At 41.3% G+C, this 71,200-nt stretch overlaps 6 protein-coding genes across 7 annotated transcripts in view; 2 read left to right on the top strand and 4 right to left on the bottom strand.

Moving 5' to 3' along the window:
• Positions 1 to 6,007, bottom strand: part of LOC143523458 (E3 ubiquitin-protein ligase pellino homolog 2) — a 9,985-nt gene extending 3,978 nt beyond the window's left edge. The window contains exons 1-4 of the mRNA XM_077017928.1: positions 5,636 to 6,007; positions 989 to 1,118; positions 722 to 823; positions 1 to 101 (exon numbers count right to left, since the gene is read on the bottom strand). The exon at positions 1 to 101 is cut by the window's left edge and continues 97 nt beyond it. Of these exons, the coding sequence (XP_076874043.1) occupies positions 1 to 101; positions 722 to 823; positions 989 to 1,118; positions 5,636 to 5,709 (407 nt within the window). The 5' untranslated portion in view covers positions 5,710 to 6,007. The remainder of the gene's footprint in view (positions 102 to 721; positions 824 to 988; positions 1,119 to 5,635) is intronic.
• Positions 6,008 to 10,198: 4,191 nt separating this feature from the next.
• Positions 10,199 to 13,799, bottom strand: arf6a (ADP-ribosylation factor 6a). Its single transcript, XM_077017930.1, has 4 exons — positions 13,716 to 13,799; positions 13,394 to 13,572; positions 13,162 to 13,220; positions 10,199 to 13,058 (listed from the first exon to the last, which is right to left on the bottom strand). The coding sequence occupies exon 4, from the start codon at positions 12,472 to 12,474 to the stop codon at positions 11,947 to 11,949; it is 528 nt and encodes a 175-aa protein (XP_076874045.1). The 5' UTR covers positions 12,475 to 13,058; positions 13,162 to 13,220; positions 13,394 to 13,572; positions 13,716 to 13,799; the 3' UTR covers positions 10,199 to 11,946.
• A 797-nt stretch (positions 13,800 to 14,596) lies between these two features.
• prpf39 (PRP39 pre-mRNA processing factor 39 homolog (yeast)) lies at positions 14,597 to 21,140 on the top strand. The gene is made up of 14 exons (XM_077017929.1): positions 14,597 to 14,756; positions 15,608 to 16,227; positions 16,338 to 16,463; positions 16,565 to 16,683; positions 16,776 to 16,943; positions 17,206 to 17,380; positions 17,798 to 17,905; positions 18,078 to 18,242; positions 18,647 to 18,773; positions 18,888 to 19,156; positions 19,360 to 19,544; positions 20,080 to 20,154; positions 20,264 to 20,381; positions 20,696 to 21,140. The coding sequence occupies exons 1-14, from the start codon at positions 14,744 to 14,746 to the stop codon at positions 20,783 to 20,785; spliced, it is 2,358 nt and encodes a 785-aa protein (XP_076874044.1). The 5' UTR covers positions 14,597 to 14,743; the 3' UTR covers positions 20,786 to 21,140.
• A 1,197-nt stretch (positions 21,141 to 22,337) lies between these two features.
• On the top strand, positions 22,338 to 23,905 carry faua (FAU ubiquitin like and ribosomal protein S30 fusion a). The gene is made up of 5 exons (XM_077017932.1): positions 22,338 to 22,447; positions 23,026 to 23,108; positions 23,186 to 23,330; positions 23,504 to 23,559; positions 23,731 to 23,905. Exons 2-5 carry the CDS (start codon positions 23,034 to 23,036, stop codon positions 23,854 to 23,856), a joined length of 402 nt encoding a protein of 133 aa, XP_076874047.1. The 5' UTR covers positions 22,338 to 22,447; positions 23,026 to 23,033; the 3' UTR covers positions 23,857 to 23,905.
• Positions 23,906 to 24,130: 225 nt separating this feature from the next.
• On the bottom strand, positions 24,131 to 26,180 carry fkbp3 (FKBP prolyl isomerase 3). Its single transcript, XM_077017931.1, has 7 exons — positions 26,021 to 26,180; positions 25,576 to 25,677; positions 25,335 to 25,433; positions 25,098 to 25,233; positions 24,721 to 24,788; positions 24,538 to 24,635; positions 24,131 to 24,399 (listed from the first exon to the last, which is right to left on the bottom strand). Exons 1-7 carry the CDS (start codon positions 26,123 to 26,125, stop codon positions 24,345 to 24,347), a joined length of 663 nt encoding a protein of 220 aa, XP_076874046.1. The 5' UTR covers positions 26,126 to 26,180; the 3' UTR covers positions 24,131 to 24,344.
• Positions 26,181 to 67,986: 41,806 nt separating this feature from the next.
• The window catches only part of LOC143523463 (MAM domain-containing glycosylphosphatidylinositol anchor protein 2), a 150,402-nt gene continuing 147,188 nt past the window's right edge, over positions 67,987 to 71,200 (bottom strand). For both annotated transcript variants that reach the window (XM_077017934.1, XM_077017933.1), the window contains one exon: positions 67,987 to 71,200. This exon is cut by the window's right edge. The gene's annotated coding sequence lies outside the window, so the exon portion shown is untranslated.

Raw genomic sequence — 71,200 nt, forward strand, 5'->3', positions numbered from 1 at the left:
GAGATGGTGCTGGGGGCAACAGAGGAGTCCTCGCCGTCTTTTGATCCACCCTGCGTATCGATCACCACAAAGTCTATGGGGCTCTCAGTGGAGCGGCCGATCTAGGGGCAACGACAGTTATGGACATATATGGAGAAGTTCAGCCCGTGTACGTTCCACACTATTGCTGAAGCACTGATCAATTTCAAACTGCAACTTAAAAAATGTAATGTTAAAATCAAAAGCTATATTAATTACACATTATATACAGTGTTAAGACTCAGGTTTTGTCTTTAATTGCTCAATGGGAACATCATTAAGAGACTTTTATCAGTGCAGTTTAAATAAATGTTAGTAGCAACCGTGTCAGTTCTTTTCATGCAGAGACAAGGTAAGCTGGCAATTGTGCGTGGAAAACTATGAGAACCATGAACAGCATGGGCAGCAGGTTGTGTTTACACTCCGACACGTGACAGATCAGCATATATTAAATATTTTGAAAGCATTAAATGTCGGTGTGCTTCATATCAACACATCATAACATTACACCTGAAAGGACAAGTCTTAATATATGAATAATTATATGAAACATTAGTATTAAAGCATAACCTATTTGAGCAAACTGGCAATGAAGCCACAATAATGAAAACATTCTAAGCCGTATCAGTTGCTGGCTGAGCACGCGAACGATTCACAGATAAACAGATGCAGTAATTCCACAGGGACCATCCCAGCACCTCACCTGGAACATATCTGTGTCATCGTCATGGCAATACTCCACCACCACCGTCTGACTCCTAGAGAGGGTGAAGGAGATACTGTGCTGACCCCTGCTGTTAACCGCCTGAAAGCGAAAGGTCAAACGCAGTGAGCACAACCGGTGTGCTAGCGCACGACTCTGCATTCTCTAAAACAAATGTATTGGGTTTTAAACTGGTATGTCACAAACTTGTTCGAAACTGCAATGAATCTACTTGTCTCTCTACTCCTATTACAGGATGTCAAGCACCTTGCTGTCGTGTGGGTTGCTGAGGATGTGAACAGTACTTGGCTTGACCCCGTTCGCTTTTGCCCTCCTGTACAGAGCAAAGCGACTCCGTTTGCGACCCTTGTCTCCACCGGGAAGGGAGCCATTGTACCTGAAGGTCAACAACAGAAACAAATATATAACATAAGGAAAACACTAAGGCACAAACAAAATCATTTATGATGTGATTTTTGGGAACAAGAGGTGTTGGGAATTTATTATAAAAGGCGTGATAATTTTCCAACTGAAGTCAAGGAGGGCCAGCGGAGTTATTTATTTACATGGCTGTACGCCACTGAAGCGGACCTACACAGAGAGGTGAAAACCAGGAAGAGAAACATAGCCAGTTTTCTTGTGTAGAACAACAAACCTTTGTGCTATGACAAATTTTGAAGGAGGCGTTACCTGGCCACACAATAAATGCCACCACCTACGTTATTAGTTAGAAACATGTCTGATCTAGTCTTAGAGTCGGGCGTTAGGCTGCGCAGCCTTACACAATAAACAAGTGGGAAAAATCCAGTACTGGCCTCATGAGGGAATGATGAAAAACAAAGATTAAGGGTTTTTGAGGTATTTTCAGCCAATCAGATGTATGTGATAACTGTAATTGGTATAGAAGACTCCAGTGTTCCATGTTCTCTGCTTCTGAGCGAGATCTGAATGCTTTGTACACAGTAACTCCGTTTGGCATCGTGTCTGTACAGCCTGCAGTTTGCCACTGCCACAGAAAGACTCTTTGTTCTTAGTGCAGCTATCAGTGCTATCAGTGACAAACAGCACAACAGGGTTGAAGCACTGAAGACTGCAGAGACGATGCCACGGTCAGCACCCCAAACGCCCCCAACAGCAATCGCAAGCCTGAGCGATGAACTACAACGCTCGTTTTCCAATCCGTCTCAGAAAGTTTTAAAGTAATAAACGCACCTAGGTCATCTAAGACCAACAGTAAAGGAAGACTCTAGGCTAAACTGTAAAAGCAGACGCCGCTTATGTTCTGCAAAACCTCGGGTGTTGCATGCTGCCCTCATGCAGGTTACCAGCGGTCTCCCCCCATAGCGTTGCGGAAGCTCCAAGTGACTTGTGGTGAGCAGTGGTGCAAAAACATCGACTGCGGTCAGACTGGTCAATGTGCCAGTTCAGCACTGCGTAGTGAGACAGCCCAAAGAGCAGCACAGCAGAACTAGTGTTAGCATGAGTGCACACGCACACGCACAGCCACGCGCAAATTAAATATTCAAATACCTTCCCTCCTGTACTTTCATGCCAAAGAGTTGGGGATGAGATGCTAAGTGAAATATAGCAGTATGCATCAATGCAAGAGGAGAATTTCTCCTAGATTAATACATGAAAGGGCAAAATAATTCAGAGGTCTACTTCACATAAAGAGAATAAAGTTCCACCCATGGTTTACGAGACAAAAATCTCTTTTGCTAAACTGAAATACTCTACAATTCAAAATACATCATGTTACACCACTGATGAAAAATATGACCTTCCTACCTGTATAAAAGTGCCACTCACTTCTGGATATACTGCATACTAAACCTCAAAGGTATTTGTTTATTTTTTTAACATCTGCTAAACTCCTTCCTGTGCATCTTGGTTTTCAGTTTCAGCTGAACTCCTATCTCTTTGATGGGTGGACGTGTGTTTCAACAGAGCCTTTATTCATTCTCAAACTAAGTCCCATTGCTCAAAATTTAAATGTCCCTTTTAATTTCTTAATGTATTCTTTTAATTTACTTAATCTATTTTTCTTTTAATTATATATTAATTATTCAGTTTATATCCATTCTATTCCTTCTTTTAATTGTCATTGAATTATTCACTGCATTTTTATCTGATTTCTTTTGATGTCTCTGCAAAGCGCATTGTAAACTGTGTGCTATATATTAATATAATCTGTTCAGAGCAATTGTTTGTTTTTTGACTTACTCATATTCCATACCCAAATCTGGCTTGAATCACTCAATTAAATGTTTTATGCATTTCTTTAGAAACTTTGACACATGCAACACATGAATTTTTGTATTACCTAGAATGTATGTATACTCTACAGTGGGGAGCTTGTGATCTCAGCTCTTCCATGCTGTTGGTTCAGTTCAGAACTAAGCTTCTTTTCATTAAAAAAGCTCTCTCTCTCAAACACAGGCCACTTTTTAAGGTACACCTTGCTAGTACTCCAGGACTTCCTTTTGCCTTTAGGACTGCCTTAACTCTTCATCGCACAGATTTAACAAGATGCCAGAAAATTCCTCAGAGATTTTGGTCCATACTGACAAAACAGCACCACAAAGTTGATGCAGGTTTGTCGGCTGCACATCCATGATGTGAACGGCCCGTTCCACCACGTCCCAAACACGCTCTATTGGACTGAGATCTGGTGACCGTGGAGGCCATTTGAGTGTGGGGAGCTCACTGTCATTTAGAAGAAACCAGTTTTGAGATTATTTGACTATTTGTTTGATTATTGTGACTGGGCATGCAATCCTGCTATAAGTAGCCATCGGAGGATGGGTACAGTGTGGTTATAAGGGGATAGACATGGTCAGCAACAATACTCAGGTAGGCTGTGGTGTTTAAATGATGCGCCAATGGTATTACGCAGCTCAAAATGTGCCAGGAAAACACGATCCCATCACAAACAACAATGCTGAACTATCGACAGAGGCAGGATGGATCAATGCTTTCATTCTGTTTATGCCAAATTCTGACCATACCATCTGAATGCTGCAGTAGCTTTGGAGACTCGTCAGACCAGGCAACATTTGTCCAATCTTCTACTGTCCAATTTTGGTGAGCCCATGCGAGCTGTAGCCTTGGTTACATGTTTTTTCTTCTGCTGTGGTAGTCCATCTGCTTCAAGGTTCAATGTGTTGTACATTCAGACATGCTCTTCTGCATTCCTTGGTTGTAATGAGTGATTATTTCACTTACTATTGCCTTTCCATCAGCTCAAACCAGTCTGGCTATTCTCTTCTGACCTCTAGCATCAACAAGGCATCTGCACCCAGAGCACTACCACTCACTGGATATTTTCACAGAATTCCCTGTAAACCCTAGAGATTGTTGTATGTGAAAATCCCAGTAGATCAGCACTTTCTGAAATACTCAGACCAGCCTGTCCGGAAATAACAACCACACCACATCCAAACACCTTTCATTCACCATTCTGATGCCCAGCTTGAACATCAGCAGGTTGACCATGTTTTCATGCCTAATGCTGATTCAATATTTATACTAACGAGCAGTTGAATAAGTGTACCTAATAAAGTGGTTGGTGAGGAGTGTATTATATATATATATAACCTATAGAGTGTAACAATTTTGCAATTGAGAAGCAAGCTAAGAAATCCATTAAAACAGAAAAAAACAAAAGGAGAAATCTAGAATAAATTGACAAAACAGGAAAGAACACTTAAGAACAGAATAATACTGAAAACCAAAACAGGTTAAAATTACTTGCTGATAATTTGTAATACTTTATGAGACCAGATTTCACCGGACCATTCAATTGCTTAAATATCTGTTTCCCCTGGTAACTCCACTCGCAAGACAACAGGAAATGCATGTGACACGACAACTAAAAGTACACAAGCTTCCTTTCCCACTGCGCCATTCTGACGGGGGGGGGGAAACAGATTAGCAGCTCATCTGGAAAGACTCCGCAGGAACTCCAATAGTGATCAACACTTCTGGTACAATCTCAAACCAGAAGTTGTTATTTAATAGAAATAACGTTCGGAACCCTTTAGCAAAAGCCCCACATGCGAAAGCTGTAGTTATAATTAAACTTTAAACCGTACTAATTAATTTCCCTGTTGTCTACAGTATCATATTGCCTCACTTCATCCTGTCACAGACCTGTCAAACCTCATTTCATCTGCACCTCGCCCAATGGCGCATGTTAACCAGTGGGACCCATAGACTGGGACCCACAGACTGGGACCCACAGACTGGGACCCATAGACTGGGGCCCACAGACTGGGGCCCACAGACTGGGACCCACAGACTGGGACCCACAGACTGGGGCCCACAGACTGGGGCCCACAGACTGGGGCCCACAGACTGGGACCCACAGACTGGGGCCCACAGACTGGGGCCCACAGACTGGGACCAAAAAAACAGGGCATGCAGGGAAAAGGTGGGGCGGTCAAGTTAGGAGAACTCAGGTAAACACCTTAATAAGTGAACAACCACAGCAGTTTTGTCTTTGTTCTGCGAGAGGAACACTTAGTTAGCCAAAAGTGGGTATTTTAAACGTTATTTTTCTGGAACCCCCCCCCTCAAAAAAAAAAAATTTTTTGCTCACAAACCAGGGTTACTGCTAGCTAGCGAGTTTAAAACGGAATGATAAATCTCAGCGCCCCTATTCCGTTACAAGTTATTTCGCACACCCAGGCTATTTTTTTAAGTTGGGAAAATGTGTGATTTACTGTTAGTTTCATAAAATTATGTTCTGTAATGTTTATGTTAAGTGTTAAAAATCCCCAAGTGCCGCTCGCCCCGCTACAGTTGTTCAGAACTGAAGCTAGCCGCCTCACACGGAGAACCTCACTAATCACCTCACAGGCTGCTCACGCGCGCAGCTCACGCGAGCCCCGCGTGCGCGCCGAAACCACTCACCCGAGTATCACCAGTTCGCCGTACTTCACCGGATCTTTTGAGCGGGCGTGTTCGTCGTGGTTCGGCGACAACATGGGACTGGACGGCGTCGCTCCCCCAACGCTCGCCTCGGTACGGACGACCAGACGCAGCCCTCTCACAACCAGGAACAAGTAACAATGGGTCTGCCGAGAGCTGGTGCGACGTGCGGCCGTTTCAACAAAAAGATATGCGCCAGATATACTAGGATGATGTTTTTTTTTGTTTGTTAGTTTTTTTTAAGTAACGTTAACTACATCTCTATTCGATTAATTGTTCGTGAAGATCAGTTCAGAACGAATATTCGGACCCAGTCTGTGTCGCTAGTAGGTGCTGAAAAAACAGCTCGCGGCAGAGTGGACTGTACCATTCTTGTTAGAGGTGTGTTAGTGGACTTCTCACGGCATCTAAACATATTTTTTTCTTAAGTCATGGTTAGTAATGGCATGAAACATTTAGATTAAATTATTTAACCGTGATATAACAAAAGATAAAGTTCTGTATTTTTTATTTTTTTGCTTTTAAATATTTCTCAGGATACGGTCTCCCTCACAATTAGACTGTTCTGAGTGCGAAGCTTTCCTTTAACCATTACGTCAGTCTATAGTAAGCTAAATAGTAGGTTATATGATAAATTGATGCTTAAACACGAATACATTTCATTTCATTAGATGGAGTAAATCTTTGCTCGTGCAGCCGTAATGCAAAGCAACATTTTAATGCGACCTGAGCTTCTTATTTCAGTGGTGACTGCATGGCTGAGTAGAAATCGAGGAGGCGTTCAGGTTCATTCATAGAATCGTAAAACAGTCGTCCTGGGTACATACTGAATTAAATCTTTCATCATTTTCAGAAGTCGCAAGCTCATCTAGGAGCTAATCTGTCTACACTAATAATCGGATCAGATCTCATATTAGGATTACCCATCACAGAAAAACTTGAACAGAGAAGGATGTCCACCGGGAGGCGCCCGCACTGATCAGGGTTTTAAAGCTTAAACGTCCACGCTGGACACGTTGACGATCACCGTGAACACGATGGTAGAGTTAGATTGCTAATAATTATCTGAACATGTCCACACTTAATGAACTATTAGAATGATATGAAGTCATGTAATCACATCAGATTACTATGAGTAAACAGCCACAAATTGGAAAGGAAACTTTTTTCTTTAAATTGTCAACAAGCATGTGATTATTACTTGTTAATTATACTATCTGTTGATGACCAACATTTAAGATAGAAATATTTGTATTATTTATACATACAAAACATCCCCAGAGGTCTGTTAAAAGGAAGGGTACACACCCCTTACATTGTTCAGATAGATTGTTATTGGGTGTTATTGCTAAAATTCCTTTCACACCTGTATGTTTTGTGTTATTGTGGATCAGAAACAAATTTAGTTAATCTCACTAGGAGGATGAAAGAGAAGCATGATTTTTAAACCAATTTTGCACCTCTGTAGTCCCAAGCAGTAGTCCTCAATCCTGCATGTCTGACGTTTCGGTGGTGTCCAGTCTCCTGTTTCAAGCATTAATGCCAGGAAGGATAAATGCTGACACCACAGACAGGTACTTTTACAGAGGCCTTGACCCCAGCAGCCAGACAGCGTTTGTTTGCCATCCCCCCTTTTTATTAGGAGGGACATGGCATGGGTTTTCACACTGTGTTATCTTGTCATATGTTTGAAGATTTGAGAAGGACAATGGAAGAAAAGAAAGTATCAGAAGAAGCCTCTGAAGCACTAACACACACACACACACACACACACACACACACACACACACACACACACACACACACACACGCAAACTGCAGTGATCAGGCTAATGAGCCTCAGTAAAATCATTGTGAATTTCTGCATAAATTAACCTGTTACTGTTATCAGGCTAATGTGTAGCAAAACACCATATACTAAGTACTGTACAATACTATGAAGTGTACTATGAAACAATAAAAAAGATAATTTCCTAGTCAACACATTCTTTTCAGGGTTATTATATTGAGCTTTGAGCACATGACAGACAGCACCTTCACAAAGCAAACCCTACTGTGATACAGGGTGGAATCTGAAACCGCAGTCTTCTAAGTCATCAGCCCTGGTTGGAGAACAACTGTAGTTCAGCCCAAACCCTTTCTAGCTCAACAAACAATGCGGTTGGAAGAGGCTGCCCAAAACCACTAGGAGTACCTGTTGAAAAGCTCAGATTCAGTTCTTTGGCATCAGTGGTTGTTGTGGGAAGGTTTTTTGTACATTACTAGAAATGCTGATATATTAGAGAAACCACTTTTTTTGTGTGAAATGTGAAGAATCTTATGCATGATTATATGCATATGAACAGGCATTTGCAAACCTTGATGCAAAAGTTTTTAGGCAAAATCCTATAATACCTAGTTTAGCTATTGAAATAAGTATTTGTTCTTAGTCCACACAAATTCTGTACATGGGATCCATGGTATAAAGAATCAGAACATTAATACTTTAATTAATACTTGTGCTTTTGTAATTATGTTAGTGGATTATACTTTTGGCCTTTAGCCAATGAGGGTGCAAAACAATGTTCCCATCTGTCATAACTTCTGACCATGTGTTATACTGGAAGCACACACACAATTTCCTGTCATACTGTATAATACTGCTGATCGTCGTTTCAGTTAAAAGAAACAGTTCATATCACTTCCTGTGTCTTTTCAGTGTCAGATGTTGTACTTCCTGCACAAACATAACCCTTCCACACAAACAGGAACACTAAACTGTCACCAGACCCGAAGGCCTTTTAATTGTTTGCATATGTACAAGGGAAAAGGAAAAGCTTTATGTAGTAGTTGTCTGCGTTTCTAACTTGATGTAGCCTTTTCAGCAGGCAGAACAACCACAAGGAGCAAACAGAATGCTGGCTGCTCTGTGCTATTGTTTGAGTTTGCCATTGTTTTTTTTTCTTTCAGAAACTCCCTGTGTAGTTTTCTAATATGCTTGATTTAAGATTAGAGCATAATTTACCGTGTTATAGGTTTACCGATTTGTTTCAATTACATGTATTTTCTATAAGTGATGTCATCATTATATGCACTCTGTGACTGATATTTTAGTTGAAAATTAAATACATTTCTGAAAAGTTCAATATTAAAGCTAAGAGGAAGTATATTTCTAGATTTTATCACTGGATCGCCAATGAGATCAATCAGTGAATCTCTAGATTCTAGATACTAGAATCCAGTAGAATTAAATCTGTTTGAAAATCCATTTTTACAGTCTTTTTAGTACAGGCAAGCACAGTTAGTCGCTCCTGCAAGTGTTGTGTGGAAGGCTCAGATGAGACTGAATTTGATGAGGCTGTACTTTGGTGTACTTAACTACTTTAGCCCTGTGTCTGGCAGCCATGAATCACTCTTAGCGCTGCAGATAAAACTGAGATATGCGTGTACACCAAAGTCAAAGCTGTTATGCTAATCTGTGCAGTGTTTCCTCAGCTGATCATGCCTGTACACTTGTGCAGACATGTAGTACAAGTAACTTCTGTAATCCCGGCTAATCCTTTGAAGACTTTGAGGGGAAGATTAATACAAATAAATGTTCGAGCTACACCCTGCTCTAAAACAATAGCCCTGAACAGAAGGAGCCACTGTGAATTACACTGATCTGCAGAGTGCGGAGACAACCAAGGAAGCACAGGATTAGATCTCCATTTGTCTTCAATTAACTCTGCTCCCATCCCACAAACAGCCCCATTTCATCTCAAACATTGGCAATGTGATGCATGGGGTGAGAAGCAGTTTCGCAAATATATGTACATATGACATTGGAAGTAATGGCGGCTTATTTGATCTGCTTTGGAATTGATTAACCCAACAAAAGCTGAATGTCCTTCACATGGACTATAATCTGGTTAGCACCGCTCTTTCAACAAAGTAACAGGTCAAACTCCATAGCAGCTTTCTCTAAACAAATATGTTTTGCGATTACCAAATATGGGTTGATATTCCCTTATTACAGAACTTGAATGGTAGCCTGTGATATGACAGCATAATCAAAATAATTATAATCAAACAAGACTCCAGAGCTGGTAATCGTCATATGTCATATTATCATTGTCTTTTAATGATCAAAAACTTTATTTTTGCTCTTTGAACAGTCATGATGAACAGTCGCTCCAACAGTTTCTGCATTTAAAGGATGATGTCTTTCTTTTTGTTTCTAGAGCTGGTTTGTTTTGTTTCTAGGAGCAATAATACCATTTCGTAACATTTTTGCCAGATGGCCAATATCTGGATTCAGAACTAAAAGCAATTAATGTGTTTAGTATAATCATTGTAACCCCATATTGCTTGCATAACGGATGAAGGATTTTTCTCTGAAACATACTGTTTCTCTGGAAACCTTGTGTACTTCACTACAACTTTGCATGTAACTACATCTTTTTGGTACACTGGATTTACTCACCTGGAAACTCCTAAAATAAATTCATATTCAAATCTGAGAGCATTATAGAAGCATTACACAAATAAACTGTGTGCAGAAAAGTAATGCAATGTAATACTGAACACTGTTTCAGAGATTTAATTACACCATTCAAGAGCTCTAACTTCGTAACATGATATATACATTGTTGTCCACAATAAAAAATGTAAAAATTAAGTTTTCCTTAATAGATTTTCTTGAATCTTCATATAATTGATTAAACATTAACTCAAATCACATAAACTGTGATCTAATGAATGTCGAGACATTAAAAACAGGTCAACTGGTTAACAGCTAAGCTGGTGTATTGTCTCATTTATGAGATTGTATATCATAAACAATCTGTTACAGTTAAACAGATTTAATAAAAAGATTTTGCATTGTATAAGAAAAGCACTTGAATCCTTCAATACTTTACTCATACTGCAAACAATTCACACCGAGTCATATGTATGGTGAACCAAAATGGGCTAAGTCCAAACTAATATCTGCACCCTACACCCCAAAGATCCCTTTTTTCATTAGATACTCTCATAAAAATAAATAAAGTAAAACCATTATGGCTTATAATAAGGAATAACACTTATAAATCCGCATCTCAGAAAGCTGCAATTTGATTGTTGAACTGGATATACTTTTATTTCTTTAGTATAATTTGGTCAAAAGAATAAAACAATTCAATCAATGTTAATTTATTACAACAAAAACAGACTTGTCTGACTGCATTACATGACCGTGCAGCTCATAGGTGCTGTGTTTGCAGACCTGGATCCAGAGCACCATGAAAGAGCCAGGGAACCAAGGACAGAAGGATTAGTAAACACTTGTTGGGGTCCAAAGTCAGTTCAGAAATGCTTAAGTGTTCACCTAAATGTTCTTTGTCCTCATTCCCCCAACTGACACCATTATTGATAACTGCCCTGCAGTTACGTCTGCACAGCAGTCCGTCACACTGGCTCATTTCTGAAGCACCTGTGGTATGTGGCACCCAAGAAAGGGCCAAACAGTGCTAACTAACACTTAACTACAGTGGAATCTCCCCACATAAAAAAGCCAGTGTCGCCAACAAAAGGTAGGGGGTGAGATGTTACGTTACAGCTTATCCACAGAACATGGTGAACACGGACACGGTTATCAGAATTTGACATGCCATTGTCTTCTTGTTTGTACCTCTATGCATTTAGAGACTTTATTCTTTATATTTTGGCATTCTTGGTACAAGATGGCAGCTGAATAGAGGTTAAGAGATATGTTGCCATTTCTGGCACACAAAAGTAGATAACATCTGGGGGGAGAGGCCTTGGAGTGTGAGTGAGTGAGTGTGCAAGAGAGAAAACAGACAAAAGGGGAGGGTGGCACTTCCAACTCATTCAAGTGCAAAATCTGGTTTCCATGGATGTGAATTAAGGAAAGAAAAAAAACTTGATAACAATGGTGCCTTGGTTGAAAGGAAAGATAAGTGATCAGCCCAAAGTTTCCTAATGATTAAAAAAATAAAATCTTAAGATGGAAACAAATCTACATCAACTCGTCTCCAAAACAATACTTTATGTAATATTGTGAGACAGTAATTATCTTTTCAATGTAACAGAATTATAGTGCCAAAGCAAACTTAAGTCAGGCACAAAAAAAAACAAACAAACAAACAAAAAAAAAAACCTGACACAGTCTCAAAGAAAACTGTTACAGGAGGTCATCAAAATGAACAGAAACAGGATTACAATCAAACTTCTCTTTGCTGACAGAGAAGCTGTGTTATTCGTTAAATGCTTGGATTTTCCAATTTTTCACTCCGTTTTTCTTGCATTTACCAGTCCAACGATGCAGTGCACTAAGATTTGTAATTTGAAGTGAGCCAGGTCAGCCCCTCATAAAGTCCATCACCTGTCGTCGCGCAGGAGGGCTGAACGTACCAATTTCTATCTCGGATGCGAGTTAACCCGAGCTTCTCTTGTATCTCGTGTGGTTTCATTGCATCAGGCAGGTCTTGCTTGTTGGCAAAAATCAAGATAATTGCATCCCTCATTTCACGGTCATTGATGATGCGGTGCAGCTCCTGTCGCGCCTCGTCTATGCGGTCTCTGTCAGCACAGTCCACCACGAAGATGAGCCCCTGGGTGCCGGTGTAGTAGTGCCGCCAAAGGGGTCTGATCTTATCCTGCCCTCCAACGTCCCACACGTTAAACTTAACATTCTTGTAGGTGACCGTTTCAACGTTAAAACCAACAGTGGGAATAGTGGTGACAGATTGTCCCAGTTTCAGTTTGTATAGGATGGTTGTCTTTCCAGCTGCATCAAGTCCAAGCATCAATATTCTCATCTCCTTGTTCCCAAAGATCTTTGAAAGCATTTTCCCCATCTTGTTGGTTGTGCATATATTATGTTTATTATGGAGGGAATAACAGTATGTGCTTTTTGGGTGTTATACCTTTGGCTCAATTATGTGCTACTTTAATACTTAAGCTTTTGTATGCAACACATCAACACCTTGACATCTAAAATACCAAAATATTGCCAAGATATTTTTTAAATAGTGAGTGAAAAGTATCACACTAATACGATTCAAGGCGGGAATTTTGCACTACCAACTGAAACAAGTTATTTTTTGACATGCCGTAGACACACAAGCGAAACGGACACTAACCAATTCAAAACGTGCAGCGGGGAGGGTGTGGAGATCAGCCGCCTCGAACCTGTCGCGGTGTCCAGGCGGCTCATTAACAAAAGGGCAATGCCTTGCGTTTATTTTCTAACAACTTCCGAAGGGCAGATCCTTAAAATCCACTTTCAGAAACTACGAATATTTTGCCGTCTTCGCTTTAAAAATTGATCGTAGACGTGCCGCAGACTTCAGGTTAAAACAGCCGCGCTGAAACAGGCCCTCTCGACAGCCCGCAATAGTTCAGACTTCCTTCTTGTGCGCCGGCTGCCCCCCCGCCTATCCTGTCGGGCACAATCGAGCAGCGGGATTCACTTTACGGCTTCATGGTTACATTTATATTCTAAATGGCATACCAGACAAACGGGGTTGAGCTACACAACTGACCGAGAAAACTTAAAAGGTCATTGATTCATCCGAGTTTCCGTTCTCCCTCTCTCCTCTCCCTGAAACACAAGAGCGGTTGAGAAAAGGGAGGAGTATCAGACAGAACACAACTTTAATCGGCCACTCTCGCGTCTAGTTTCCTCATACACATAAACCGCACAAGAACTAACCAAACAATACTGTAATGCGCTATTTTTTTTAAGCTGGCAAAAAAATAATAATCTGTAATTACCTTCAAATGCGGCGAAGCCCGCTTTCCAAATATATTAGCTATCCTCTTGTGTGCCCCTCCGGTCGTTCGCTCAGTTACCGGAAAAGGTGCGGACCTGCTTCACCCGCCACTTCCTCTGAACCGCTCGCGCACTACGCCATTTAGCGCTCGCGCGCTGACAGGCTCGAACGCGAGTCTGTCTAGAATTGAATGAAATGGACGCCATTTAGTTTCGGGCAACTTAAAAACGTTTTTTTTTCCGTTGGTTGAAAATGTGTGGATATGGTAGTTCGATCAATACATGTGTTATATAAATCGATTATATGCAGATAAAATTGGATACCTTAACAAGCGATATTTATCAGGGATTTGTTCCGTAGATAGCGGCTAGCTTGTTCGGTGGCGTCATTTTACGTGTGAGGAGGCGGGTCTTGGTGACGTGAAAGCGATTTTAAATAATGCGTTAAAAGTTAATGCATCAAAATTTGAGGTCTTATAGCTTGAAGATCTTTAAACTTGGTCTAATATGATGATTACTATCTTGTAAAATCACTTGTCCTGTGCTTATTGGACCCACTTTGACTGTTACTAGAAGAGTGTTCGTTTTTACAGTTGAAGTTGCAAAAAAGTAACGTAGACATGTGCGTGTAGACTATTGACTGGTGTATACATTTTGATAACCTTACCTCCAATAGATCTGGCGAATAAATTGCGGAAAATAAACTATATTTCTTGTTTGATGGCTTCGTTCGTTGTATTTAAGGAAACGTTGCAATTGTAAAGTGCACGACTTGTAGTTTATTACAAAAATTGGACGTTTCCATTTCAACTCCATACATTTTAGCCCACTTAACACGGAACAGAAATGTCAGAATAACAACTCTAATAAAGTCTAGACCAATAGAGGAGTAACCTTGAGTCATTTTTATTTTGTAACTGATGCCTATATACATGTACAGATATCACTGGACGTACTGCAGTAACCTTCCATTTACTAGGTAGACATTCGTGTAAAGCAATACTAATAGCTTGATACCTGGGCTACACAAGAGAACCTAATTGTACACGGATGCCAACATAAGGTACTACAGCCTAAACAAAATAAAATACGAAACATATCTCACGAAAGATACGCCAATCCAATTCAACATTATTACTATTGAACAGACGAGTCCAAACGAGCCCCACACATTCACACCTTTTATCAGCTGCGCACACGTAGTGCGCAGGCGCAGAAGACACTTGCCCTTCTTTAGCCGTCGACGGTGTGGCGAGGGTAGAATGAGAATCGGGTAACGCGACCACATGTTGTTGAACAAATAACTTTAAAGAAGCTGAGACAAAAATATATATTCATCCACACTCAATTTCATGGAACATTCTAGTAAGTATTTAAGCGTGGGCTTAAAGTTTACTTTCGTGATTAGACGGGTTTCTATGCTATTGTTTGCGCTGCAGCGACGTGGAAAGATGGTGTCTGTTAGCCAGCGCTGCTAGCGTGTGGTGTCGGGTGAAGGCGGACTAGGCCCCAACCACACCAAGGTTGTTGGCCCGCTACAGTTAGCCGTAACTGGCTTCGGCCAAAGTCCAGCGCCTAGCTAGCCACCTAGCTACAAACGTAAAAATGACTTGAGAAAATATATATTTTAAAGAATATTTATTTTTATATTCTATATCGCTTGCTAATTTAAATTTTCTCAAAAAGGCAGGCAAAAACCCGCTGTTTTTGTAGGGTAGAGTAAGATATCTGACGTTAAATAATAGCTGCATTTCCATCGTGTGTGAGGTGTTATTTAATTATTTAATTCGACAGCTAGCTTTGCCATAAATAGTGTTAAGTTGGTTGGATGGTTATTTTTTGCTGGTAGAGCGTTAGCTGGACTCCGTACGGAGCCGCCGGGTGTTCGTTTGCTACGTCGACCGTCCTTCGAAACTTCCAGAATACGTGTCTCGCGACGCTCGTTAGCGGATTAGCACGTGCGCGCGCGACGCTAGCCTGCTAGCAATGGCTGACATTTCAGATTTAACGTTGGTGACAAATTGGCTTGTGGCGCAAGCTGAGTTTTTCTTGAGTGTATTTGTAAATGTTTAAGGTTCATTTTCTCTTGGAATCATGAAAGTAAAAATCGTTTTCCACACTGTTCATCTTTTTTTGGTTCTTTTAAAAACAATGTAGAAATAATGACCACGACGGCTACTCTAACAATTCAATTACAATGTTTGTCACTTTTGTAGACGTGAGTCTCCCTGACGAGCCCATGACGGGGATGGTTGATACAAGTGCCCCTGATAATGGGGACTCTGCTGCTCTGGAAGGTGCGGGAGATGCCCTCAACCTTCCCAACTTGATCCACAGTGCTCAGTGGCCAATGGACCAAGTAGCCGACCCCGTTGTTGCTCTTGCAAACCAGCAGACCACAGGACAAGACCAGATGCAACATGCAACCGCTATGGAGCAGTGCCATCTGTTCTCAGTGGATGGGAAGGAGCATTCACAGTCTGCTGATGGTGACCCGAAGCAAGAATCTGGTCCTTTTGAACAGAGCAGCATGGAGCAACCCGATGACACTGCACATGTTGAAAACCAGTCTGAAACAAATGGACAGGCTGCGGAGGTTTTTCCTAGCGAACCAGAGGCGACCTCAGAAAAGCAGGCAGAGTCAGGAAATTCAGACAGCCCTGCGAACATGGAACTTGAGGATGCATCAAAAGAGGGATGTGAAGATGGACCAGGTGATGCATCACTCCAGAAACCATCTCTTCCCTCTGATTTTGAGAGACTTTATAAGGTAGTTGAAGATAACCCTGAAGATTTTAATGGCTGGGTCTACCTTCTGCAGTATGTGGAACAAGAGGTAAGTTTCACATGGCTCATTGATAGATATATATACGCATGTGTGTGTGTGTGTGTGTGTGTGTGTAATGTCCATGTAAAGTTTTCATAAGCAGTTTTCATTTATTCCAGAACCACCTCTTGGCATCAAGAAAGGCATTTGATGCGTTTTTTCTTCACTATCCCTACTGTTATGGGTACTGGAAGAAATATGCAGACATTGAGAAAAAACATGGCTGTATACAGGTAGCAGATGAGGTATGGCCCGTTTTTATCTGAACATTCAACAAATGTACATGATTTTCATATTTGCATAATTAAAAGTACTAGTCTCACCAGTACGTTTCTTGTCCTCTCAGGTGTACCGTAGGGGTCTGCAGGCCATTCCTCTTAGTGTTGACCTGTGGCTCCACTATATAACCTTCCTAAGAGAGAACCAAGACACCAGTGATGGGGAGGCCGAGAACCGCGTACGAGCGTGAGTATTTCCTCGTGATTTTTTTTCTTTCCTCATTACAAAATGGTTGGATAGATGTATAATTTTCTTTTTCTCTCTAAATCGCTTTTTAGTGCCTACGAGCATGCAGTGCTTGCGGCGGGCACCGACTTCCGTTCTGACCGTTTGTGGGAAGCTTATATTAACTGGGAGATGGAGCAAGAGAAGCTGGCCAATGTTACAGCGATTTATGACCGCATCCTGGGTATTCCTACTCAGCTGTACTCTCAACATTTCCAAAGGTTTGTGCATTGGGGTGGGCGTATGCAAACAAATCAACCCAAAATATGGATCATCTTCTGTTGTTCTTTAAGATTTGTTGGTGACTTGCATTGCTATTGAAATCTATTGGTGTTTTAGGTTCTTCCTAACTGGCACATTACTTGGGGTGAAGAAACAATTTTCATTTCTGTTCAAGTGAACCCTTTGCAGAACAAGCCATCAACTTTGTGGGTTTAAAATGTAATGCTTACCAACATGTACTTTTGTGTTTGTTGTTTTCAGGTTCAAAGAACACATCCAGAACAATAATCCCAAGCACTTCCTGTCTGAAGAGGAGTTTGTTCAGCTGCGACTGGAGCTTGCTGCCGCCAATAAGCCAAGTGCAGAGGAAGGAGAAGAAGAAGCCCCGAGTGAGGAACTTCCACCAGGCACTGAAGACCTTCCTGACCCTGCAAAGGTAAGAATCCAGGCTTTTGCTCTGCTAGGGTCAAAAAACATGCCACAGATAGGGAGGATCCTACCTGATCCTGGAAAGAAGAGAAACTGTACCGGTTTGAAGAGGTGTCTTTCCGTTAGCAGCCAATGAATACCTGAGGATCCAACTTGGCATCCAATCAGGGACTCGAGATAAAAGTGGGACGGGACCGTGACGGAATGACACGTCCCTCAACCCCCCTTCCCCCAGCAGCACGGCTTGGGCCACAGCTGATGTGCAGGGTGTGCATACCGTACTTATCCCAGCGCAAGATTCTTCTTGTTTCTCTCGAGCTCATGGTGATGTAAACCCTTGGTAGCTGGACATGCTGTTTGCACATCACTCTATGTTGAGTGGAGTTACAAACGAGAGTGCTCATGTAGCTCGTTTATCCTCTAGAGAGTCACGGAGATTGAGAACATGCGGCATCGGGTGATCGAGACGCGCCAGGAGATATTTAACCACAATGAACATGAAGTCAGCAAGCGGTGGGCCTTTGAAGAAGGGGTGAGTGTTACTTCACGTAACCTTGTGGTTCGGAAAAAACATCGTAAACCTAACTGGAGAGTCGTAGTTTAAACGGAGCTGATAATGTAAGGTGTTGAACACTGAATACGAGGTTTGTTGAGGTTGTACTCCGACCTTAATCACGTTGCCCCTTGTATGTTGTCCAACACAGATCAAGCGTCCGTACTTCCACGTCAAAGCCCTGGAGAAGACGCAGCTGAGCAACTGGAGGGAATACCTGGACTTCGAGCTAGAGAACGGGACCCCGGAGCGTGTCGTGGTTCTGTTCGAGCGCTGCCTGATTGCCTGCGCCCTTTACGAGGAGTTCTGGACAAAGGTAAATGGGGCTCCCATGGCAGAGACTTTCCTTCCTCCTTCCCCAATCAACGATTTCACTTCCTCAGTAAAAACTTCCTGCACTCTTTGCGTGTAACGTTGATATTTGGCTGTATCTGTTGCATTAGGGGATGGCCAGCTTGCCACACAAGATTTGACTCCAGCATATGCCAACTTCGTTGCATCTCTCCGTCTCCCACTACCTTACAGAAACTTATCTTATTGGTTCCATAAAGGTGCTGACGGGTTTAAAACAGAAATTCTCAAAACGATCTTGTCACTGTTCACTGTTGTGGGGATCTAAATGAAAGTGTAATTTTTGTGTTTCTCCCCCCCTTTCCTTCTTTTATTCCCTCTCTCTGTATCTCCCCCCCTCCTTTTCTTTCCTTTCTTTGCTTCTTTAAGTACGCCAAGTATTTGGAGAGCTACAGCACAGAGGGAGTGAGACACGTGTTCAAGAAAGCATGCACCATCCATCTCCCCAAGAAGCCCACCATTCATGTTCTCTGGGCCGCCTTTGAGGAGCAGCAAGGCACGTTTTCCTTTCACTGCAATCTCCCCTATTGTTGGAAATTCATAACCGTCACAATATTGTGATCTCGCAGCATTTTTATTCCAAGCTAAGGTCTTTGCTTTGTTTCAACAGGGAACATAGAGGAGGCTCGAGGCATTCTCAAAGGCCTAGAAGAAGCCGTGCCTGGACTGGCCATGGTGAGACTGCGGCGTGTGAGCCTCGAGCGTCGTCATGGGAACTTGGATGAAGCTGAAGCCCTGCTGCAGGATGCCATCAAGAATGGGAAGAACGCAAGTGAATCGTCGTTCTACTCGGTGAAACTGGCCCGTCAGCTCCTGAAAGTGCAGCGGAGCATCGGGAAAGCTAGGAAAGTGCTCCTGGAAGCCATCGAGAAAGATGAGGTATGGACGATCCTCACAAATCTGACCGTTTCCTCCTTCGTTTTTAATGACCTAAATATAATGAATCATGGATCGGTTAATGGGGATGGGAAGGTTCTGTTGGCCTGAAGGAGTTTTTTTATGGCCCCACCCCTCACATCTGTAGTTCCCCTTCAGAGCAGGAGATGACTGTGTGTTGAGCCTCTTGTCGTGTGTGTTTCCAGACCTGTCCCAAGCTGTACCTGAACCTGTTGGAGCTGGAGTACAGTGGGGACGTGCAGCAGAACGAGGCCGAGATCCTGGCCTGCTTCGACCGGGCGCTCAACAGCCCGATGCCTCTGGAGTCCCGCGTCACTTTCTCTCAGCGCAAAGTGGAGTTTCTTGAGGACTTTGGCAGCGACATTAATGTGTGAGTTTAGGCTTAAACATTGGTCTGTACTAACTGATCGTGTTTCTTTACCCTCTAAAAGTAATCTCTTTCTCCAGGCAACACTTCCATTACCATGCTGATTAATGGTCGTTTCAGGAGGTTGTTTTGGGGCTTTTTTGTGGTGGTGCTTTTCTACTGCAGGACTGTGGACCTGGATCGAAATTGAATGTGGCTCTTGTGTAACTCATTGTTAAATGTTGAAATTGAATGAATTGATGAATGTCTTGATGATGATGATGAATGTGATGTGGTTAAAGGGTGTATCTTGGAAGGATACACAACTTGACATGCAGGTTTGGTAATAGTTGAGATTGACCCATTGCAGGTTCTTTTGGCATTTTGGTACTAGGTCAGTACCAGGGCCAACCAAATAATGTTTGGAGCTTGATTTTTAGGATTATGGACCACCTGAAATGCGGTCCTCCCTGGTTCGGATTTGGTAATGGAAAGGCTATTACTGTTTTGATACTAATGTACACACAAAAAATTAAAAGCTCTTATTTGTTCCTCTCAGGCTTGTAACAGCATATGAACAACATCAAAAGCTTTTGAAAGAACAAGAGGCAACAAAGAGAAAAGCAGAAAATGGGTAAGTCACCACTGTCAGCATCACTTAGTACTTGGGCTAAATGACCTAGCATTAATATTGAGGTTTGAAATACTGAAACAAACACCAAACATGTAAAATCTTTTGGCAGGTCTCAGGAGCCAGACTTGAAGCGGCAGCGTATGGACGATGGCTCTGTGGCATCGGCCCACATGATGCCCGACATGCAGGCCAACCATGGCGCCTACAACTATAACAACTGGTATCAGGTCAGTGTTTACATACAAAGGTTGTTTTGTTTCCTTCGCAGTGAAGTGGCTGAGGGCGGTTGCTAGGTTGGGATCAGATTTCAACCTTTTGTCTTGTGAATTTATGCATTGTATTGCAGGCTTTAACCCGAGACACGTTTCTCTACAGCATCCAATAATGTACTAAACATTTTTTTGCGTTTTTGCTGTAACTAAATGTTACTGTATCTCTGCTCAAACAGCCACCTGTATTACCTCCAAGGCCCCTTTGACTGAAAGGCTTTCACGTTGTAAACGTATTTGTTTTTAATTATTTTACATCTGCATCTTCACAGCAATACAACTCGTGGGGAAGTCAAAACTCTTGGGGTCAGTATGGTCAGTACGGTCAGTATAACCAGTACTACCCTCCCCCTCCCACCTGATGTCCTACAGTCCAGCTGAGCTCCACAAAGATGTCCTTTTTACCTGTTCTTACTGCTTCTCATTGATGTTCATTTATTCCAAATTACTTTGTGTTTTTGAGCATGTGTGTTTGGGAGGGAAAATTTACTTCCCCTCTGTAAAACGGTGCAGATGAGGTTTAATTTTAGCTTAATTTAGTGTGGTCCCGTTGGAACATTATTTGAAAGATTCAAATTTGTATGAAAGGATGTGAAAACTTCTGTAACATTGTATCTGCTCTTTCAATGTGGAATCATCTTGTTTTCAGAGCCAAAAGTGAAATGAAGGCTTTTTATTTTGACTTAATTTCATAATAAAGAGATTGGTATCATTGAACATTGTCATTGCTCTTCATGCACTCATTCATAAAGGTCTGAATACCATTACTACTTTAAGATTGCAATTTTTTAGATTTAGAACAATTAGATTGAAATGAGTAGGTTATTTCCGAGCATACTGCATTTCTCTAACAATTTATTCAGACTGTATGGCCAAAATTATGTAGACATGCCACCTAATTGACCATTTTAGCCACACCTATTGCCAACAGGTAAATAAAGTAGCACCTAGCCATGCAATCCCCAATAGGTAAATCTTGACCACATAACAGTGGTGATGCTTTTTTTAAAAATGTGCTATAACAGGCTGCCGTCTTTGCCTGAAGTTGATTTTGTGAAATGTATACCTTGCAAGATCTGCCACAGTCAATTGTACTGTAATAAAATATAGGAGCAACAAAATAACAGGATGTCGGATCTCGCAAGCGCTGTTGATTGCTGTGGTCAAATCATCTACCTTCTGTGGCATCTCCTTCATTTCCACACAAGGCCAAGCACGTGGTGAAGTGGTTTAAAGCCTCAATTGGAGTGGAAATGTGTTCTTTGAATGATGAAACATGTTTCCCTGTAGCTGTCTGATAGATGAGTCGGTGGGAGCTATGAGAATGCTACCAGCATCCAATACTAAAATTGTGGAGGATTATCAGAAAGGGTCTGGGGCTTTAAGATAGGTTGTTTAGTTCCAGGATATGTGTTTGTAGCACGTGTTGTAGACAAGCGTGTGCTTTCACGTTTGTGGAGGTATTTGACGAAGGTATTTTCAACATGGACGTGCCGTCACCTGTTCTTTTGACTAAACAGTTACAAATTACCAGAATCACTCAAAAATCTCGTGGAATGCGTTCACAGAAGAACAAAGACCATCATAGCTGCATGGGGTGCAATGCCAGTAGTTTTGAAATGGGATGTTCAATCAGGTAATACGGCTGGGTGTGACGGCCAGGGGTCCAGCCACGGCCATTTGGTGTACTGTACTTAAAAATGTTTTCTTTAGGATTTTCAATTGACTGTCAAATAAAATAAACTGAGACCCAGGTATGAAAAATTTCTCAATTTTTATACAATTGTACGATATCGTGCAGTCTACAATATTTTACTCCACGGAAATAGTTGACAACCGTCGTCTCAGACGTGCACTAGCTTCCTCGCACCGCGTGCGATCCTAAAAGCGGAAACGGCCTGTCTCGTGCGACGTCTACGTCTGACGTGTGCACTACCCAGCGTTCTTATTCTCGCACATGCGCACATCCAACAATGTGCGAAGTCCTTTTCTCGCCTTGCGTAGAGCGAAAAGCAGCGCGCGATGTAAGGCCCGTTTGTGATATCGCTTATTTAACCATGTTTTGGGTTCAACATAGCGTCTAAACTCTGTTCAGATTCAAAATGTAAAGTTTAGAACGTATATATTTACAAGTGTTTTCAGGCAATGCGCTATTTGCGTGGAACATTTTGTTTATTAACCATGTATAACACGAGCGCTATAGCTAGGTAGCTAGCCACGTTATGCTAAGCTAAGCGTTAGCTCGCCATGTATCCAGCTCAGTCCGTGTGCTGTTCCCGAACACACCGTCTAAACGCAGACACCGCCGTTATAACTGTGAAATACGGAGTTTTGACGAGCCAAAGCAAAACGTGTTAAATGTCACGAATTGGTAGTTGTCCGAACTAATTTACCGCTAACTAGCGAGGACAGACGGCGAGCTCGTTGGCTGTCCAGTAGTCTCAGTTAACTCGGATTTTACTCCGTTTTGGTTTTTATTAGCTCGTTAACCGTGATGTATCGTAAGCATTCGGAATTGATGAAATCGGGAAATTGGCTCCATAATTCATGTCAACGTAAGATTGTTTTAATGGTTGGTTAATAAACTTTTCTTTTAAATCAGAAATCAACATGCAGCTGTTCCTGCGTGCGCAGAACTTACACACCCTTGAGGTGACTGGACAGGAGACTGTTCAGGACATTAAGGTGAGAATTTGTAAACTAAATTATAGACTACTATCTATATACATAGAATTTACACTAAATATGTTCTGCCCTCCTAGACCCATGTCCAGACTTTGGAAGGTCTGTCTGTAGATGACCAAGTTCTTATGTTGGCTGGTGCCCCACTTGAAGATGGTGCCACCCTTCTGAACTGTGGCATTTCTGAACACTGCACCCTGGAGGTGGTTGCCAGGCTTCTGGGAGGCAAGTGCATGTTTTGTCAATTTAGCTGTAAAGTACCCTGAAGAAACTGTTGTATCTCCATTAGAGATATTTTAGATGTTTGTAAATCTACACACTCAAGCTCGATCATAACTTACTCCTGAGAAAGCCAGGGTTTCCTGCAGAGGGCTTTACTATGTGTTTTCTTTTTCTAGGTAAGGTGCATGGTTCCTTGGCTCGTGCTGGTAAAGTACGAGGACAGACACCCAAGGTGAGTGCAGAGATTGGTTTTATTAATGCCAATTTTGATCTTTGAGACCAAGTTAAATGGTTAAAACTCACTAACAGCTATTGCTATACAGTATACAAATGCCATGTTATAAGTTGACATTAGAAGTAAATGAAGGCAATGTGAAAGTCATATTTCTTGTCCTGTGTTCAGGTGGATAAACAAGAGAAGAAGAAAAAGAAGACCGGCCGTGCGAAGCGTCGCATCCAGTACAACCGTCGCTTTGTGAACGTGGTTCCCACCTTTGGAAAGAAGAAGGGTCCAAATGCCAACTCCTAAGTGGTTTTATTGAAAAACTTGTTCATAATAAAGTTGTGGGGAATCATGACTTGACTACTTGGTTTTCCTGTTTTCAATATGTATGCTGCTGTGTTCCAAGTTTGACCTTCATGAAAGAAACTGTCATAATGGAACACTGGTTTTCAGCATTTAGTGTGCACATCCAGTGAAGTTAGTTGATCAGTATGACAGTTCTTTATTAAAAACATGACCTTGGTGTTGGTAGCACCTTGTTCCAACAGCTGTTCTACAGGAAGAATGCTAGTCACGCAAGTACTTTTCAGTGTTTGTTTTATTTGAATGTCTTGAAACATGCAAAACCTTGGTCTGCTTGACACAGAAGTGCACCTTATCAAAACACTGAATTTTTATGAGCCAAGATAAATATGACCTCACCCATCCCTCCTTTTAATGGCTAACACTGACATTAGGGGTACATTCTGCAGTCGGAGCTGTCTTGTAGTCACATGCAGTGTCTTCAGTGGCTGTTAATCAATAGATACTAATTCAACCTCAAAAATAAGTTTAGCATTTGGTGGGATTCTGGTTGGAAGGTTAAGTAAAATATTGAAATTTGACTGACTTACATTTAATTTCAGTGTATATTATATGCAATTCCATATGCTTTCAAACAATTGTAGTAACAATTACAGTAACCACAGTGAAATGCCAAAAGGATACTTGGAGTCAGGAACTCCTTTTTTCCCATAAGCCCATTCAGGCTCAATTTCCAATCGTGCAGTTTCACCTTTACTCATGGTCAGCAGCCCCTCATCCCACTGCAAATGTATATGAAAACATGTCAAAATAATGGGAAGAACTGTATATACGTAAAGTGTTTATAAGGCACAAACAGAAACTTACTCCTCTGATAACTTTGCCCATCCCAACCTTAAAAGAAAGTGGTTTGGCTTGTTTCTTTTTCCGTGCAGCTGCAAAGATAGTAACATTCACCGTTCGTCAATTTTAATGTGTCCAGTTCTAAGTCCTAAACTTTAGGACTTCAGTTAAATTATTAAAATCCAGTTAAGCATTTTTAAAAGATATTTTTAAATTAATATGTCATTAGTAATTTCTGGAGAACTATAGCATGATAATACAATACATATACAGTTCATAATAGTAATAATACAAATGCTTCCAAAAGCTTATAGCAACATTGTTTTGTTCACTCATGAACATTTGTGCCAACATCAACTCTGTGTGAAAGCCAAGCAATGGCACAGTGTATGCAGGAAAACCTGTTGGTATGTTGGTATCAAAGACAGTGCCGTCCTCAAGTGTCCCAGTGTACCAACATGCCACTGTGTCACCCTTTTTTGGGAAGTTGGTCTTGTCCCCTTTCTTCATCACGGTCTTTGTGTATCTGGGTGGGCCCTGCACAGAAACAAACACACTTCTAAACAATGTTCAAAGCCATGCAACATTTGCTTTTAGACTGCAGTGCTGTACTTCATATGTTTTGGAATGTTTTATACCTCATCCACAACTTCTGTTTTTGTTTCTTTGAGCTTCTCTTCAATTTTCACATCTTGCACCTCCTGAGTGATCTCCTCCACCTCTGTGCCTTTAAACCTCTGCCAACACCAGTTACACAGTCATTCTCAGCCAGTGCCTTGATTCAACTCAGAAGATGCAGTCAAAGGAAGCAAAACGAGTCAAATTAAACCCATCACAGAGATGTCCAAATACAGTTTGCTAGTATGGGAAATTATTTACCTTGCTCTCGAAAAGCTGGTTGTAGGTTACAATAAGCTGCTCCTTTTTTGCAGTTTTTGTAACGTTTTTGATATTTCCCAGAAGTTTGTGCTCGGCAAGAAACTGAAAGCAGAGAGACAAAAGACCTAAATGGACTTGCTCATACTACTAGGGTGAATGTGAAGGGGAAATGTGACATGCATATTTGGAGACCAGTTTAATTTAGTCTACAAACGTGTGAGAATCGTGCAAGTTTACAATATGACATTCTAAATGTCAAATTTGAGGAACATTGGGAAATGAGAAAGCATCCGGCCTCTTGTCCTACACACTGGAACTCATCACAGGCAGCTACATGGCGTTAGCTCGCTAGCTGGCGTGCATCTGCAGCACATACAATACGCTGCAAAATGCACATTTTTAGAGCCTACGAAAACATCTTGGCATGGGCGCCATCCAAGTATACCGAATGGGCCGCATTGTCCTGGATAAACTTGATCAGGTCTTTTTTGGATACATCATCACTTTTCAGTTTCTCATCGCTCCACTCTCGTGTTGGTTCAGCAGCCATCTTCCCTGCAAACTTCACGACCTTTGACCGCTTGCCCACTAACCAATCAGCTTGTTCCGTACTCACACACGTCTCTCCACGTGGTCCAGCCCAACAGCAGACAGTTCGGCAGAGCTGGTGTTCTGAGTACTGTTAGGTAGGGATCTGGAAGGGTATGTCAGACTGGCAGACTGGACTCGTTCATATGGATAACTACAATTCTGATAAACTGACTCACGAGATCTTAGTAGATCCTGTGAGTAGACTATTGTAAGATTATTGTAAGACCATTTGCATCGTCACATAAAAACATACACACTTTGACATTTTTTTCTTTTATTAGGCCTGTAATTCTGCAGTGAAAAAATAACAAACTTTTTCAAGTGAATTGCCATCCCGTCATGTCTTTTCAGATGAACAAACCTGTTTGTAACTGAGATGTAGGCTATAGACAGTGGGTCAGAGAGAGCTGTCATTATTGGTGACTCTTGGCATTCTCAGTATATCCCATTCAGGGATGCGATTGATGCACAACCAGTGTAGTAGTCTTCCAACATTTATTCCCCAGGAATCACGAATTTTGACCTGAGCTGTCAGAGAGGGTGACCATTTTGCTAAAACTGATCTGTACGTCCCAATCAGAGATCGTATCTCTGGTCCCAATCAATGGCCAAACCGACCTTTTTAGAGTGTAGTTTTGTATATGTAATTCATATTTGGTGACCATGATTAATGCAAGTCCTCCCTCAAGAAATCCTGATTTCTGCCTTTTTTTATTTCAGCAGGTTAGCAAATTACCGGCCCAATGTTTTTGAATATGAAAATACATTTGAAACTTAAAATGTAAAATTGTAACATGCAAATATAGTAGCCTAAATACAACTGTGTCATTTTGCAGGGTACAGGTACTGCATGAACTGTAGTAATATGATGATTTTATTAAGTGCTTCAAAAGCGAATATAAGTTTATTCACTCCCAGTGGCAGATTGTTGTGAAGTTTCATCACAAAGCAGAAGTTTGACAGATCTTTTTTGTGATGGTTAGAAAATATAAAGTCCTTACCAACTGATTGGTCAATAGTGACCACATATTTCCAAAAATCTAACTTACCAGATGCTTGCATCAATACAAAACCTAAACTTTGTTGGACATGTTGTTGAGAAATAAGCTAAATGCATGCTATTACACCCTCTGTTAACATATGTCCAAATCAGTTGGTTTCCTCCAAGTCATGTATTTTTTTTTAAGTTAGATCTTGCATAAATGCAGAGTACCAAATTTGTTTTCTTTTTGCCTGTGGTTAACTTACATGAACAGTGTTTGTGTTTCCTGTGGACATATAATGTAAGCCATAACCTGTCTTTTGTCACTAACCAACAAAATATGATATCCCTTCATATAATGGTATTTTAAAGATAAACGTTATGTAGTTAGTTATTCTTACCACATGTGAAGGTATGGGAATATTTAACATTTTCAATTTTCCAGACAGAAGAAAAAAGTATTTTGTTTTTATCAAATAGAAAATTTGTCTTACTTTTTTAGATTTTCAAATTTTGGGAGAAAAACATTACTATCATAGAAAGCAAATCTGGCAGGATGAGATTAAATAAGAGTACTTTACTGCATTTTTGTAAAAAGACTGTATGTGAGGTTCTAGTTCCAACAAAATTACATTTTTTTCAACTGTTTACACACTAAATCTTTTCTTCTCACACAATTTTCTAAACATGCCCTTCAAACACCAGAACCCCACACCAAATCTGCTAAACCATAAACTAACTCTCAGTGTCTGATTCAGTTTTCAATTTCCAAACACACATTTTGCAAAACTCTACACACAAGTTTCTACCTAACACACAAAGACCAAACAGGAAGTTACTTGATTTCATCTTTCAAACACAACCTATCAAAATGCCACACTAAATCACCAGTGCTTCACTCCCACTCCTCATATGTGTAAGTACTCATTACTTTATTGAACACCAACGAATCATTGGCTAAATATAGGCCTATAAATAGGTCAAATGTCAAGATGTCTGTTTTGAACCATGAATCCACGAGATCCAGCACCACATAGTCAACGATGCAACTGTTTTCCATAACATGGACACAGTAAGCTTGTCAACTGTCCATCGTGTCCTGCAGAATTATCACTTACATATGAAGCAGCTATACAGGGTCCCATTTGAAAGGAACAGCATCAGAGTGAAGAACCTGCATCATGACTTTGGGAATGTGTGTATGCAAAACTAATTTCAGTATATTAGACTTGCACATATCAAGATTTTTGGGTTGTGCATATGTGTGCAAATATATATTCTTGTCTCTTACAGAGAATTTTGGAGATGAATGCAGATGCAAATGTCCGTCATGAGGTGGCCTTGAACCCCACTTAGACCAGGAGAAGGGGGAAAAATGTCATTGGTCAAATGGCCATTGTGAATGTCCCAGGACAACGTGGAGGAAACATTACAATGTGTGCTGCCATTACCAATAATGGTGTCCTGCATCACCATGCAACACTTGGTCCTTACAACACTGCTCATATCATAACTTCTCTGGATGCAATTCTCAATATTCTTGTCCAAGGTCGGCAGAATCTAGATCAACATAGTTTTGTGGTCATATGGGACAATGTCAGTTTTCATCGGGCACATCTGGTCCAGAACTGGTTTGTGACCCATCCTCACTTCTCTGTTCTGTACCTGCCTTCATATTCACCTTTTCTCAATCCAATTGAGGAGTTCTTCTCCACCTGGCTCTGGCGGGTATGAAGAGATGAAGCCTAGACACACACTCAACCCCCCAGCCCATACCCTCACCACAGCCAACACCCCCCAGCTTTTTCACACGTGTTTAGTGTCTGTCCAACTTCATGTGGTGGTTGAAGTTTTTTTTCTGCACTGTACAAATATTATATTACAGTAACAGCAGCAAATTATATGGAAAAAATAAATATTTCGGGTTTGAAAACTGTTTGTGTGTGTTGTGAGTATTTCACCTTCTCTCTGCACTTTTGTATAACATAGAATCCCATGAATGAAAGAAGAGCTTTAGGTTTTGATCAACAGTGTGTACATGATGAATCCAAAATGTCATATTATGACAAAGGTGTTGGCAATGTGATGTCAGTCCTTGCTTTTGAGATGTGTTTATGACATTTTGAATGTTGTGTGTCATTTTGCTGGAGATTTGAGGCATTTTGAATTTTGTGTGAGCAATTGTGAGTTTTGTGTGTAGAGTTTTGAAAAATAGACACAGATCTTGGAAAATGTGTGTAAACAGTTGAAAACTGTAAAACCATTCTTCACATGTTCACTAGCAAATAAAACGTCGACATATTAATTTTAGGTGCCTCCTGTTGCTGTTGCATATTGTATCCACAGGAGGGCAGTACACACCCACAGAATTTAAATGTTCTTACAGAAAATTCATCTTTGAGGAATTAATAAAGATCATTATTTTTCTCTGGACAGTTCTTAAATCAGACATCAGTGTTAAGTCTTCAGAAGTTTGTAAAGTGTACTTTAGCAGGTTTTCACTGGGTCAAAACCTTGCAAAATGCTTTTTCCTCAGTTTTGTTAGTTTGAATACAGGTCACTGTATCTAGTGAACCCAAGAAGAGAAGCAGAAGTTTATTTACAGTTCAGTAGTTTTGGGAAAAAAACAAGCAGTGTGACTGCAGTAACTATCAGCATTGGGTTTCTAAAACAGAGCTGCCACCTGACAGGCCTGTAAGGCATAAGAAATCAGGACTGGAAGATTATCATTAAAAATTCATTATTCCAATTACGGTGTGATAGAGATCTGAACTACTGCACAAAACTCTCTATTGTCTAAAGGTGAACAGCAGGCCTTATAGTAAATGTGAACTAAAGTAAGTCATTAAAGACAAACCTCAAGGGAACCAAGTACAATTTTCTATGGATCCTTTTCAGATCTGAATGTCTACACACATTTTTAGCAAGGGTCTGAAATATGGCCAGAAAGTCTTTTGGTCAAGCACTTGTTTGAATATATTTAGATATTTTCAAGTTAAATCCCAATATTATGGATGGATAATCTATATAGGGCATTAAGTTTTGCTTTGAAAGTAGAATGGCAGTTAAACCATTTTGTTCAGGTATATTTCAGTGAGACTGCATTATTCTCTTGGCAATAATGTAATAATGCTGAGCTTTGGTTCTGGGGAAAAATTACACTGCCTTTTAAAATCCTGTAAAATCTTTAGTTTTAACCAAATGCATTTGCATGTGATGCTCTTGTATCAACTTGCATCTAATATTGCTTTCCAGAATACCCTCTTATTAACTGATAATCCTTAACAAAATAAAGTGGACGGAACAAAAACATTGTGTGCTGATTGGTCAGATTGCTCAGCTTGTGAATCATATGTCTTGCGAGGTGTTAAAAACCTTGTTACAAACACCCCTTATGTTTCTATACTCACTGTCCATTTTATTAGGTATACCTACCTTAAATATTTATTTTCTAAGTGTATTATTACAGACTGTAACCCATCTGTTGATATGCATTGGACAACACCACCTAGTCCGTTTACCCTGATATGGTTTTACATATGTTAATGTCATTGCTGGATTGAATGGACATTCAAACAGCATCTTTGTTTAGTCTTTGTTGACTAATATAGGTTAGATAATCACTAACATAAACTGTGCAAGTGGCTTATAACGTATATAATGAAGGTTTCTGCCTTTTCTAACTATCAACAGACTGAGAACAGAACTTTGACTTGAAAGAATCTTCACATTTATGTTTTGAACTTTCAAGTCTAAGGACATTTCATACATCTTTGTTTAGAAAGTCAGTTAGTATACAAATATGATGGTAAATATCTTTTATCAAGGTTTCTTTTAAGGCTCAGCATGGTCTCACTATAGCCAGTTGGTAAGATCTTGCATGGCCAAACTAAAGTTACCTGTGGTTATGTAAGTACATTTTATTCAACATCTAGGCAATAAAATGTTTTTAAAACAGCATTTTAATAAAGAAACAATCAGGACATTTCTGTATTCATCCAAACACCTTCATCAGTTGTGTAAGTGACAGGAAGTAAAAGAAGTCACATGATCATTAGATGCTCAAATCACTACAAAGCATCCTTCAATTATATCAGACAAGATGGTATACCATCCGAGAATATATTCTCAGCACTTTATGGTGGTGCCCCTCAACCCCCGTATATGAGGCCAATCGTTCTTTATCAGCGGCATTGTGTGGATACCATCTTGGTGTGATATTGCAAAGTACAGATCATCCCCACTTTATGGTAGAAGATACTGATGGTGTGGATGTGCTTCCACTATACCGTGACATGGAAACACCCCCTTTCACCCTTCAGCCACAGTCCAGACGTGGACGTGTCTTCTCACTCCTTTCCTCACCACTAAACTGCTTTATCTTCTGAATTAATGCCATCTCTAAAACAGGACTCGTCCACGGTGCTTGAGTTTCCCTTACACCTGAACCACTGACTTATAGATATTCAACTCCATACTCTCTACTTCCTCCACATAGAGGTTGGCCACAACGGGACACACTGGACACACCACTGCGCAGCTATAAAATCCCCTCCTTGTTTTTGAAGTATGTGGCATTCACACACATTTCCAACAATGGGCACACCTGATTAGAAGTGACTCTTCTGGTTTAGTCACTCGCTTGACGTCCAGTGCTGTTTGTATTGGTACACACGTAATCAACATTATAATGTCATGTGACCCCATCTCTTGTTTGCTTCTAGTAAGAATCCTTGAATTTTGTCAGCAAAGTTATTGGAGTTCTGTATATGATGCTTAGTGTTGCCAGCAAAAATGGAAGTGAAGTGTATGTAACTGAGTTTATGCCTGCTGTGTAAGTGGAACTCTATCTTTCAGTATTTATGATAATCCATATATACCAGGTATACTTTCCCTGGTGGTGATATAGACTGTGATATAGACTTGTTGACTTGCCACTGATTGTAAACAATTAAAGATCTCTTTCTTGTATTTATTGGTAAGATCATACATTAGCCTTTCATATGTTCTCTTGTGCTGAAGGATCATAATTACCACTGAACTGAAGTTCTCAGTATTCAACACCAAAGTACATGTTCTCTCTTTACCTAACAGGATTGTGACTGTGGCCAACTTTAGAAATGTGTGTTTTTTTTTGTCAGGTTTCTACTTCCTGTCAGCTGCCACAACTGATGAACGGATGAACACCAAAGAGTCTTTGTTTGTTTAACATTTTTAATATTTCAGTGATTTTATTAAACATTGTTTTAAAAAACATTACCAGTAGTTAATGCTGGGACTAGTGTTGAGTTATGCAGCTGTACCTTTTCTTACAACTTTATTTGTATAGAATCCAGTGAACATTTTCTTATTTGCGATTCATATCTATTTTTGCTGAGACCATACTTCAAGGTTAGGTTTCCACATTCCAATTCCAGTGCCTCCACATACTAAGTTTTTGAAATGTTTCTTTGTCTTATAGGAAAAGCCCAAAGTTCTATGCAGACCCACATCTTTCAAAGCAACTCTAATCCAAGCCAAAGCAGCATGAGATGGTCTTACTGAAAGTTGTAGCGGTTTCTGTCAGAGCCACGTCCTGACCTGCCACAGAATTATTCACTGAATTACAGGCTAGATGGTAAAATACATTTTTTTTCCCTTTCTCTTACTTCATCCTACACCGCCTGATAGAAATGAACTGGAAGCAAAAATAAATTTCACTGGAACCTACCTGTGGAAGATTTTATCTTCAAGAGTTTTATATTCTTCACTGGGTTGATTTACTGAAGATCTTTCTCATTGGACTTGTGCTATATAAAATACTGTACTGGATGGCACTGAAACATCTTGTTGGTCTCAGATCAAATCAGGTCATTCTATGATTTTATTCAAATATTTTTCTTCAATATCTTGTATATGCAGGATTTTGTGAAAAAAAAAACATTTAGAAACATATAAAATACATATTTAAAATAATTCTAGTTTTAAAGTAATTGAACATATTTTCTATTTAAACATTTTGCAACTGGAAAATGGTTGTGCCATGAGAAATGTTAATTTCCTTGATTTATTACATCATTTCAATTTAAAGAACACAAAACACTAGGTCAGTCATAGTCCTTAGTTTCAAATAGTGGAGATTTCAAAGGTGTTCAGTGTCACGGTGAGGCGGCCCCCTACCGGCCGCCTCTGTCCACAGCGGCTGTGTTGTTGTTGTTTTGTGACGTCGTGTACGCCCCTCAGGTGGGCGGAGCCCGTGATCCGTTCCCACCTGATGGTCGTTTGTCTGTCTATATATGTCTTGTCTTTGTACCAGTTGACCGCTGGTCATTATATCCTTAATTCGGATCTATTGCACGGGTTTTAGGTTTGCACACTTTATATTAAACCACCCTTTTTCCCTGAGACTTGGCGTGATCGCTTCCTTTTTGTTGCTCACACCTGCCCGTCACAGAATGACCAGCGCCCCTTCGGAAGCCGCAGAGTCTCTTTACTTTCTCCTTCGTTCGTGGTCATGTCTCGTGGTAAGTGTTTGTCTGCGTGGTGTTTTGTGAAGAGTTCCGCCGTGCTTTTGTGTTGTCTGTGGCACGGCGAGGACCAGGGCTGTCTGCCCTGGGAAAAAACTCTTCGTGTTTGTCGTTTGTTTGTTGGAAGAGCTCCGCCGTGCTCGTGTTGTGTTTGTGGCACGGCGAGGACCAAGGCAGTCTCCCTGGTAAGCTCTTCGTCTTGTGTGGTGTTAGTGTGTCCAGGTGAACGGACGTGAGGATCTGTGTGCGTGCGCGTTTGTTATATGTTAAGTGTTTTGTGTGTGTGACGCGGTCGCCGCTCGTCACTGTCGCCTCGCTCCCCGTGTGTCATGTGTTTTATGTGGGGAGCGACTGCGACTCTGAGCGGCGCGTCACCGTCGTTTATGTGTAGTGCACGCAAGTATCGGTCCCGTTCGTTCAGTGTCTGCGCACTAAGTTCTGTTTGTCGAGTCTTTGTGTGCATGTTGTGTCCTAACGTGTTGTCTAATGTTTGCGTGCAATTCCACGCATGCTCCTCCCCCTGAATGTGTGTTTGGGGGAGGACCGGCTGTGGTCCCGTGCCACGGGGAGTGGCACGGAGGGCGTCGCTCCCGAGGGAGGCCCTGACCAGGTAAATGGGGGGTTCTCCTGAGTTAGGATGGAGACCCCTCCACCCTGGAGGGGGGATCAGGGTAGTGCGCGTTTGTGTTCTGTGTTGGTGTGTGTGTGCATTTGTGTTTTATGTGCAGGTGCTTCTCCCTGGCGTTGAATCGTGGCATCCCTGGACCTTGTGGGGGTCTCCAGCTGGCAGGAGCCCCCTTATGTTGTGGGGTGACCGGAGCCCGGTCGGAAAGAGCCCCTCCCTAGAGGGCTGGGGCCCCCGGATGTTTGGGGACCATGGGGCTCCGGTCTGAAGAGCTCCTGCACAGGACGGAGACCCTTCCACGGGGTCCTGGAGGTGACGTAGCCACGCCCCAGGGAGGTAACCTGCACACACATACACCCCGGACGGACAAGGAGCCGAGGCCCGCCGTCCTCGCACCTGTGGGGCTATGCGGCTTAAGGCCGGTTAGGGCGTGAGGGCCCTGTGACCGACCGGGGCGTGGTTTTGTCTTGTTGACGGCCCAGTCGGTCCAGGGTCCCGCCCAGGGAGGTGAGCTGACTAATGTTATGTGTTTTGTGTTTCAGCTCGTGGACTGCAGGAGGTGTGTCCCTGCCTGTCCTTGCCTTCCTGCCCCTTCGTGTTGTTGTGCAGCCGCTGTGTGCCACACACCCAGTGGAGGGGAGTGCGGCTTGGTGGGGGGGTCTGTCACGGTGAGGCGGCCCCCTACCGGCCGCCTCTGTCCACAGCGGCTGTGTTGTTGTTGTTTTGTGACGTCGTGTACGCCCCTCAGGTGGGCGGAGCCCGTGATCCGTTCCCACCTGATGGTCGTTTGTCTGTCTATATATGTCTTGTCTTTGTACCAGTTGACCGCTGGTCATTATATCCTTAATTCGGATCTATTGCACGGGTTTTAGGTTTGCACACTTTATATTAAACCACCCTTTTTCCCCTGAGACTTGGCGTGATCGCTTCCTTTTTGTTGCTCACACCTGCCCGTCACATTCAGAAATTACACTAGTATATGTATAAATTCTAGAAATGTATTTAAAACCTGCTAGAATTTAAGGCCACCCTTTCTCATCCCCCTCTCTATTGCTCTCTCACTCTCCAGCTCTCCTTCCTTCTCTTTATTTTTCTGCCCTTCACCGCCCTGGGGGAGGAAGGATTTGACAACACGGGCGTTTCATCTCCAGAGCTTCAGACACAGCTCCTCTGTAGCTAGCATGAAACATTGGGCAGGTAGGTGACTGTAGTCTGTAGAACTTCACCGGCCTTGCTAACACACGTCTGTCCCAGGGCCCTATTCACTTCAACTATAGCACATCAGTGCGAGATTTCTCCACCTACCACAGATACAAGTCAGGCATTCTCATTTTTTTGTTGTTGAAGGGATATAATCTGTATGTAAGCTTAGATAGAATGCCTACATAATGTTTTAGGACTATACATAAAATAGAATCAGAATTTTTTTCTCCTTCAATTACGTATTATTTATTTTGACTTCTTGGGGGGAAACTGACACAACTGACCACAGGTTCTGCTTGTCTGGAGCCCAGCAGAGGAGAAGACCAGTTTCAACATTATCTGCAAGTGTACAGCAGCAGTGGGGACGAGGGGGAGATGTGATAGCTTCGCTTGACAGTGGAGGATATTTCCAAAAGAACAGGCATGCTTTTTCTTTTTTGCAGAAGAACATTATCAGCGTTGGAGATGTGACTCCCTCCAGCTCGGCATTGTGGGACACAAATGAAGCCTCTACAGTTCCTGATAGAAAGCTAAAAATAGTGAATAGAAGTATCGAGTGAACACACTCCGTGTCTGCATACTGCACAACTTCAATCACTGCACCACAGTTTATTGGAATAGGGATTTATTATACAACAGTACAATAATAACACAAAATTAATTGAATAAATGTAATGTAAATGTATTCATAGTAAATTCAAAGTTTCAATGTGTTGTAACATGTTGTTACACTGTAACAGTCTCTAATCTTTAATAATTCTTTGACAAGAAGAACAAACAGATCTATTTTACTCCATGAATATGGAAACATTTTTGGGGAGTGTTTTCTGAGCTATAAATATAATCAAATTATAGAACACCCTACAACCTCACAGCTATTCAAAATGACAGCTAATTTGCAAGAACATATTTCCAATTATGGCAATTCAGAATTTGCAAACTATGACTAAGTTTGCCTGAGGAATGTCTGTAGTGAACACATGAAAACAAATGGCTATGGAAATTTGCAAGTTTTGTTCCTTTGATTTTCATATCTTTTTTGTAAGGTTTAATTTGCCTGTAATGGCAAACAAAAGGTCTATTCTCGGAATCTACAAAATACAGTGCAGTTATTTTCAAAGGAAGGTTGTCAGGAGAAGTGAAAATGACACTGGAGCTTCCCTTCAGGTTGTTAATGAAAATATGTACAGTGTGAGTTTTGCCAGGTTGCAGTGTTCTCTAAAAGGCATTGATCCTCTGTCTATATGCAGTACCTTTAATTTGTCATTGTTCAAAGCTTCTAAACAAGGAACATTAAGGGTTTGGGATGTTTACTGTACATTTGTGAGACCTTTAGTTCTTAAGTGACCTTGTGTTCACCCAAAGGTTATTGACTTCTTACAAGAGCTTTTAGGAAGTCATAAAAAAAAATGACAATATAATCTGAAGCTTCTTTAAATAGCATGGAAAATAAAGTCTGGGCTTTATGTCAGCTTGATCACAGAACTTCCACTGGAGTATTTTGCAGGGCTGCTGTTATAGCCAAAGTATTTCTGATGAGATGCAGAATGAAGTGTTTAGAGTCTAGTGTCCTTGTCTTCATCATGCTAAACCCATCTCCTACTGACATTGTCTTTAGAGTTTGGTAAATGGGTTTATTGCACTTAAGAGAGTGGGACAGAGAGACGTAGGTTGGAGATGTACCCCGCGCCTGAATTGATGTTGTATTCGCTCAGACAAGCCTTTAGGAGACTCTTAATTATTTTTTACTGATGGCCTAATCCATCAAGTGGAACAGTCTCAAAGAGCTCCAGAGAAGAGGACAGTCAGATAGGAGTGGATGCTCGATGGGGGGTTTGCTTCTATATGACAGTAATTCCACCTGAGTGTCATAAGCTCTGCAAAGATGCATCTCCTCTGAACTCAACTGCTGCTGTAGTTGGTACTGTGTGCTCTTAAAGTGTTGACCTCTATTGCACTTAAGCAATGCAGGTGCTAAAAAATGAAAGTAATAATGATCAGTCCTACGATTGATAACATAATGCTATAACGCTGTTAATGACGTGACGGAAGTGGACACGTCCATGTTGAGTCTGTTCAGTAAGTATAGATGCGCAAATTGGGGGGGGGGGCATATACGGTGGGTAATGCATTAAAGGACAGACGTGGGTTAGCAGGAGTAGGGAGAGAAAGAGAGAGAGAGAGAGAGAGAGAGAGAGAGAGAGAGAGAGAGAACAGCTGCATTATATTCAACACAGGGCAATTAGCTGACAGCTCTGGGTACGGAGAAAAGTGGTCATCTATATTCCCATCATGACAGTACACTGTAGAAGTCCTTAGAACACTGGAACAGTGACCTTCTTCTCTGCCTGTTCCATCTAGTTAAGGTTAAAATGGAGATTATGTCTTGTTCCAACCTATTTGCTTGGATGAGCCTTATCTCTCTAACCCTGTTTCTGGCCCCCTTCTCTCTCTTTCTTTATTGTCCCCAAGAAATGAGATATTTGGCATGTGGTGTGAGCGCTGGGCAGATCTCCAGGGTTATGCTTCTCAGAAGTGTGCTGACTCATGCAGTCATTGTCCAGACAAAACATACTCATGCTTTTGTAAGTTAATGGAAATTCATAGTTAATCACATTTTATTTATTTCAATATCAAATCTAGTGCAGTAGATACAATAATATCCAGGTTGTATAAAATATCTGATATGAGCAAATGGTTCAAATAAGACTGAAAAGAAATTTGGCAAGGATTTTGATTTCTTTTTGTTTTCAGGTTTATAACATGCAGTTAGGGCTTTGGATGGGATTCATTATTTCTAAAGTTTCTGTTTTGAATATCCTCTGAATTCTTCTTGTGATAAGAGTATTTACTTATTCATTTGTTTGTTTGTATGTGTGTTATGAGGGTTTATCACATCTAATTTACATTGACCTTCAAAGATGGAACTTAGCCCTACTCAGTTGAATCACACTGAAGTACATCAGAGAAGTGTGTATGTAGAAGAGACCATTCATTCCCAGACACCATGACTAGCATCAGACGTGTTTCCCTCGATATTCATGTTAGCGTGGCCCCTGGAATGCTGAAAAGGAGGTAGTTCAGTATTTGCTCCCAACATGCGCAGATATTTTCAAACTACGGCTTGGAAAGGGAACTGGCCCCGCCCCTTCCCCTCCCTCCAAGACCCCCCCCCCCCCCTCCTCGTCTGACTCTCTGTAATCACGGCAATATCGGCCACGTCGTAGTGAGGGCATATTGCTCCACTCCAGCGAATGTGTATGTGTGTGCATGATATGAGATAGTGGTGGGAACGACACCCGCGAGAGTCAATACGCAGCTCAGGTTGGACGCCTTGCAGCTGCGTGCGCCGCCTCTAATGCCAGCCAGAGTGTAGGAGCTGCTCCACGCCAGCGTTTCCCACTGCTGCATTTTCATCCCCCATCCCTTCAAGGTTAGCGCTTGCAGATTTAGCTGCACCAGAGCTGGAAAAGCTTATTACCCTCAGCACATACCTTCATGTTATCTTTGTGACCCTCTGCGAAGGGCCCATGTCTTTGGCCCATGTCTTTTTTTCTTACTAGTTGAAGTTTAAAACGAACAAACGTACACATGAATTATGTTGTTGATGTGTGAGAAGTGACTAGCAGACTCATACCAGCTTGGTTAATACTCCAGAAGTGAAACACTGAAGTGCAGTGAAGAACCTTTTTGGTTTTATACTTTATAAGTGTAAATCTCTATCTGCTCATATATCAAGGACCTTGAGCTGAAAGCACTAAAAAGAAATTTTTGTTTGCTTTGCAATTAAAACGATACCATTTTGTCATTTTTTAAATCATTAACTTTCCAATTTATTGGCATTATCTTAATGGCTTTATTGGATCATAACTTCATGGTCTTATTTGTTATTTCATTGTTCTTTTACATGTTATCATTTTACATTGTTTAATTTGTACATGTTATGTGAAGCATTTCAAGCTGCATTATTACTACTATTATTCATTGCCAATCAATTACCTCAGTATTATCTATGACAACAAAGTAAGAAAATGTCAACTTTACCTTACCTTGCAAAACTGCCTTAAATCTCCAACTTTAATGTGCAAATGAAAAGTGGAGTTTAAAGCCAACATTTCTAATGGTTGATATCAAAACACTTTAATAAGCAGATGACAGCAGTGGCCTGCTGTTAACAGCGCCATGTTTTACACTGGAAGGTTTCAACATAACATGGACGAAAATCATTTGAAGTTCATTTCTACTCAATACGAGCTCACAATTAAGTGCCATATTAATCACTGACATGGTTGTGGCCCTTAACTATGTATATCTGCCACAGAGCCTTCTTAAAGAAATAAAATATGTGGTATGTGCTAAATCTGTTTGGTTCCTCCAGAGTAATTATTCAAAGTCTGCACTCATTCATATGCACAACCTCACTGTCTGTGTACATCCTGTGCTTGAGGAGAGATGACATCAGTGGCCTGTCAGAGAGCAGGACAGAACTAGAGCATCATGGGTAAGAGTTTCACCAGTGCCTCTCACTTCATTTATCCTGGCCCTATTACTGATTAATTCATGGACATTATTAAAGTTTTAACAGTTTGCCCGTTGTCCATGCTTGACACTGCTATTGATCTTCAGCCAGTAGCACACCTCGCCCCTTTGGTAAAAGTATGGGAACGAGGTGGTTGAGCGGTCTTCAGGGCCGAGTTAGCGGAGAATATACAGGTGAATTCAGAGGACGAGTCACTCGAGACCCCAGCATCGTTATCTTCTCTGAGGCTCCTGGATCGCACGAGATGTGTACTGGTACCAGCTGAAGGACCTAATTAGAGTCCAGAGGAACATTATAAGTATTTGCCACAGTGAACGTTTGTTTGTTGACAATTTATGCAGGCACATACTGTATATAATTATGTTTTATATAATGCATACACACTGTAGTGTAGTGTTCAGGTCAACCATTCAAAGTTGGTTCATTAAAAAAAGTTCACTTTTGTGCTATTATTTATTAAGGAATAAAAGAATAAAAGGGGATAGTTCAAATTATGACCTCTTATTATTATTATTATTATTCAGGTTCTAAATATGACATCGTATGACTCTTATTAGCAGAAAAAAGGAATGAAGGCTGTTGATGCTAAAAAACCTAATGACACATATAACCTGTGACGCCGAAGGCGTCGGGACAGAGGCAGACGGAGACGTAGGTGGAACAAAAGGGAGTTTATTCTCCATAGTGCAACAAACGAAAACCAGCGAGCAAACTAGATTGCTCTCAGTAAACACAAGGACGAAAGCAGCGGGTAAGTAGCGCTTGAGAGGTCCAGCGAGACTCCTAGAGACAATGTGCAGCACTGGACCTGACGACCTGCGGGCTTAAGAAGAGCAACATAATTGTGTACAGGTGTGTTAGTACTCAGGAGAATGTGATGGTGGGAGTGGTTGCGTGCTCCGGGGTGTGTGCTGGGATCGGCTGCTGGCTGGGATGTGCGCCCTCTGGTGGCGACCCGGCCCCCTCACCGTGACAGAGCTCTCCCCCAAAGACCCCTCCCGTCGACTCCCACGCAGTCTTCTCCGTCGCGAGTCCAGTAACCTCTCCACGAGGTACGCGGGTCCATCCGATAACTGCAGCGGCGAGGGCGGCCATGTGGTCGAGGCCTCCTCCAGCGCACCCTCTCTGTAGGGCTTGAGAGCGGACACGTGGAAAGCGCGCAAGATGCGCCTGTCTTCGGGCAGACTGATGCGATAGGTAACTGGGTTTATGCGCCTCAAGATGACGTATGGGCCCACATATCGCTCCCCCAGCTTACCTCTCTTGCCCAAAAGCCTGTCTCCGGTGGAAACCCACACCTTATCCCCCACCTGATAAGATGGGGTCTCTCCCCTTCGACGGTCAGCCTTTTTGCTTGAACCGCCTGATTGCCTCGTTCAGCCGCTGATGGGTGTCCTCCCACACCCGCTCGCTTCTTCGACACCACTCCTCGACGATGGGCTGGTCCGAGGAGGCGGCATTCCAGGGGTAGAGTGGCGGCTGGCTACCGAGCACGCACTCGAACGGCGTCATCCCAGTGCTGGAATGAGTGAGCGACTTCTGTGCGTACTCGGCCCAGGGCAGAAGGGCGCACCACGTGTCTGCATGCTCGCTGCAGTACGCGCGCAGGAACTTTCCTACCTCCTGGTTCGTGCGCTCCACCTGTCCGTTAGCCTGTGGATGGTAACCAGAGGTTAGGCTAACTGTGATGTTGAGCTTGGACAGGAACTCCTGCCACACACGCGAGGTGAACTGCGGTACCCTGTCCGACACGATATCCTCAGGCAGACCAAACTCCCTGAATATGTGCCGGAACAAGAGATCCGCCATCTCCCATGCGGTGGGCAGGCCACGCAGGGGAAGGAAGCGAACCATCTTCGAGAATCAGTCAATCACCACCATAATAATGACTGTGTTCTCCTCTGACGGAGGGAGGTCCGTGACGAAGTCAAGAGCGATGTGCGTCCACGGTTGCTTGGGTGTAGGGAGAGGGAGGAGCTTACCCGCAGGAGTGTGTGGAACCTTGGAGCGTGCACACTGCGCAAGATGCCACCTGTGAAGCCCCGGCCACCAGTAGCGGGCTCCTAGCAACTGGGCTGTTTTCGACACCCCCGGGCGCCCTGTCCCCAGACATGTGTGCCCAGCTGATGAGGGCGCTACGTTGTGCGGGGGGGACGTACTTGCGGTGTGGTGGACAGCTGGGTTTGCTGCCTCGATCGCTTGATCTATCTCCCACTCAAACGCTCCTACAAAACACTCAGGTGTTAGCACAGGCTCCTCGCTCGTAGACTCCGTACTGCCAGGAAAGGACCTGGACAGCGCATCCACATGCTAGTTCTTCTCCCCTGGCTGGTACGTCATCTGGAACTGGAAATGAGAGAAGTACAGAGACCACCTGGCTTGACGGGCGTTCATCCGCTTCGTGGTCCTGATGTATTCCAGGTTCTTGTGGTCCGTAAGCACGGTGAACGGATGCTTAGCCCCCTCCAACCAATGACGCCACTCACCAAATGCCTTGCGCATCGCCAATAACTCACGGTCTCCCACCCCGTAGTTACGTTCAGCAGCGGTGAGCTTCTTGGAATAGAAGGCTATGGGCGGAGGGAGCTATGCTTCAACGCCCGCTGGGAAAGCACCGCGCCTACTCCCACATTAGAGGCGTCCACCTCCACTATAAAGGGACAGTTTGGATCCGGTAGGTGTAAGACCGGCACCTTTACAAATGCTTGTTTCAGCTGGTTGAACGCTCTCGTAGATCTCTCTGTCCAGCGAAGCTTGGTACCTCCCCCTCTCAGCATATCAGTAAGGGGCTCTGCGATCTGGCTATACGCGCGAATGAACCACCTATAAAAATTCGCGAAGCCCGGAAACCTCTGTAGCTTGTACCAAGTGTGAAGCTGTGTCCATTTCACGACCGCCTCCACCTTCCCAGGCTGCATGTGCACGGAGCCTGGCCTGATGGTGTAACCCAGGAAGTTCACCTCGCTGAGATGGAACTCGCACTTCTCCAGCTTGCAATACAGACGATTGCACAAGAGCGTGCCCAGGACAGCCCGTACATCATGCACATGTTGGTCTAAGGAGGGTGAATAGATCAGGATGTCGTCGATGTAAGCGACCACACATCTATTCAGGTACTCCCTTAGGACCTCATTAATGAACGTCTGAAAGAACGACGGAGCAGAGGCCAAGCCATAAGGCAAGACGCGATACTCATAGTGACCTGTATAGGTACTAAACGCCGTCTTCCATTCATCACCCTCGCGTACGCGAATAAGGTTGTAGGCGCTGCGTAGATCCAATTTAGTGAAAACTTAAGCCGACCTTAACTGCTCCAGCGGGTAGGCAAAGTTCACTAAGAGGGAATTGAGCCCCTGATAATCCACGCATGGCCTCAGTCCCCCATCCTTCTTCTTTACAAAGAAGACGCTGGCTGAGGCGGGATAGGTGGAGGGAGTTATACAACCCTGAGCAAGAGCCTCCTTTATATACTGACTCATGACCCGCTCCTCTTCCTGAGACAGTGGATAGACTCGGCCGCGCGATGGCGTCGTGCCTGCCTTAAGGGTGATGTGAGTCCTATGGCCGCTGTGGTGGTAGCTGGGTAGCCTTGGCGGCGCTAAACACCTAAATACCTGATACGGGGCCGGTATCACTGGAGTAGTACTGATGTTGGGGTGGCGACCGAGAGCCCTGGAGGGGCGTGACCCACCTCAGCAGCTTACCCGTTGACCAGTCGATGAAAGGGTTATGAAGCTTAAACCAGGGGAGACCTAATGTAAGGGGATAACGTGTGGAAGGGAGGACGTAAAAACGTGTTTGTTCCTTTCTACCCTGAATGAATAACGTGACTGGTGCAGTGCGGTGATAAATAATGGTGGCGACCTGGCCCCCTCACCGTGACATAGTATAGGTTTACATTCACATGTTCCATATTCATATATTTCATATGTTAACCTGTTAATGTCTCTGAACCACTTTGTCATAGGCTGTTCATGTGGGCTCCAGCCTCCTATCTCCATCACAGAAAAACACCACAGGCATCTTGGACCAACAACACACTTCTGTAATAAATGGCCAACACAGACATAACCTATCCACCATCTCATGCCTGAATCATCAACTCCTATGTGAATCGCACACAAGTATTTGTGGGGAATACTTCAAGTGAAATTGTGTGAGTTTATTTAAATTCATTCTCTCTGTTCCAACGGCTCTCTGTGCAGGCATCTCTCAGGTCCTCTCCTGCCCCTCTGGGTTGAAGGAGACATTCAGCCAAGACCGGTCATGCTCAGCTGTAAACCCCTCCCCCCCCCCCCCCACCACCACCACCACCACCACCACCACCTCCGCCACCACCTCCGCCAAAGTAATGAGAACCATCACGGAGCAAACAATCTGCATTCATCATGCCTCATATGAGGGTGGCTCTGTCCACAACCCTGTTAAACAGAGAAGAGCGATGGATAGAAAGCAGGCCTGGATCAGAGGAGGGAGAGAGAGAGAGAGAGAGCCGTGACCGCCTGACCTGGGCTTGAGGTGCAGCGGCCTCAGTGAGGTCTACACGAGCTCCGCACCAGAGAACTCAGAACGGTGCGGCTCCCCGCCCTGCAGACGGATCGGCTCATCGGGCCGGCGGACCCTTTCATGCTGAGGCTGCCTGCCATCTCTTCAGCTTCACAGCTGCTTAGACACGGCCTGGCGCTGTTCACCGCGGAGGGGTCGAGGCTTGGCTCAAGGGCACGGCAGCATGAGGGCCAGGGGAACAGCATGAACAAATATACAAAGTCAGGTGCAGTCTCCTCCTCATCACCAACTACACCGCACATTACACCACATATCTGATTTTAGATCGAAACATGGATTGCTTCACATAGACACGATATGTGTTTATTGTAGGCACAGGATTTATTTTTTTAAGTTAACACAAGATTAGTTTTTCATGCAGCATTTGTGTTATGTGACTTTGTTCTTTTTGAATAAAGAAATCCTACCCACAACTTAAGCCTTTCATAATCTCGATTGCTAATAACTTTCAGCTGACCGTAATGTTTAAAATGAGTGCAGTTGTCTCCAGATACTGATGATGAATCAGTATCGTGGAAAGAACACATGACACAGCTTAGAGGGCCCTTCAGGTAGGCAGCCATTGTTTCTTAGAGAGGCATCAATCATTTATAAGCAAGATGCTGTGTTTTTACTGCTGATTACATCTTCTGTTTGAATGTTTGGATGTGAGTTTAAATGACTCGCTTGATGTGAGGATCTGCGCCAGGGGAACTCTTCTGGAGATCACTGGCAGGTGCTCGTCTGTGTTCTGGCACAGGAGAGATGTGGCGGAAAACACAGACTCAGTACACTGACCTCCCGATTCAGTACACTGGGCTAAATGAATGTTCTTGTTCTCATTTCTACTGTAATGAGATGGTTTGAATGGGACAATTTCCACAGCTGGGAATCATTTTGAAGTAACATTAGTGCTATCCCACAGTAATGGAACATGAATATGCATGGTAATACAATAATATAAAACACAGTTTCCATATGTAATTGTGTAAATAAAGGACATTTCCAGTATGAAAGAGACAGTGAGAGTGGTCAAAGTCTCTTTGCATTGAGCTTCATGTTATATATTTTGACGATTCCACAATGAAGAAAGTGTGTGTTTACAGGGGCAGAAAGAAAGACCACCCACTGCACCACAGTAATATATGTCCTTGAAGAGACAGTCTGACACTAATGAATATGTGGTGCCAATGTGATTATTCATCTGTCCAGCTGTCTATAAATGTTTCTCACATGGTTTCATTCTGTTCTGAAGGGAGATGGAATGCCATCATATCTGGACGCGAAGCAGAAATATGAAATGAACAGGCTGGCATGTGAAATGCAAATAAATTATAGGCTTGAACAGTGCCCTTCAAACTTAACTGAGTGACTAATTTTCAACTAATTTTTGTTTTGAGTGGTGTGTAATTATACACAGGATGAGATGGCAGATATCCTGCACTAAACCATTAGGGTTTCACGCAGGACTCAGTCCGTTCACTTCACTCATAATAAACCCCTGAGAAGCTGCTACTCAGTAAGCTCTTCACGGCGTTCCTCAGGTAGGTGCATCTTTTCATCAGTGTTTTGCTACATGACACATAAGGAACGCTCACCAGCGCGAGCCGTCCTTCACCACCCCCTCCGAGCTCGCTTTTAAACCACAGATGTACCACTTACCAAACTTCAGCCAAACACTGCCTAAACTGTAAACTCCATTGTTGCTTCTATGACAACTAAGGCCAGACCCACTCTTACTGATACTGCTAATAAATCTAAGATTAAGTAAAACTACTACGAACTTTAATTAATTACTAATTCATAACTAACTAAAAACTAATTCAGATTTATGAGACTGTACTGTAATTTTAAAATTACAATGACAGTGGATGAACGATGCAATTAACCCTGCTTCACCTATTCTGTTTACTTCCTTTTCAAAGATATTGCTCAGTTTACATAGTTATATTTACAGATATCACAGATAAATTGAAAGTACACTCATCAACATAGCCCAGGTGTAAAGAATACACTGAAGTCACGGAGAAATCAAATTTGTCATTTGTGTCATAGGGGCATTACTTATTATTTTTGGCATAATAATTTGTTCTTAAATGACATAGGTGGTGCATCTTGTCTCCCTGAGAATTTCAATAAAAATTCCAGCAGACCCTTAAAAGCCTTTATGCAACATAAAGACTAAACACGGCTACTATAAAAATACATTTTTATTTCAGTAATTCAGTCGTCGTAAGTCAGTTATAAATTACTGTGCTTCTCTGTAATATGCTTAGGCAATTGTGACACCACACTACCAATATAATTTTAATTGCCTGGCTTATTAAGATGCTGGGATATTTCAATTATGCACGTGCATTAGAGTCCCTCACAAGGGCCTGGGAGGAATATAAGCCATATTTGATTTAATTCCTTATAATTACTGTAAAATGAATTTGAATTGTAACATTGCCTCTAAAACAAATTGCCATGTTTTTGTATGCTTCCATGTGAATTGGTACATCAGTACAATAAAATATTTTTAGAGCTTCTTTATTAGGGGAAGTTTTCAGCATTGGGTAGATATATTACTATAACAACAAGGAATAGAATCATAATTTATGCATAAATTGTCATTTATGGTCTTTCATGTGATTCACATTGTGCACAGAAAGCGATAATGAGTGCTAAATGCCTTACGAAAGTAACAAAAAAAAGCTTACAAATGATTTCTGAGCGCTATGATATAAAGGTCTTCCTCATTTTTCAGCTCACTTTGCCCCCTTGGATTTCATCAAAGTTTGTTTAAAGACACAATATAACAACAAACTGATGGAAACTGCTTATCTTGACTGCTCAATGGCATGGTTCACTTAACATACAGTAATTGACTTTTTGCAGTTGTTTCATATCTAGGGAGTTTAATTTCCTGTAAAGTAGTGTGGATGCAAGAGTTTGAAAAGAGAGAGAGAATTTCATTAGCATTCTATAAAGAATTCAGTTCTTCAAGTTACAAAGTACCTTTCATTTAAAGAAAACTGTAGGACCAAAGCTATAGCGGTTCGGTGAGACTTCCATGAACCCACTTGCTTCCTGCCTTGACTACAGCTGGGCAGATACTGAACTGCTTTGTTTCATATAAAAAAATGTAATGAGCCAGAGACTCTTCCTGGATATCTAGCTCCCATGCTTGCATTTCATCTCATAACAAGCCCAAATGTATTTCTCTCATCAATGATGGCTCATGCCTCTCCGAGTGGATCTGCTGGTTCTGTTGGGCAAAGACGAGCTCCCTTTTTAAAATCAGGAGACACAGCAGCTTCATAATTAGATTTGCTTTCCGTGCAGCTTGGGCACGTTCAATCTAATCTATTTATGCATTCCCTTTTTCAGGCCTCATTGAGATTCTATTGCCTCATATTTGCACGTCGGCTGTCAAAAACTTGCCTTCTTTTTCCTTACAATTCGAGGCTCATTTTGTGAGCGGAGATGGGCAATGATTGCCTAATGGTCTCATTCCGAATGCAGTGTGCTGGAACCCCAGACTCTCTTCACTGGATATAATTTCTGCACGGGGCAAATTTGGAGGGAGAACACATAATCACACATACCCAGATACTCAGACTGGTGAATGTATTGGTGTTGAGTTGATTGTCTACCTTAAGTGGGGGAGTTCCCTCCACATGTGTGTACTGTGGGTGTTATTAATAGCAACATGGCTGTATAGCTGCTCTGTTGACAGCTTGAAGTGCTCTGAGGTCCCAATGAAAATGATCATTTCTGCAATTGTAGTTCTCTACTCCAGCAGTCAGGATTCAAAATTAAATGATTATAAGATTAAAATGCAGAATATGTACATTTAAATTAGATGAATGTGATGAGAATCACAGTTCGTTTTTGTGCATAATCTCCCAGTTTTATACATATTTGTCCTATTGGTAATTGGACAATTACCATAATGTTTAATAAGGTGCAATGTTTAGCACTCAGTTGCGTATCGTTTGCAGAGAATAGTTGCCTAAAGTGTTTGAACTCTGAGCATGCTGCAATGTAACCATTTTCATTTTCCATTATGATCTCATGATTACAAAACTGAGAATTTGCACAATCCAACTCATATCAAGTTAGAAAGGATAAAAGCTAAAGGTTAGTGTGACGTTTTGTAGTCTTATGATGACTGGACTCATATGAAATCGTTGATGTTTGTAGTCATTTCTGGAGTAATTTCTAAAGTTTTGGGTGAATAATTAATTTCCCTCTTGTCCTTGAGGGCCAGTCTGGTCTGATACTCCGTAACCGCATGTAAAATTAAATGGGTGTCAGTGTGGTTCGGGTCAGACGCTGAAGAGTTTGGCTGGACCTGAGGAGTTAAGATGTTTCTACTTACTTGTGAATTCAGCCAGTGGCGTCCATCATCAGTCATATCATGAATATAAACCAGTGAACCACTTCCACTGGCAGCCAAGCATGCATATGCCACCGTGTTTAATGAGGCGGTATACTGCAGATTAGGAGTGGCTGCGTTTTCTCATTCCTCCTGCTATCACTCAGGTTACAGGTACAGGTTATTCTCGCTTTCATTTGTCTAGGATGTAACAGGCTTGCTCATTTTTTTAGCTATACCACAACCCAGATTCTGTTCTTTCAAACACCTTTTAAAATTCCATTTAAATGTATTCTAAACCTACTGAGGCCATGCTAGTGATGTCTTCTCTTTATACAATTATACTTTGTGCTCTATGATACATGTAGGCCTACAGCCTGGTTAATACTCTACATTAGCATAAACTGTATTTCACATATGATATCTTTCTCCATCAAGAATAAATGGGAAAGAAAGTCTGGCCAACTTTATCCATAATATAGACCTGTGGGTTTTTCAGTGGGAAGTGATGAGATGGAGTGAGCTGCCCCAATCTTTATCACAGTTACAAAATCTTCTTAATACATTTCGTACATCTGCCTAAAAACTACTGTACGTAAAGAATATTCAGGTGTATCAACCATATCCATAAAATCAGATTTGTATAATAAACTTAAAATGACAAACTGCTCTGAGATACAATATTTGTAATTTAATATAAAATCATTTGGTTCAAGTTAAGATCTTTGAAGCATTTCATTCATTCTTCTATGTTCAAGTTATAGATATTGTTGCTTTTTAACTCAACGAAACCTAAGGTTATGGAGAATAGGGTCTTGAGGAGTTCTTGAGAATATTTTATTACTAAAAAGGTTATGCTTTTGAAATAACATTGCAAGACCAGTGAAGAACTAACATCTTTGAAAAACTCAAATATTCATTCATATGTCAGTCAAGTCAAAATTCACAATTCAGTAGAGCTAGTTGCTTTTAAAAATTATATCTGGAGCTGACCAAGTCAAGGTAAAACAATTCTATGATAATATGTGAAATCACGAATATTTCACTTTGCAAATTTTTTTGCTTTTTTATGTGCACTAATGACTACTTGACTGAAACACTTCTGCACATCTGTATTGTTACAATGAACCACTACAGCACCCTTTGATACACTAACTTTATTTACACTGCTAGTTTTCTCATGTTACCCTTAAAGCGCTGCAGCACTTCAGAGAAGGAGACTCTCAATGCAGTGTGGTTAGAGATCTTCTCAGCTCTGCTGTTGTGGGTTGAGGAAGGAGAGCGTTACTTTCATGGCTGTGTTCCTCAGTTCAGCTTCTCCCACCACACTTTCGAAATATTAGATTACGGCAATTTAATTACGGACAAAGTGGGACTAATAAAAGAATTTAATTAGTCATTGGGAAAGAAGGCAAAGTGGCAAGGGTATTGTCTAATTAACCCATGTCACTCGGACTTCAGGAGTATTGCTCGTCGTAGCTATTGGTCTTGTTGCTGCCATGACCTCAAGTGTCCCAACCTTGTCCGCTACACTTACGTCGTCATCTAGTTAGGAAATTGGCAGGGTTCGTTAGAAGGAGCATGCAGAGTGGGCAAACTTCCTCGTGTGCAAGAACCCTTGATGGGCAGATTTAATATGCATCTGGTCAAGGGTCCCCAATTACTTTTCATCCAGGTCACTTTCCACAGATTATCATGGACTAGCAGACTTACAAAGGTAAGTTTCTTTGTTCTCAAGGACGAGACCCATGTCAATCTTCGTTTGAGGGGCAGTAGAACTAATTGAGCAAATTATGCTCAATAACAGCCTATTTATGACAACGCCCCACCCCCACACCCCTCACCAGCAGTCTCCGTTAGGTGGCAATGGCGTCAGCATTGTTCATATTTCATTTTTTTTTTGGTACATGGTTGTCTGTTTTGGTTCTGTCCTACACCCCACTCAGATGGTGTGTGCTGTGCCTCATTGATCGGACCACCTGTGTTATGTCCCTCTGTTGTCCTCTTTAAAAACTGTGTGTATGTCCATTTGTTGGTCATTTTATGTTATGTTTGCTTTCTTCTGTTGTTAGCGCACAATTATGTTCGGATTAGTTTTCATTCATTTAATTAAACTCGTCAGTTGGAGATTTGCTCTTTTTCCTGCATGTTCTCTGCATGTGACACCAAGTTACTACCAGTAACGAGAAGATGTTCTATCTTCTCCTTTTACTTTTAATGATATTCCTAATAAGAACTTCTGTTTGTTCAGTGTCACCGCTGCAGCCAGCAAGAAGGTCACATACTTCTGCAGTCACTTCTGTAGTAGCCATTTTGTATCGGACTTTGAGGACTGTGGTAATACCCACTGGGGAAACTGAAGCCTTTGGCCTTGTCAGTCCTCATCAGCTGGCGAGAGGAGGCTAACAATGTCTCAGGGCTAAATCCTGAAGCTCAACTGTTTATCGGCTAAGCTTTTTTCTGCTTTTCATTCAAGGTGTAGCTCCATAAAGCCTCATGTCAGACTCTTGACAGGGCAAGCCCCTGACATATTTTATTTTCCAAATCCTGATGCTTTGGAGTTTTTTCAACTACCCTTAGCCTATTTTGTTCCACATGACTGTAGGCTGAGGTTACAATGGCAGTCTAAGGAAAGTGTGTCTTGGTTAGCTAAGTAAGGACTATGGCTAAAATGAATGGTGTGGCGAAGACTGCCTTTCCATTATCAAATCGTCCGCTGTGACCTCTTGACCCGTTTTTTTTTTGCCTGTGGGCTGAATATGAATGGTGGTCCTATGGTCATGTGCATGACCCTCTCTTGGTTTGCTTCCTCATTAGCAGCTCGGTCTCCATGAGGAACTCCATTAGTAATCTCCATATATCCTGCACACACTCTCCTGTCCTTTTTAGGTCTCTGTCCGTCACCTTGTATCTTCCGGTTTGCTCTGCCCCTCTGTATCTGTTTCTCTCCATACGCAGAATACCCAGCGTTCCTCTCTTCTATCTTACGTCCTCTACAGTCTTTTCTTTGTTTCACCCTCAGGATATACACATAGTCCTCTGGGCAGAATGCAGTTTGTATGTTTGATGTGTTTGGGCCCAGGTTAGAAGATACTGCCCAACCAATTTGGATTTAAATTGGATATCCCTGAACCCAGTGTCTTTCGGAATGCCCTTAGTAAATAAGTAAAGAAAAAGGTGTGTACGGAGCTGCAACAGCATAAATCAATAGTTGTGGTTTTCAGAAGAAGCATCAAAGGTCTCTCAGGAATAATGTACTAATAAAGTGCCAAAAACAATATCTGGTAAAAAATGAAAGTTTGTTCATGCTTGTCATTTATCTCTGTATATTTATATTGTAGACATGTAGGTATAATGAAGCCTTTGATCAACTCCCACTGACACTGAAAATGTGTTTAGAATGGCCACACCCGAGCGCAAACCTACACCGTTGAATTTCTCAAAATGCCTAAGCAAAGTAAATCAAACCTGATGAAACCATGCGAGTAGAGACAAGTAAAACAGCCACTGAGCTCTTTCCCTAATATATGTACAGTAGCGTGACATCATGTCCACAGATGGTCTCATCACTCTCAAGGCAGTCTGAAGTTAAACGTAGATACCCATTATTCAATGCAGCGCCTCGGCAGGCATGTAATTACTGCTGGGTCTACCGAGAAGCTCGGTGAACTTGACAGTGCGCAGAGCAGATAAAGACACAGTGCTGACAGAAAACACTACCGAACCATGTGCAGAATACATCTAATCTGCACTCTGAAAACATATATGCAGGCCTCATTATATGGCAGTGTTGAAATGGGTGTGTAGACACATGTGAGTGTCTGAGACACAGAGAGGGTTCTCCATTTGTTGTACCTTCTCTTATGATGAATGCAACGACTTCGATGTTTTCTGGTCATGACTCATCCACAGTGTTCTATTGTATAATGTACTGTAGGATCCCAAACTCTCAGCCCATTACCATGGGCTGCTTTTACTAAACATTTTTCACAAACCAATGCACAATTTCCTCGTATGATCCTTATTATTAATTAGATCATACTTATTATATTATCTAAGAATATTTAAGAATAACACAACTCAAACCTCTTTAGTCAGTGGAGAGATTTAGATTTGGGCAAAATCTAAAGGTATATCTAAATGTTCTTTTTATACACTAACATTTTTTAAGTAGTAAAAACATGTATGCCCCTAACTCAAAGTGCTAGCTGTTATTGTGTCCTAATGCATAACATCTGATAATGCATCAGTACAATTCTACAGCATTGTCACAGCTACTGCTGGTGTATAGATAAAGAAAATTTGTATAGATAAAACATTTCAGATGTGTGTAGTGTACCAATGTAAGAGAAAATCATTTGGAGCTAACATTTGGCTAAACTGTTAACCTGCTTCTCGGACCATAAACATATCTGTTCTTTTCTGCGATCGGTTCTATAATTATCCTCACAGCTCGTTTGCTTCATAATCTTTATAAAGCAAAAATTGTTTTACCCCTTTCATTTGCGTTTTCTTTTAACATGGATCTGTGCAATAGATGAATCTTGGGGGTCTGTGGAATCTACTAAATCCAAGTTGAACACATATCAAGCAATCCCAATTTAAAAACTGCACAAAAGAACATGTAAAGATCTCTCGAAGTGATTCAGTTTGCTTGAGGCCTAATCTGCTCACATCTGGGAATCATCTAGTCGGGGCTTTGTCGCTCCATTCTGTTCTCTATAAAACTAATATGGCGGCTGTCACACAAGGCAGGCACAGATGTGGGCTCTGCTGGCCTGTGGCAGTCTCAGCTCCTGTACACATGAGTAAATGGCACATCTGGAGGGCTGATAGCAGTACAGCACTCCCAGGGGATAAGCATGGCTGTCTGGGGTGATGGGGGAGAAGAACAGCCCCCCAGTGGCCCGCAGCATATGGGCTCACACATGGAGGACACCTCCACTGCTATGGTGGATGTTATTACCACCTCTCCTCCAATCTTGGCCAGAAGGCCTCCTCTTTCATTCCAGGCACATCTCCGCAAATATCCAGTTGTTCTCTCATGGTGTGCAATCACGTTGACTATGTTTGATTTGTATCGGTCATGCTATTCCTAATCATATTTTTTTTACATAAGCATGCGGGTCAGGTTTCGTTTTATGAATGTGATTTCTCTTAATTCTGTGAATACACACGCAGCTTAGATATGTGAATGTGATGTGTAATAATATAATGCATTCATACTTGAAACCTACCACATCAAAGACAATGACAAATGCTTACCTCAGCAACCCTGTGCCCCCCTGAACGCTGCCTTTATTTTTTTTTTAGGAATATGTTTCCGGATCTCTTGGGAGCAGTAGGCGCACTGTCGGTTCAGTGATCTACTATGCTGCCTTCATCAAAGACAATGACTTCAGGAAAAAAAAAATCCCAGTATCTCACCTGTCTGCTGGCCACCCAGAAAGCTCTTAATAGATTTTCCTAACAGAAAGCGACTGTCTCGGTGTAACCAAGGCAACATTACTCAAGATACATTTCCTCTTGATATTAGAAGTGGGATGAGTGGGGACTGTCTGGCTTCCTTATCGGACTTCAGAGGACATCCAGATTCACTTCTACTCCCCCACTTAAATGACTGATGATAACCCCCTTCCTTCAGCGCAACGAAGGGAGTGATAGAGGCAGAGACAGAGGAGAAACCAACGTGTGAAGCGAGGGACAGCATTCCACCAAGCTTTTTTCCCCTTCTTCTCTCGTTCTGTTTGTTAAACTCCGCTCTGATCCTCAGGAGACAAAGATGCTTCAAAATTGCTTGGAGTCTCTTGGATGAACTATAATTGGTTTAATTTCTTCCCCACCCTGTAAAAGTTTGTGTATATATTTATATGCATTTAATGTGCGTAATCTACACTGGTGTGTGGAAATGCATGAACGAAGCAGTTTTCTGAGAAATCTGCCTTTTTTTTCAGCTAGCTTGCATTTTGTCATGAGTATACAGTATAACATGCACGACAAAAGCAGGGAGCCATCAAGTCTCCATCTGAATAGTTCAATGAAACTAATTAAATGAACATGAACTGAACCATAACATAAAAGCACACCAGAACTTAAGAAAGCCAATGTTACATTAACAACGGCCGACAATCGGTCAAAGAAAGACCAAAACAATCGCACACAGATGCGGTGGCGGAGGAGACATAGGGTTCACACACCACTCGAATAGGGTTCGGCACGTAACCAAAACAAAACAAAACAAAACATGTAACAGGAAACAGAACATAAACAAAAAAAGCTGTGTGCAATGCCTGCCACTGTTGGGACAGCACCTTCACATACAGTATTCATAACAGTGTATGTGTCCAAATATATGTGCATGTGTGTGTGTTTACAGATGTGAAGATATACTCTGCACTTACATGTTCAGTGTAAGTACCTACCTGTGGCCATACCCACCGTGGTCTACTTCATGTCTATCCATTATTCTTTGTGTGTTTTACCCATTTGTGCTGTGTGCATTGGAACGGGCTCCTCTGGTCCTTTCGGTGTTTGATACATTGCAAATCCCAGCCCTCCTTCCTCGTGCTCTTCCAGGCCTTTCAGCATGAGCTTGTGTGCCTCACAGAAAACCTGCTCCTCACGTCAGTCCAAGCTCCTGCACGATGTTCTTAAAGCCCTGGAGATGCCATCTCTGAGTTAGCTGCCCCAGCGTGCCTCAGTAAAGACTGCAGCAGTGGAGAAACGTATAGATGCTCATCTTTTGTCAGCATGAAATGAAGACATACCAGTGTCATATACACATATATTTATATTCAGCCAATACACTGTACATACACACACACACACACACACACACACACACACATTTATATATACATATTCACATTCATACGTATAGTCAGTTTCTCTTTTCTAGCAGCTAGTTGAGTTAGAAGGTGGTAAAGAACAAACAGGATTCTCAATTATCTCAATTAGTGACTGCAGCCTGGAGTCCTTAAAGAAATGAAGAAAAGAGCACATAGATTTCAACGATCTGTAATAGTCTGATAAGCCATTTTAACACTGTGAAGCTTTTAAAGGAGGCAATCCTGTTCTGTCCTTTTCTTTCACTTTGTTCTCCGAAGCCTTTGAATAAACAGGAAAATTCTCCCCTTTGGACTCGTGATGGTCTTTGGCCTTTACTCTATTCTGTTCTGCATAATTTCCCTGCATAATTTTGCCAATTTAAACTCTAAGGAAAAGATACATAGAGTAAGGACAAAAAGGCCTCACGTAGGGTTATTTACTATCATCAAAGCTTTGCAGAAAGGTTTGATGAACTACCGTGTGAAGTCTTTTTAAGGAAAACAGTTTTCATGCTGACAAAGATTGTCTGGGGCAGAAGGCTTCCACTTGCTTTAAAATTATTATCAGTGGATCATTCTACATTGATCTGCATCTACATTGCAAACTGAACAGCAACACTGCGCATGGGGGCCATTTTAAATTATGAGGTGGCAAAAGTTGCAATTTTGTTTCAATCAGTAGATTCAGATTCAGTTAACGGCAACTACTATCAATAAATCTCATGTTACATGAAAATTGTGGAAGATATATAATTTTTCAGTTATGCCCTATTGGTCATAATAGAACGCAAGGGTCCTGTTCCATTTATTGAAGGAGATTGTCTTTGCCCTAAACTGTGAATTATATAAACTCAAAAATGTAACTATAATAAAATGGTGTTTAATGAGGTCAAACTGAGGTCTCAAATTTATTTTTTAGGCATACTGTAAAACTGATTATTCTCATTTGCCAGTATGGTGTGTGACCACACTAATAAATTTATAATAATTTACTCTGAATTTGATTTTGTTTACTGTTATATTAATAATATCTTCATTATTATAGCCATTATAAGTCACTTTCTCCATCATTATTTTTAGTGTTTAAAAATAAAATAAACACAAACAAACAAATGACTAGTAGGGCCACAGCGCTTTGTTATTTGTTGTGATTAAAGTAACGTTGTCGAAACCAGCGGACTCGTGCTTCGTTCGTCTCCCTGAGCCCAGCGTTATAAGAAGAACATTCAGACGATGATAATAATAAACACAGAAGCCATTATCTACGTGACCCTTCATCAATGACCTGGTGGATGTTTCTTATATCCTAGTTTCTCCTTAGCACTGCTGAAATAAGTCAGGAGTCCATGGCATGGCCTCCTGTAAGAAGATATGACATTTTTAATTTAACAGAGAAAATCCTTGAGCAGTTGTGTTTGGGGACTGTTGGTTATCTGATTGCAGGTCTTTGAAAGTTAACCTCAAACATGTCTGTGGCTGGGAGGAAGCTGTCACAAGTTCAAACCTTCACTTCCAAAGGAAACATGAGTTGATGAAGTCTCAGAGTCAGCCTAAGGATTTCATTTATTAATAAGCCACATTCAATATATAGGGGTTTATATGCACACATATTTAAAGCCATGGAGAATTGCAAGTATTATATAAGAGTATTCTGGATGAAATGAAATAGTTATAGCAAAGTTCTTCTGCATCTATTAAGTCAGTAGGTCTTTTTTAGACAAGGCTGTTTCATGATTTTAATTTTCATTTACTGTATGTGATTGTGTTCAATAAAGTGATCCCATAAAATTATATGCCTGCTTTGTACTATATTTTACACTGAAGTTCTTATTCTGTAATTTCGAGCTTCCGCCTAGCCAGGAAGAAGTTTGGTCTGCATCCATCATTAATCTACCAAATGATTTGAAATAATTATAATGGCTGACAGAAACTGACAGAGTGGAACTGACAGAAAATAAACTTGTGAGATTCAGGATGATTGGAAGAAAAAACAGTTGCAAAACATATACATTTTCCTACATTTCAGCAACCTCCTCACCAGTGCTGATTTTACTTCAACTGTAAATTTCTGTAAATCTTTTAAAGGGGTTTTAGTAAAGTAAGCATGTGTATACGCAAGTGGAAATATGGAAATTCTTTTGGCCATATATTGTAGTGTTCTGCTAGATTACTTCAGCTCTCCTGTAATTATCAACAGAAACAAATCATAAAGATCAGTTCAGATGAGAAACTCAGTAGCTGATGGGGTCAAATTTTAAAACATATTGTAATTATGCGCAGGAATATATGTCAGATATCCTATGTCAAACCATTAAAGCTTCACGAAGAACCTAAGCCCACTCACTTCATATCAGCAACTACATCACTGTAAGCTCTTCACAGGGGTCATCAGGTAAATGTGTGCAAACTCATCCCTGCCCTCTTTCTTTGCTTCCTGAATCTAATGTCAAATCATACTGCTATGCTCCAAAAAGCCTACAAATCCAGAAAGCCCTGCCTTTTATACTGACATATCGATTAAGTTATTCACTTTGAAGTATGCAGGCAGTCCCTTTGGGGTCACACCATGGAAAATCCTATCTTCTACATTAAGAAGACTTATAGGCCAGAACAGTTATATACCCACAGAACCCTTCTCCTTTGGAATAAGGATACTTGCTGCTTTTCTCCACTCTTTCGGGAAAATCCCCTTCTTCCAAGCTACGACATTCACCTTCCATAAAACCTTTAAAACCTCAGGTGTATTTTGTACACCCTGGTGTAGAAAATGCCTTTGCATAACACACCACATCTTGACCCTCACACCAGTTTGAGCTGACATCCATTTGCCACTCAATGTCACCACTGGAGAAATGTCTGGTGGAAGCTCCATCTCATTTGCTTTATCCTTATCAGTATAAACACACCATCAGAACTTCTGTTCTCCTCAACACTGCTAGCCTGCCCTTCAGCTCCTTCAGCGGTGTATTAATACCCTCTCCTTCCTCCTCCTAAGTGACTCCTGAACGAATCTCTTCCTACCTGCCTACTTTATTATTCCTTGTCCCGTTTAGTTTTTTTCCCCATATTGATAAAAAACTTCACTCAAGCTGTTCAGTTTATTCTCTGTGGAGCACTTCAAAATGGGCCAGTGCTTTTCAGATCTTTATTAATGCTCCTACAACCTACCCTGTCTGATGTACCTGACCATCTTACGTTTACCCTCTGCTCAATTCCTTTTTCTTTCACCAACTGTTTCATCCTCTCCTGCTCTCCTTCATTCTTCTTGTATAAATATGTTAATTATTTGGCATTTCATGCAAGCCTCCATATCTTGATAAAACAATCTGCCATGCAGTGTCTAGGTAGGCAGCTGTACTTTGATTATGTAAGCTATTTAATTAATAATGCCTTCATTATTATAGCCATTATAAGTAACTTGGTATTTTCATGTCACATGACAATGACTTACTTTTATTCTATAAAACAAGCTATGTACACAGCAGAGCTCCAACATGCTGAACTGGGGGAAAGCCCTAGCAAAGAAGGGCATTAAAATAACATGAAACAACAATCCAGATTAGAGTATCTTCAAAATCATGCAAGAAACTGGCTCAGATTCCAGAATGATGTCAATATTTTCACGATCATGTCAGAAATTATTCTTGATTGATGTTCATTCAATCAAGATAGTTCATTCGTTCTCATTTGTAATACATTCCTGCCTCTAGTTTCCTCTACCTTGAGCTCTATCCTTTCCAGTATCACATCTGCCACTGTTATTAACATAACTATTACTGTAAATATTTATATTAATATTAGAAATGAAAAAAGTTCTTGTTGGAAGGGACCATTTTTTTCTCATTTATGAAGTGCATCTCAATGTATACTTCACATCGAAAAATAAACTCTATTCTGAGCACAGACGGAAGGTTTGCTGGAACCGGGTCGACACATGAACCGGGTCGGTGGTGGATCTATGGAAGAACAGTGAGCAAGAGCCAAATGTGGCATTTGGAGGCCATGCTGTTTCCAGACAAAAAGTCAACTTCCATCATGCCTGCTGGTCAAGGGCAAGAGGGGAACGTGAGTAAAACTCGTGAGCCCTTTCAGCCGCTGTCTCTCTTGCACAGAACGGGACGCAGAGAGCAGCAGGATCGCCCCAATGGTCCTGCTCACTTCCTCACAAGTGTGAAATTTAATTGGACACCTGCACTGTGAAAGCGCACCCGAAATAGCCCTGTGGCATGCCATCGTGGAACTATGACCCGCTGTGGAACCAATTGTTTGCGGGGGAAAAAAAAAATACAGTCTCTTTCTGTTTCTTTCTCACTTTCTCAGCAGCCTGTGCACAAGGCTTGTGACAAAGGATCTGAGAAAAAAGGAATATTTCAAAGTCTGCAGAGGAGTAACAACACAGTAGTGAACTCTCATGTTCCACTTGTTCACAGTCCCTCATGCCTCCACATTCAGCTGTAATTCAAGTGAATGCTAAAAAGTTTCCCTTTCTTTCTCACTGATTCTTGGAGAAGAGTCTTATGTGATTGGGTCAAAACATGCCTTTCTCCATGACACAGTAATTATTCTCTCTTTTAATCGATTTGTCAAGCCGGCTGCTGGAGCTTACATGCAATCCTATAGGTATTATCCTGTACTGCACACCATAGTTTGAGCAGAACTGCCTTGAATTACAATGGTGTCAAGAATGCAATTAAAAATTTACACTTCACTGTTTATACCAATCAATATTGTGAGTGTAATGGCGGCCGACGCTTTAAATAAAGGAGTTGTCAGGAGGTACACCTAGATGCCAAGTATATTTATTTATTGATCTTGTAGTGCTCAAAGGTATAGAGAGCAAGCCTTCACCCTTATGGTGAAAAATGGAATCAACCACAATCTGTTTTCTATACACTGTCTCTTTCATTCTTACTGATTCTTCACTGCCTGAATGGTACAATTGAGTTTCTAGTGTTATGCTGATGAATGGTATATTTTTGACAATATAAAGAGTTGAGAATTAGCAAATCATACAAGCCCCAGACAGTGACCTGTTCAACACATTATTCAATGCTCACCCATCCAAATGATCAGAATTAGGTGTTCAAATGGCCTTCAGATTATCTCAAGAACAGTGCGCAGAGAGCTTCATGGAATGGGTTTCCATGGTTGAGCAGCTGCATCCAAACCATACATCACCAAGTGCAATGCAAAGCGTTGGATGCAGTGGTGTGAAGCACACCGCCACTGGACTCTAGAGCAGTGGAGATACGTTCTCTGGAGTGACAAATCACGCTTCTCCATCTTGCAATCTGATGAATGGTACTTGTCTGACTGAATTGTGCCAAGTGTAAAGTTTGGTGGAGGGAGGATTATGTTATGGGGTTGTTTTTCAGGAGTTGGGCTTGGCCCCTTAGTTCCAGGACATTTGGGACAATTACATGCTCCCAACTTTGTGGGAACAGTTTGAAGCTGGCCCCTTCCTCTTCCAACATGACTGCACCAGTGCACAAAGCAAAGCCCATAAAGACATGGATGGCAGAGTCTGGTGTGGATGAACTTGACTGGCCTGAACAGAGTCCTGACCTCAACCTAACAGAACACCTTTTGGATGAATTAGAGCGGAGACTGAAAGCCAGGCCTTCTCGTCCAACATCAGTATGTGACCTCACAAACATGCTTCTGGAAGAACCTTGTGGACAGCCTTCCCAGAAGATTTGAAGCTGTTCTAGATGCAAAGGGTGAAGAAATCAGCATCACATTGATCCCAATGGATTAGGAATGGAGCCCAATGGATTAGGATGTCACTTAACTTCAAATGTGAGTCAAGGAAGGTGAGCAAATACTTTTGGCAATATAGTGTATGTTCATTAGGGAACCTTTGTCAAACATGTATACATAGACACATAAAATATCAGGGCTCAGAATTTGAGAATTTATGCAAACTGAAGTAAACTGTTGGTACGATACTTTCATCCCCCTTCAGAGCTAAGTAATGCTTACTTTCAGGAGCACTCTGCCCAAGGTCAAGTTGTTGCATTGTGAATTATATATCATCTGAAAAGTTCTCATGGCAAGAGACACAGATTTCCCAGGCAGGAGCACAGTATGCTTCACCCCCTGCTTAGCTCCACTTGCGACTTGTGATAATTCAAAAGCTGTGAAAAATTACAAGCCCTGATGCAACTGGAAGAGTTTTCATGAGAGTCAGCCACACGTATGACCAGATGGCACAGAAAACGTACAGAAAACATACAGAAAACGTGAGACTTCTGCAAAACCTACGAAATGCTTGGCTATACGGAATAAGCAAACTGCAGATACGCAGATATGATCCGGCAGCACGTTTTTGCCAGAGTACCATTGGCAACATGACCTCCTGTTTTGAAAGACTGATAAATGACTGATAAATGTGGTCCATGGTGTTAATGCTAGTACTGCTCCTGGCCTCTAAGTGGAAAACAGACATCAAAGAAACGATGAATATTAAGTCTAACCAAATGAATATCACGGGAGTATATTTGTGCGATCAGAGTTCATTTTGCTATTTATTACTGGAGATTCAATACTGAGCAGCCCTGAAAAAGTCACAGACAATGAGACTTTTGATAATACCAATGCTGCTTGTGGTTGTTTACATAAAGGAAGCTCTTTTTGTCTCTAGGATTTATCAGAAAATCCAGGACCCATGAAGCAGAACAAGGGCTCAGCAGAATTTGTCAACAACTGACACTGGATATTCTTCAAACGACTGGTGTCAAGCTCACATTAATAAAACTGAGTCCCCCCAGGAAACAGGTCAGGATAAGTGAACATCAAACTGTTCTCAGATTGAGGAGTTTCTCAATCTGTGTGCATGGTTTTTGGTCTGTTTTGACGCTAGCATGTAAGGGGAGAAGCTGATTTTTGGTCTATTCTGATGGATTTGAGTTATGTCATCATGTTTATATCTGTGAGCCAGGCTTTCCTGGCATTTGGTAGAGTTGATTTCTATGATAGCTGCGGAAAAGAAAAATGACGCAGTATAAGTGACACAGTACAAGATCCTTAAAAACTATGATAATGAAATAAAAAAGACTGGATAAACATCTTTTTAAGTCCACACATGTCAAAGTCATGAAATGCACCTCCTCTACCTTTAACATCAAGCATGGAGGCAAGAGAGATGTTTGGGCATTTGGATTTAATCCTACACATCATCAAAACTATTACAATTTTGGGTAACACTTTACTTTGTGTTTACTTACTAATGTGAAGTAATGCATTAGTTAACATGAACAACACATGAAGTAACACATTAACAATAATTAACTAACGTTAAGTAAACATGTAACAGTTGCATCTCCTGTTTTGGCTCTATGTTGCTCATTCCTTTTTTGGTGCGACCTTAAAGGAATATATTACATTGTACTGATTTACCTACATAAGTAATGGCTAACTTGGAAATATCCAGAATCTATCAGCATATGAACTGAAGTGTGTCCATAATGTTTTTAGCTCTTTACTCCCTTTTGCTCCAAAATAAAACACTAAAGCTCTAAAAAGGTGCCCGCAACAGAGCCAAAACAAGAGCCGTAACTGTTACAAGTTTACTTAACATTAGTTCGTTATTGTTACTGTGTTACTTCATGTGTTGTTCATGTCAACTAATGGATTACTTCACGTTAAGTAAACACTTGTAAAGTTGTAAAGTGTTACCCAATTTTGTAATAATTACACATTTTGTGGTCTATTATTCTCAATATATTACACTTAAACTGGTTCACTATACTTGATTATTGCATAAAATCTTTAATATTATTTCTAATTATCCAGCATCTCACCAGGTTGATTGTATTTTTGCCACAAAGGCAAAAGCAAATGTGTGCTGTTTACAAAGCCCAATCCCCAAAAAATACCCACTGAAATAATATATTTTTTGTACCTATTTTGAAGGACGCAGCAAATGATGATGTCAGGCATAGCAGGAAAACCTGTTCTGTAATCCAACATGTTGGCACAGTGTTTTGGCTGCTAGTGTAATCGGACATGCTACCGTGTCATCGCACAGTCTTTGTCAAGTTCCCGTTGAAATACATCACCTTCATCTTTCATGTTGGAATGAGTCTATCTGTAGCTCTATGAAGGCTACACAAGCCATGGAGATGATCAGGCAGAAGAAAAACAGCAAAAATGTATGAGCTCTGCCTGTCACTGCACTGCAATATCCAAGCTGCAGCAGAGATGGTTTTGTTCCGGCCACAATTCGGCATGAATCTTAAGGTGATTATCAATTGTTTATGAAATAAGACGAATGAAATACTGAATGGGGGTTTTCAGCAGTGATGTTACCACCTGGACTGAATCACGGTGTTTGTCCATTGCCAGTCTGGACTGTTGTTTACACGCCAAAAAGTGACAGAAGAGCTGGCTAACATACGAGAGAACTGGCACATATGTTAGATTTGAAGCAGCTCTCTGCAGGGTCTCTTCCAGAACAGTTTCATATTATTGTTTGTACACAGCATTGTCCATCTTTTCATGTGATTCACCATCTCCTAGAAAGGATGTCTTGTGGTTCACTCTGTTAGCCAAGGCCTTATGCTGGAAAGAAGTTAAAGTCTCTGCTAGGAGCACAAACATGCTCTTCTGTAGTGGCATACAATAGGCTATGACCATATAGTAGCTTTGGAGTTCAGCTATGGGAGTCTTAGGACTTAAAGATTTGTGTTTTTCTCTGGGCAATTTGTGATGCCTTTAAAAGGCTTTTGCCATTTCTCATTTCATCCAGCTCCATTTTACACCCGTTTCAAGGACGTGTCTGCAGAACTGCAGAATTCTGTCGCTGGTACAAAGTGCCACAGTAAATTTTCAAATTTGTGATTAACTGCGCACTTGCTATCTTTTAAATGAATGATATCTTAAAATTCAATCCAACTTAATCTCACCCCCACCCCCACCCACCCCAAGTGCAATTATGAAATCTTGATTAAACAGTAAAAGAAAATCCTCTCACATTTAATCTAAGTAGATCCAGATAACTCTTCGCCCACCAGCCAAAGGTCTGTCATTAGGCAAATTCTCTGCTCTACAAAACAGATGTAATGGCACTTTCTTAGCAGACAGATGTCTCCTAGCCCAGATGGCTGAATTGGCACCCCTGGGCATGGGAGTCTGATGAGCTTCTGCTCCTTATAAGTAGAAGGGCGCAGGGAACGAGGGAGCACCAGCTGATGTATTATTCTTCAAAGAGTTTATCCACCTGACTACAACAGCACTGTCCGAGATTTCCTCCACTCTGCTACACAGTATTAATACAAGGCCTGATTCATTTTGGGGAGACTGATGAGAGCCCAGGGAAAGAAAGCAATCCAATAGGAGATATACCTTTTCTTAGAGATAATGGTACATAGTAATAGTTTAGGTTTGCAAGGAGGTTTAGAAAGGACTTGATTAATGAACAAACACAAATGTGTCACTGTTTTCACCTCTGTACACTATGTTGATATAGGCATTCTGTTGTAAGTCTAACGCCATGGGTGTGCAGTGAGACCGAGGTGTACGCATTTGCAGAGTAGAGGGAGATTTATTAAAGGGCAAATCCATAAGACAATCTGACACAGACAAGTAACCAACATTAAGAGACATGACAAACATGAAGCAGAAAGCAAGAGACAGAGTATAAATACATCAGGGATAATGATGGAACTAAAGCGAAACAGGTGATGGAGATGACAATAACGTGAGGCAGAGTAACAAATCAGTGTGTGGAAATGGAAAATGCATGGGAAACCAAAACAATAGCACATGGAATAAGTAAACAAAGACATGAGCGACATGAGGAGGCGGAGACAGACATGACTGTTAGTATCTTATTTGAAGTATTCAAAAGACCTGAAATATCTTCCTTTACAAGGTTTAACCTGGAAGCTTAAAGTTGCCATTTCTAATGGAAACATTTCTTCTCAGTGTACGAGTGTAAGTTTTTTTTTTTTTTTTTTTGGTAAATTTCAATTTAACACCCAAGTCTTGGCTTTAACCTCCAAAGTCAATTCTGATAATTGGCTAGAAATTAGTTTGAAAAATGCCTGGTGAATTTGGGGACATGATCAATATGCCATCCATACTTGTCCCAATTGTCTGTGGGCCTTTGACAGACATCTGGTATGCTGTATGGATTTGGTTTGAGTGACAGCACGAGCTGTTCAGAGGGGCATTATGAGCTATTAGCATTCTGTGACATTTTCCCGTGTGCCCAGAAAGCCAGAGCAGTCATGTAAACAAAGCACCATCACCAATCACAGCAAGGAGAATGCGCCACATAATCTAATGTAAAATGACATCGTACACTGGACAGGCTACTCAGAGTGCATTTTAATGGGGAATGAAGGGTCAGTCTTGGTTATGCGGCAAGCAGAATTGAGGGAGATAAGAGAGCAGAGAGTGAAAAGGTGACTGAGAGAGTATGGAATTTTAAAGTTCACGTTCAGAGAGAGGTTATCAGTGAGAACTGCATGACGTTAACCTATCAGTAGAACTGCCGAAGGCAAAAGCTTTTGATAATGCTGGGGCTTGATTTGGATGAGTTACAGGCTAGAACAAACTCTGGACGGTCTCTGTGTGTAAAAGATGCATGTAGTAGATACAAACAGCATGCAAACATGTCTTGCATGTAAGACTGACGAAGCAAGACTCCAGTCCGTAGCAAGACATTTTTACGATTCCCCACCAGCGTTCCAAAATAGAGACATAATGAAAAAAGCACTAGTACTCTGTTTCCATGGTTACACTGCCAGTTTTTTTTTTGTCTCCACAATCAACGAAAGGATGAATAACATCACTCGAAAACACAGCAAACTGAACAGCACCTTAGTGACCTTAAACCTCATATGGATGTATGGATAAATTTAGCAAGTAGTGTTTTTTTTTTGTTAATTCATTATATAATCACAAATATCAAACACAAAGCCCCAAATGTCTGGGATGAGATGCGTATAGATGATGGGCTGCATTTCAGTGAAAGAAAACCAGCAAATAATGGCTCCCCAAGACCATAAACAGAGCGCTAGCAACCACACACGGTGGAGCACAGAGCAGAACATCCTCAGAGCCAGTGTAGGTGTGAGTTGCCCCCTTCATCTTCTCTCATATCTAAAGATCACTTTAAGGATTCTGAACTGGGTTAATGAAGAAATTCGGTAATGTAGACAAGACCATTAAATTACCCTTGTTTGTTCATAGCCAGCTTTCTTGTTATTAGAAAGAATATGAAAAAAGTGTCCAGACAGAATATTTATACCAATAGCATTAAGATAAGCAACTTGACTAAAAATGTGATTTACAATATTCAAAGATTTTGATAAGCATTCTGTTGTAATTTGACCCGCAGGTTTCTATTCAGATAAGTCAGTGATAAGTGGTGATACAGACTCAGAACACTGTTTAAAAATCTAGCAGAACGCCATCAGTATTGAACAAACACAGGACTCACAAGATGCTTCATAGATGCTTCATAGTAAAACAGTGAATGCAACAGTCAACAGAAACCCCAAGGGACAGAAGTTTTTCTCCAGTGAGCCCTCATATTTTCCATAACCATTAGCACTTCAGTGGATCTCCAGGCTGGGTCCACATAACACCAGCAAAACCCAATATATGGGCTCTTTCTCACCTGAAGAAACGTGGTTTACATCCACAAAAAGACAGAACTTGAGAACATACAGTTGTGAACCACAGGGACATAGAGTTCACAGCCACCACAAAGAACGGGTTACAGAGACCAGTGAAGAAATGTAGGCAGTTCTAAAAACAGCAACAAAACCAGCCACTAAGTTCCCAGTAATTTTAACTGAATTAGGTGGTTTTCACTCCGGTCCTATGTCCTAAGAAGGTAAGTATTGGTATTTAATATAGCATGAAATTTCACTTACAACATATTAGCACTCAAAGCAGGAATGCTAAGACCTGGCTCTGAAAACATACCACCGTACAGTTTAGATCTAGCTCCAATCTAATGCACCTGATCCGGTTCTATCAAGACCTATCAAGACCTTGAAATTAAACTGGGAATGTTGGTAGGTCTCTAAGTAGGAATCCTGTATTTCTGTATCACCAACCTGTGGGATGCACATGTTCACTTACACGTGACACGACGTGATGTGTGCTCACGTATCTCGTCTCATCAGCACAAACAAAAGCATTTTATGAGGAAAAAGAGGAAACATATGTAAAACATATGTAAAATACTTTTTTTAATTATTTCATCATTAATTGCAGGGATGGCACAAAAATCTGTGATAAAGCCAAAGAAATACAGTGAAAAGAAGCTTAAACAGAATACAAATCAGAGCACAGTGATGGATGTCAATAAAAGATTTTGGTTCAGGATTAATACGCTTTTCCTAGATCTCTTCATATATGGTTTCCCAGAACTGCCCTATCTCAGAGTTATGTACATTACTTGTATACTATTCTTCGCAGGGAACAGAGTCTCTAATGTAACAGAGGAAAATGGAGGACTGTGTTTCACTACCAACATGGCCATGTGTAGATTAGCATTATTCAGTGAAAAGAGGCGTGGCTCTCACATCATGGGAGCCCTTCTTTAATTGACAAACTATATAAGCAATTGAAATACCTTGGTATTCCTCTGAGTGAATTTATGGTCCATAGAGTTAAGGAGCAAATTTGTCAGTGTTTCCCAATGTCAGCCTTAATACTCCTGCAGTGCTCTGCCTAGCAGGCTGTTCTCCCTATTCAGGCCTGAGAACATGGAGAACTTGATAATAAGATCATCATTTAGAGGTATTAGAGCAGGCCAAGCAGAGTAAATAGTGAGGTGCACAGCTAATCCAGGAGCACTGTAGGAAACTCAAACACTAATAAGTGAAAAGTAAATTGGTACAAATAATATGTAAAAAATATGTTGGACAGGTTTGATATTTGAATGTGTTTCAAATTTGAAATGACCTTGAGAAATTTTTTTACTTTTATGTTAACTAGTTGATGTAGTCATGAACATCGTTTGCAAGGTCGGCAAACAAACATCAAAGTGTGTTTATGGGTTTGTGTATTCAGCATCAAGGTAACAGGGTTTTGGCCTAAAATCAAAGACCTGGTTTAAAACTGGACATTCACCTAAATATCTGGGAGGGATATACAATAAATATCTCGGAAAAGCCTTCTTCCATATGTTCTGCTTTTAACACTAAGATTTGAATAGCGGAGTTTATTTCCTGATTTTTACAAATACTGCACTTTTTTCCCCATAACATGAAATCACAAATATATAACTGTTACACATGTATACATAATACACCATACAAAAGATGTATCAGACATTAATAAACCTAATATGTGTTTATGTGTGAATTTTACAGAAGAAATGGCATGGTGTGCACTGCAGACGAAACAGATATAATTTGTGAATCACTCAAAGTGAGTTCTTTCATACCTTCAGAATATATTGGTAAAATATAGAGAAATCACTACTATATAATAATAGGACTATGATATATTATGTAATCTTGGGAAGTACAGCATCAAAATGTTGCTTGAGTTAACAAAAGTGTATTATGTGCCAAAGCTGAGGGTCACAGAATGACAGGAAAAGCATCAGTGATGGTTTCTTTCTGTCTCCCTCCTGTAACAAGCCAACATGATAAAGCATATGATAGATGCAAAATAACAATATTACTTTGGACATCTGTAATGTCAATATCTCCCTGGATTTTCTATTATTTTTGTAATGGGATGCTTTAAAAAATCATGTTTTAGCCATCCGACCCTCCATACTGAACGGAACTCTGAAATAGCATGTGGACTGATGTCCAGAAGAACAAGTGTACTTAATGAATGTATGTAATGATGGAATGACATTTTGCATGCAATGAATGTTTATAATGACTGTCAATCATTGTGCTCTGGTTTGTTCACTTAAATCTTCTACATGTACTGAATCTGTTGCCTAACACACCTATTGTACACTGCATATACCAGGAAATATATGTGACTCACACTGACAAAACCAAGGGTACTGAGGTTTTCAATTAAATCAATTCATTTTTGCCAATGCTTTCCTTTTTCCATTCACATTCTTACTTAGATATAATGTCAGAACTGAAACTGAGTTTAGACTGCATCTCTTTAAATGTTCATGTATACACATACACATACTGTCACTGCACATGAGACAGACATATTAATGACCAGTGGAGGTTTCACAGACTCCCAGCAGCAAAATCATGGAAACAGTGAGTGTGAAGATGCTATTTCAGTAACGGCGTTGAATCCATTCAAATGCATTTTGTCACTGTGTCAATGAAAGTTATTTGGGTGACAGAAGAGGCCATCTGTACAGAGGCACCATTCTCATGCTAAGTTTGTTCTCTTGTATGGTTGTGTTACAAAAGCTTTTGAATTTAATCTCTAGTTTTCGTGTACTTGGCTTTGTAAGAAGAAAGTCACATATATGAATTTATACTGCATTTTAAATGTTGAATCCTAAGTGTTGTGCTTCCTGTATTCATACATAAACATTTCATATAAACCTTGAATAACAGAGCTTCTTTACATATACAAGTTATACATTTACCAAACCAACTTATTCAATATGTTTCCGCCCATTTTGATATTTCAGCAATGCAAGGGAGACAACAAGAATGAAAGAAAGTTGAAAGTCATAACAGTTCTAACATAAAATTAAGAAACAAGACACAGTTCCTCAAAACATTTTTTTCATAACCAACAATATTACGTAAATGTTCTTTTCCTTTTCTTTCATTTATTATTTTTTTTTACAATATATTTTTTTAAAAACCGGCTGGTTATGGATGCTCTCAGGTAGATTCTTCCACAGATTATTTTCACAGTTTGTGTAAAATCAGAGAAACATTCTCACTAGAGTAATAAAATATCATTATAATTCATCTTTTTTTTTTCTTGTCAGAATGCACATTGTTCAATATATAAATGGCAGAGGCATGGGTAGGGGCAGCAGGCCTTATATCTATGCAGGTTTTGTAACCTGCCATCATCTCCATAGTGTTGGACTGTGAACTGTGTTTATCTTTTCCTGTCCCAAGGCCCACTTGAGGAGACTCTGTCTGAAGCAGTAATGTGGCAGGCCACTGTGTCTGTGTGCCACATTCCAGGCAACTCCCAGCGACCTTCCTGTTCCCAGTACGGCACACCGACTGTGTGACACTTATGCAGCTGCCACAGAGAACAGGTGCCTTCTGACAGATCCCAAGGCTACGTGTGTGAGGAAGGACCCTTCCTTAGACACACCTGGGTTCTTCCAGGTAGGCTGTTGTGCTGACTCCCAGGGCCACCTTTGATCTCCTCTGTCGTGGTTGTGCCATTCAAATCAGCACTTGAAGGAGCAAAATAATCGTGTATAAAATAGCCCATCGGTGACATCAGAAACATAGACACTACGTGTTTGGTGTTTAACGGCCAGGCTCACGATTCTGTTAATAATCTGA

This window comes from Brachyhypopomus gauderio, chromosome 9, assembly GCF_052324685.1.
Source record: "Brachyhypopomus gauderio isolate BG-103 chromosome 9, BGAUD_0.2, whole genome shotgun sequence".
Classification (NCBI taxonomy): Eukaryota; Metazoa; Chordata; class Actinopteri; order Gymnotiformes; family Hypopomidae; genus Brachyhypopomus; species Brachyhypopomus gauderio.

Coding starts and splice junctions, on each gene's coding strand:
- fkbp3 (XM_077017931.1), bottom strand. CDS start 26,125: ATGGCTGCTGAACCAACACGAGAGTGGAGCGATGAGAAACTGAAAAGT. Junction 25,434..25,575: donor ACCAGCTTTTCGAGAGCAAG/GTAAATAATTTC, acceptor TGGTGTTGGCAG/AGGTTTAAAGGCACAGAGGT. Junction 24,400..24,537: donor AAAGGAGTTCCTGACTCCAA/GTATCCTTTTGG, acceptor CCTTCCAACCAG/AATCCCACCAAATGCTAAAC.
- arf6a (XM_077017930.1), bottom strand. CDS start 12,474: ATGGGGAAAATGCTTTCAAAGATCTTTGGGAACAAGGAGATGAGAATA.
- prpf39 (XM_077017929.1), top strand. Junction 17,381..17,797: donor ACCTTCCTGACCCTGCAAAG/GTAAGAATCCAG, acceptor TTTATCCTCTAG/AGAGTCACGGAGATTGAGAA. Junction 17,906..18,077: donor GGTGGGCCTTTGAAGAAGGG/GTGAGTGTTACT, acceptor TGTCCAACACAG/ATCAAGCGTCCGTACTTCCA.
- faua (XM_077017932.1), top strand. CDS start 23,034: ATGCAGCTGTTCCTGCGTGCGCAGAACTTACACACCCTTGAGGTGACT. Junction 23,331..23,503: donor GGTTGCCAGGCTTCTGGGAG/GCAAGTGCATGT, acceptor TTCTTTTTCTAG/GTAAGGTGCATGGTTCCTTG. Junction 23,560..23,730: donor TACGAGGACAGACACCCAAG/GTGAGTGCAGAG, acceptor TCCTGTGTTCAG/GTGGATAAACAAGAGAAGAA.